General features: G+C 41.2%; 4 protein-coding genes and 1 non-coding gene across 9 annotated transcripts; 2 read left to right on the top strand and 3 right to left on the bottom strand.

The window, feature by feature from the left end:
• Nucleotides 1–6,310: 6,310 nt before the first annotated feature.
• litaf (lipopolysaccharide-induced TNF factor) lies at nt 6,311–10,756 on the bottom strand. Of its 3 annotated transcripts, none has more exons than XM_062532986.1 (4): nt 10,615–10,756; nt 7,591–7,840; nt 6,874–7,030; nt 6,311–6,619 (listed from the first exon to the last, which is right to left on the bottom strand). In XM_062532986.1, exons 2-4 carry the CDS (start codon nt 7,823–7,825, stop codon nt 6,511–6,513), a joined length of 501 nt encoding a protein of 166 aa, XP_062388970.1. In that variant the 5' UTR covers nt 7,826–7,840; nt 10,615–10,756; the 3' UTR covers nt 6,311–6,510. The 3 variants fall into 3 exon arrangements, with proteins under 3 accessions (XP_062388970.1, XP_062388971.1, XP_062388969.1); XM_062532987.1 differs by lacking the exon at nt 10,615–10,756 and adding an exon at nt 10,023–10,300; XM_062532985.1 differs by lacking the exon at nt 10,615–10,756 and adding an exon at nt 8,164–8,742.
• A 93-nt stretch (nt 10,757–10,849) lies between these two features.
• On the top strand, nt 10,850–13,876 carry snn (stannin). 2 transcript variants are annotated; one of them, XM_062532983.1, is made up of 3 exons: nt 10,850–11,351; nt 11,466–11,706; nt 12,310–13,876. In XM_062532983.1, the coding sequence occupies exon 3, from the start codon at nt 12,412–12,414 to the stop codon at nt 12,673–12,675; it is 264 nt and encodes an 87-aa protein (XP_062388967.1). In that variant the 5' UTR covers nt 10,850–11,351; nt 11,466–11,706; nt 12,310–12,411; the 3' UTR covers nt 12,676–13,876. The 2 variants fall into 2 exon arrangements, with proteins under 2 accessions (XP_062388967.1, XP_062388968.1); XM_062532984.1 differs by lacking the exons at nt 10,850–11,351; nt 11,466–11,706 and adding an exon at nt 12,085–12,195.
• Nucleotides 13,877–15,573: 1,697 nt separating this feature from the next.
• Nucleotides 15,574–42,124, bottom strand: zc3h7a (zinc finger CCCH-type containing 7A). Of its 2 annotated transcripts, none has more exons than XM_062532981.1 (23): nt 41,923–42,124; nt 40,378–40,480; nt 39,844–39,883; nt 39,551–39,748; nt 38,929–39,087; nt 38,713–38,793; nt 35,938–35,991; nt 35,785–35,824; nt 35,268–35,638; nt 34,742–34,982; nt 34,173–34,198; nt 33,923–34,073; nt 33,660–33,818; nt 29,313–29,518; nt 28,925–29,025; nt 27,953–28,137; nt 27,500–27,573; nt 24,655–24,791; nt 24,390–24,495; nt 18,586–18,694; nt 18,087–18,217; nt 16,666–16,829; nt 15,574–16,359 (listed from the first exon to the last, which is right to left on the bottom strand). In XM_062532981.1, exons 2-23 carry the CDS (start codon nt 40,443–40,445, stop codon nt 16,170–16,172), a joined length of 2,991 nt encoding a protein of 996 aa, XP_062388965.1. In that variant the 5' UTR covers nt 40,446–40,480; nt 41,923–42,124; the 3' UTR covers nt 15,574–16,169. The 2 variants fall into 2 exon arrangements, with proteins under 2 accessions (XP_062388965.1, XP_062388964.1); XM_062532980.1 differs by having other exon boundaries at nt 34,173–34,258; nt 41,923–42,123.
• Nucleotides 42,125–42,480: 356 nt separating this feature from the next.
• Nucleotides 42,481–45,428, top strand: pla2g10 (phospholipase A2 group X). Its single transcript, XM_062532982.1, has 4 exons — nt 42,481–42,723; nt 43,578–43,743; nt 44,447–44,553; nt 45,101–45,428. Exons 1-4 carry the CDS (start codon nt 42,687–42,689, stop codon nt 45,247–45,249), a joined length of 459 nt encoding a protein of 152 aa, XP_062388966.1. The 5' UTR covers nt 42,481–42,686; the 3' UTR covers nt 45,250–45,428.
• Nucleotides 45,429–59,713: 14,285 nt separating this feature from the next.
• On the bottom strand, nt 59,714–59,785 carry trnat-cgu (transfer RNA threonine (anticodon CGU)). Its single transcript has one exon. It is a non-coding gene; the product is annotated as a tRNA-Thr (tRNA).
• Nucleotides 59,786–61,391: the final 1,606 nt, after the last annotated feature.

Below are 61,391 nucleotides of genomic sequence, written 5' to 3'. Positions count from 1 at the left end.
AGTATGGCCTGGTACCCACAAAGGCGAATTTGGTATAAACATCTATATATTTTCTGAAAGTAGACCTTCTAAGGATTCCATTTCACCCCCCTTTTACATATGCACACCTTATTGTTTTCACAGCCACATAATTTGAAGTTCAACAGTGTATGTCAATGGCAGGCCTATATTATGTGACTCGGTACACCCTTGGTATGGCCTGGTACCCACAAAGGCGAATTCGGTATGAACATCTATATATTTTCTGAAAGTAGACCTTCTAAGGATTCCATTTCACCCCCCTTTTACATATGCACAACTTATTGTTTTCACAGCCACACAATTTGAAGTTCAACATCTGTGTGTCAAAGTAACGCTTAGTATGTGACTCGGTACACGCTTAGTATGGCCTGGTACCCACAAAGGCGAATTCGGTATACACATCTATATATTTTCTGAAAGTAGACCTTCTAAGGATTCCATTTCACCCCCCTTTTACATATGCACAACTTATTGTTTTCACAGCCACACAATTTGAAGTTCAACATCTGTGTGTCAAAGTAACGCTTAGTATGTGACTCGGTACACGCTTAGTATGGCCTGGTACCCACAAAGGCGAATTCGGTATACACATCTATATATTTTCTGAAAGTAGACCTTCTAAGGATTCCATTTCACCCCCCTTTTAAATATGCACAACTTATTGTTTTCACAGCCACACAATTTGAAGTTCAACAGCTGTGTGTCAAAGTAACGCTTAGTATGTGACTCGGTACACGCTTAGTATGGCCTGGTACCCACAAAGGCGAATTCGGTATGAACATCTATATATTTTCTGAAAGTAGACCTTCTAAGGATTCCATTTCACCCCCCTTTTATATATGCACAACTTATTGTTTTCACAGCCACACAATTTGAAGTTCAACAGTGTATGTCAATGGCAGGCCTATTATGTGACTCGGTACACCCTTGGTATGGCCTGGTACCCACAAAGGCGAATTCGGTATAAACATCTATATATTTTCTGAAAGTAGACCTTCTAAGGATTCCATTTCACCCCCCTTTTATATATGCACAACTTATTGTTTTCACAGCCACACAATTTGAAGTTCAACAGTGTATGTCAATGGCAGGCCTATTATGTGACTCGGTACACCCTTGGTATGGCCTGGTACCCACAAAGGCGAATTCGGTATAAACATCTATATATTTTCTGAAAGTAGACCTTCTAAGGATTCCATTTCACACCCCTTTGACATATGCACAACTTATTGTTTTCACAGCCACAGAATTTGAATTTCATTAGTGTGTCAACGTAACGCTTAGTGACTCGGTACACTATGGCCTGGTACCTACAAAGGCGAATTTGGTATAAACATTTATATATATATCCTGAAAGTACACATTATAAGGATTACATTTCACCCCCCTTTGACATATGCACAATTTAGTTTTTTCACAGCCACACAATTTGAAGTTCAGCAGTAGGCTATGTGCACATGACTCAGTACAGACTTCATGCCTTGTACCTAAAAGCAAACTTGGTATAAATATTAGGCTAATGTAGGCCTATATTCCGTCATAAGGATTTAATTTTACCCCCCTTTCAAATATGCACAACTTGTTTTCACAGCAGCACAATTTGAAATTCAACAGTAGGCCTATGTGTCAGTGACAGGCTTAAAGTATTTAAGTTGGTACGGAGTTACATAGCCTGGTACTTACAAAGGTGAATTTGATATCCGTTTTTCCTTAAAGGGTGTTTCCTGACATGCCTTGTATGTGATTTGAGTGATGACCTGTCGGGGTGGGGCGATTAACATATTTCATACATGTAATTTATGTCATATTTATGCCTACATGTGCAACGTACAAGTTGACATTATTGGTTGTAAACATTTTAACTGATAAGTTTGAGGTTTTTTTGATAATGGGGTTATTTTAGGTGATGTTTATGGAAAAGGTCATCCTTCCACAATTATTTTCTTGCATGATAATCATATACAGCATTTAGCCTACTTAACATCAACGTTTAATATTATTATCCCTTTCTTATATGTTTGTTTTTTCCACTCTCTGTTAGCAGTCAGTAACCTATATCAGAGCCGTTCTACTTATTCCCTTATTAGACATTTTCTGCCTATATCAGGGGATGGAGACGTTCATCTGGCTTTGCACTGAGAAAGGTGTTGCGTGAGGTCACTTCCGTTTAATTTCAAGCACGTTAGCGTTAAATCTCTGCTACAATTACAACATTTACACGTGGTTAAATAGGCTACGTTGCAGCAACATGCATACATTTCGTGCAAACCGTTGAAATACTCTCAAAAACGAATATTGACCTACTTTATCTGATCGTTCGTGTGTACCTTTATTTTGACATTTTTCGCCGCCATCTTGCCCGCTATTGTCGCGTACTGTCGCTTACTGTCGCTGGCTCCACGGAACTACTAGAGAGGCGCGGGAACTTAAATGACATTCTGATGATAGGCTAGTCTACATAATATGAGGAGATGGCACTATCCGAGACAGGATTTTTGGATAAAACACGAAGTCCCCCTGTGAAAGTACTTTCTGGGCAGCTTCGAGAAGGTAAAAATCGTGTTGGACCAAATGGGAAGTCCGAATTCAGTATAAGGAGGGTCGGTCAAGGGAAGGAAAATTCTCTCGTTGTATCTATCGTATGGATGCAAGGGACTGTGGTTGAGGTTCAGCCAGATCACAACACAGTTATTCTCTTGGACGAGACCGGTAACTTTGTTGTTGGTGGTGTTAATAACATACCTAAGGGAAAGCCATGTCTAATTCACGGTAAGTAAGCTTGCTAATCCCTGTACTATTGCATTTAGGTTACACAGTACACAAACATATAGGCCTAGTGGTTTACACTAAACAGACGTTTAAAATGATCGTAACCTGTTAATTTTACTTACAGGTAAATATGTCATGGTGATGGGTCAAGTCCAAACACATAGCCCAGAACCTGTGCTTCGAGCAGTAAAAATGGCCGACCTTTCTGATAATTCTTTGATTCATAAAAAAATGTGGAAATATGAAGTCGAAGACTTGCAGCAAACTTTACCCTGAAATGTATCTCTTGGTTTTTAAGTCGTCTATTTGCACTGTAGGCCTACCTTTTTGTTGTTGTTGTTTCATGTGTATGTACATGCATCCAGTTTAGAAATCTATTATGACAAAGTCAAGGCAAGGTAAAACAGGGTGAAAAAATCGATTAACCCTCAAGCTATTCTGGTTGTTTAAGGACTGACAAAATCTAAATACCAACATTGTTTACATGGTCTCATAATAATAAACAAGCATTTAATCGTATTCTATGCATCTACTGTATGTGTTATTTTTTCACTTGAAAATGTGAACAAAAGCCTGAAGTGAATAAACAAGAGAGCCTTCAAATGGAGGTATGATTCCATACGTTTAATCACTTTCATATGACATTCTCCACAAAATAAAATATTGCTGGTTATACATCAGACAGGCATCTATGGTATATTAATATAAGACATATGTGAATATGCAATATACTTAAAATTATTTGGTAACAGATTATTCTTCTTATACACTGTGACTGTAAAAAAGACACATTATATATTGTTCAGAGAAATATTGATAGGCTACAAGTTAGGCATTCATTGGAGCTTATCCAAATTGCGACACATTACAATAACAGAAATGCGTATCAGTTTAGTAATACAATTGTGTGATAATTATAACAATAACAATAATAATATTCATTATTTTCATAAAGTGGCTTAAAATAATAATAAAAACTGACTAATTAGACAGTAAAACACATAACATATGGCATTGCAAACTGATATAGCAAATTATTTGTTCTTACTTACTGTAGACACTGTCTTGACCATACTCTTGTCTACCCCTTTCATGCATGAATTCTCCTTTGTCCTGATATCTAACTGGCCATTCACATGGACACCATGCATCAAAAGAGTCTTCCAAGTTATTTTAAGCACTGCGACTTGACTTATGACTGGATTACAGCTGGGGCAATATGCTTTGTAGTATAGTGTATATATACTCTTTTGATCCTGTGAGGTAAATTCGGGCTCTACATTTATCCCAATCTGTGAATTAGTGAGCACACACAGCACACAGTGAACACCCAGTGAGGGGAAGCCCACTAACCCTGAGCAGTGAGCTGCCTGCTCAACAGGGGCCTTGCTCAAGGGCACGTCAGCCATGACCTGATCAGGGATCGAACTGGCAACCCTCCGGTTACAAGCTCGAAGCAGTAGGCCACGGCTGCCTCAACCTAGCAACCTATCCAATCCTAACATACTGATTAATTAAGGTTCTGTCCATTATGACGGTACTTGCATGAACTTTGCTGAACATTCATCAAACCTGCTATACTTCATCACTTTAAAGGCTAGAGTAACTGATTAGGTAGGCTACTCTACTATGTCACAGAGTCATAACATTGTTCAAGCCACCACTACATGATATGATTAGGTAGGTGAGAGTTCAGAGGGGGGAAAAGAATAACATTACACATTTCTCTGAATACAATAACAAAAGACGACCATCCTTCAGTCATAACGAGTGTTCATTTTGTCACCTATTTTTAATTTAGTCCTAGTCTTAGTCTTGTGACAAAATGTCCTTTTTTATAGTGCGTTCATGCGGCTGGGAAGTGGGATGGTTCCCACTTCCAAAGGGAGAGCGTTCACTGTGTTGAGTGATATCAGAACATTCTCCTGGGAGCTTTCCCAAAGCCCCCACTTCAAACTAGAATGTTGCCAGTTCAGATGTGATGTGCACCCCATAAACTCTAGAATTCTCCCACTTCCCAGTTGCTCATGAACGCACAGTTAGTCTTTTTCATATTTAGTCATTCAAATATATTTTTTGTTAGTCAGGTTTTAGATGACTAGGTATTTTATTTTTTAATAAGTTGATAAGTTAAGTCGAGCTACAGTTAGGTGTCGGCTATGGAATTAAGGGACCAGTTGTCATTTTCTTTGTTTACATGATGAAAGACATCCCCTTATGTAGGCCTAAGTACAAATGTTTTACTCCACTACGCTAGCTATGCGCCCAAATGCCTCACATTCATCAAACTTTCCATATTAGCTTAAGCCTACCTTACACTGGCAAGATTTGGGAAATATTCTTGAAAGACTGTAGTCTTTTGAGTAAAGTTTGAATGAGGGGCATTAGTGAAAAGACTACAATCTTTGGAGAATCTTTCCCAAATGTTATCAGTGTAAGGTACAGTAGGCTTTACTTGCTAGCAAACTTTGCATCATCAGTGTAACTAGTTAAAGGGACACTTCACCGATTAGCATTAAGCTTTGTATCTTTAAAAAAACAGTCATGTTTTTAAATGGTCGTGCATCATTCCCTCAGTTTTCCTTGAGATGGGAGAAATACGGATTTCAATGAAACCCATGAATAGGATTTCCTGCTTTCAATGATGTAAAATTATGATTTTTTTTTTTTACATGATTTTTACATCATTGAAAGCAGGAAGTCCAACATTGAAATCCGTATTTCTCCCATCTCAAGGCAAACTGAGGGAACGATGTACGACCATTCAAAAACATGACTGGTTTTCTAAAGATACAAAGCTTAAAGCTAATCGGTGAAGTGTCCCTTTAAATAGTTGACATTACTTGAACATTTTCGTATGGACATTCTGGGGGATGTTAATTCTTATATATTTGAGAGAAGCTGCAATTTATGAGTATGTTGTGTTGTGGCATAAGGCTTACTGTAGATAACTGTTGGAGAAATCTCGGGTATTCTTGCTCCATGTAGGGTGCGTTCGTAAATTGCTACTCCCAGCACGCTTAACCGTTCGTAAATTCGGAATGATCGTGTGTTTATCCAGTATCACACTCGGTGCATCCAGAGCGAGCAAACAAACCCGAACGCACCCGGAGTTTCGTGCTCAGAACGCTTTTGACGCCAGTAACGCCGACTCTCCATAGAAAATTAATGATTTCTGGCGCTCTTGACGCTTTTGGTCTGAATGCACAGTAACAGCTAGTCTTTTCATTTTGTAGATGAAAATGAGGAGATTTTATCTTAGTTTTCGACTCGTCGTTTTTAGTCAACAGTAATGCATGTTAATATGGTCTTAGTCAGTGTTTCAAAAGGCATTGGTGCAGTCTCGTCATCGTCTTGAAAAAAGGTTGATGACAAACATATTTCGTCTTGTCTGACGGAATTAACGATAGTCACAATGAAGGGCAATTCAACTGCTAAAACTCTTTCTCTTATGTCCCTTCATTACAACCGATTAAGTGTCATTCTATGACAGTGGCATTCTGACCAGGCACTTGAGAAATGAGAAAACAACCTCCACCTTTATTATCTAACTAATCTAAATTATGAACAAACAAATAGATTTTTAACATAAACAAATATAGAATATCTTTTTGGAGAACCCTAAAGAATAAGTAAAGCTCCGGCCTTAATATAATATGTACAAATGTTTTTATACCGAATCAAAGTTTTTTTATACACAGTTGTTACCAAGCATGAGCATCACAGCCGCTTGTAGACTCCAAGCAAAGAATTGCAGTTGGGACACATGTGTTTCACATCTTTCATGCCGTCCACACAGAATGGAATCAAGCAGCATCCATAAATGCAACTGGCGAAGGGGACATCCATTTTAGAGAAAAAGATTGACAGTGAATATGGTTATTTGATATGCTTCATGAAACATGTCTAGTTACTTGACCTACAGTATGTAAATGTGTATTTACAAAACATCTTGGTAGGTTAATGAGTTGTATCTTCTGGTCTATTTATTTTCTACTAACTATTAACTAGTGTAACTTCAGCATGTAGCCTGGACATTTCATTTTAGGTCACAAGACAAAATGTAAATTACAGCTAACTTACCCTACAAGACTGAGGCTGAAGCAGGTTAGCCAAGTCAGGACTCCACTGCTGTGGTTGAGACGAGAGAGGACCATTTGGGCACATACAGGGCAGTGGACGTGTACTGGAAAATCTCCCAAAACCATGCGTGGCTGGACATATACAGTCTGGACGTTCACTGGCGAGACAGCAGGTGACAGGTGAAATGTGTGTTTTTTTTTTTTGTTTATTTGTTAAAGAAACTGCTGTCGGGATAATAACAGTCTGGGAACTCTTACTGTAAATATACAAACTGTCAGATGGTTATGATTTCTAACCAATATACACTTTTACATTTCACATTTAGCTACCTCTTCATTCTGTGAGTACATTGTAAGAACATAAAGGTCTTTGAACACAGCTCTAGCTCTGTTAAATGGAAATGTGGGGCAAGCTTGTCCCCCAAATATAACAAAAATGTTTCCTCAGTATGCAAATGTCTGACTGACATGACCTTGACTAGTTATAGGGTTGTAAATGGGCTTGTAAAAACCTTTGTTAACACCAGAGAATAAGGTTAAAGACAGCATTCATCCATTCTATGTCATTTTTAAGCCCTACTGTACATTTGACCACATCATGTTCATTTGCAAAAGCATATTAGTGTTCGGTTCACAATCCACATGCACGTCTGACAGCCATGACACACTTAAGATCAACTGAACTGTGCAGAAAGTATGAATCTTAATGTCATATTACCTACAGCTGATGTTCCTGCTGCATTTGACTGTTGTGGGTGCATCTGGCTATATGCCTGAGATGGATATGCTGGTTGTGTAAAGGTTGGTGGATAAGCTGGTTGGGGCATTTTGTCATAGACAGGAGGAGGGGGTGTGGGACCATAGTTATACACAGGAGCAGTCATAGTCTCTTCATACGTTGGAGGCTGGGGCTGCCCCAAGTAGTTTGGCTCCATTGGAGGTGCGCTTGCCATGACCCGTCTGGAATTCTGTAAACAGAGGCACGTGTTGTACATAGGTTTAGTCAGGCCACACTCCTTTAAAGATCACACCAAAACAGCTGTAAAGTTACTATACAATGTCTATGGCCCTCCCTGAGCTTCCGAGTGATCCCTGGGCTGAATTATGACTTCTGAAATCAGGGAGGGCTATGCAAATTTGTCCAGCTGTCACTCAAACTGCTCTAACTTATGCATACTTTCTGATACCAGCAGACAACATATAGCACTTTGGTGCCACCCAGTGGATAGTTGGAAAAAATGGCTTCTGAAGTTTTTTTTAGCTTTGAAATGAAAAACTACAAACTACTTACGGTATGATACATTTCTATAAGGCAGCCATATCAAGGCAACTTGGAAACGCACCATGGGCGCAGTGATATCACGCAGCATCTGAAAATAGTCTCCATAGACAACAAGCAGTAGTAGTGCCAGTAGTTTGCAAGTTCTTTGATTATTACGCCAGATGAGAGTGTAGTTCCATGTCAAATCAGCCTAGAAAAACGCCAGGTTTCATTTTCAGTTGGTCTAATTGCACTTTCTAACTTGAGAAGAGACACGTTTTAAATGGGAAAATTACCGGAAATCTTAGTCACTTTTAAACATGATGCTAGCAGGCGAGATGCTACTGGTCTAATCCATTTCAATGATCTATGCTAGGCTGAAGCTAAAAGTTGTATCGCCAGACTCACAGAATGGCTGGATGAATGGGAAAAAGGTAAATATCAATTGTTTTGCTCGAGGGGAGGTGGAAAATTAGCTTATTTCCAAAAATGGTGGAATATCCCTTTAAGTGTTTTCTGTAGGCTACATACGTGTGTCATTGGCCTACCCTAGCCTACTGCATAAAATAACAGAATATCAAAACGTTTTCAGTATCACTGTTGCAGAAATCACATAGGCCTACTGTATAAGAAGATATCCCTTCAATATTTGTATATTTTCACACATTCCAACATAAGGAAGCAGCATTGGAAATGTGTCGCTCTTGGCGTAATTTTCAAACACCCTCTTTTCTCCAATGGTCCGTTCATGCCATAGTAATATCAGGGACCCCCCGCGATTACATTGTTTTTCCCACTGGGAGTGTTCATGTGCTTTAACGTCGTAATGTGCAAAAAAACATGGATGCCACAACAAAAGTTAAAACATACACTCACTAATCGTAAATGAGCAAGTCCACATTAAAACAGTTGGACATAGACCTCTGATGTTTGCCTACAGTGAGGAACCAAATCTGCCATCTTTGCCCATATAAGGAGATCCAGGTGTTAATTGAAGCTCACTACCTATGGCAAGTTGCATTGTAAGTTATCTCTGGGATAGGAAAGATCACAGTATCCAATCCAGGGCAGAGGACAAAACTGTGTAGATTAATGTCTGCATTTCCAATTTCTTCGTCCCCGCAAGGTGGAAACAGGTACAATAATTCAAAATCCCCATGTGATTTTTCCCATAGACAAATCTGGACAAAATTGGAGCTTTTTTGTAGGTGAACTTCAGAGGTCTATTAAAGGCCACAGACTACAAATGAACTACAGTATTACGAGCCCCCAACTGGGCAACTCCGGTGGCAAAATCTTCCTCCAGTTTCCCACCTCTAATTCCCACATGAAGTGACATGAATGATTATGTTTTCATTAGGAAAAAAATTGTGTTAGGGTCTGGGGTCCCTATATTTTGACGCAATTCCTGGACTTGTCTCCAGTTCGTCTGCCGTCTCTGAATGACTATAACTACCTCTCCCATTGGTTCTCTGACTGGTTGTGTTGTGATGACCATAATGCAAACTGGAATGCATACAGCTAGGTCTCACACGGAAGACATCATTTCACGAGTCATGGCTCATCAAAGCAGTCACCAAAGCTTTACTTTGTGTGTGTGTGTGTGTGTGTGTGTGTGTGTGTGTGTGTGTGTGTGTGTGTGTGTGTGTGTGTGTGTGTGTGTGTGTGTGTGTGTGTGTGTGTGTGTGTGTGTGTGTGTGTCAGTGTCACCAGTAGCCAAGATAGCCAAGATGCCACAAGTAGGCTACACATGGAATGTGGAAAAATTGAACTTAAATTATTCGAGTAAATATGGCAAAATACTTCTAGAACCCTTAAGCCATCTCCCATGTGATCTCAATAGCAATGCACTTATTGTTTGCACTTCCAACAGCATGGCTTAGGCCTACCTGCTGCTGCCCACAGATGGTTCGTGTCAAAGAACACTTGTAGACCCAAGTAGGGTGCGACTGGTTTTCTTTTGTTCTTGCGTAAAAATGCACATTGTAGGACAAAACCGTCTGCTAAAATTAAACTAAACAAACGCGACGTCATGCGCGTCAGACATTTGGTAACATACTAAACGTTTCAACGTTTGGATACGTAGAATTCAGGATGTTGACTGATTGACAGCAATGTTGTAATAGATATAACTCTTAAACAACTAATACCGTCGTCATGGTATCAAGACTTAAGTAAAATCAATGTTAACGTTACATAACTTGTTACCGAAAGAAGCAACTTCCCATGTCCTTTCGAAGACGCACCTTTGTTAAAAACTCATGTTAGCACGTGTTTCTTTAACTTGACTCTAGTTAGATAGTCAACATTACCTGACTCGTTAACAAGTAGGCCTAGGCCGGCCTACAACCTTTTAATGAATGTCTTTTAGGCTACGTTAGCTATCCTGGATGCGAACGTGTAGGTAAAGTTAAGTCAGATAGGCTAGCCTTTAACACGGACTTAAACATAAGTCTACAGCTAATGTGCCCGTATACTTACAGAAGAATTGTATCCCCAGTAAAAGCTGCCTTCTTGCAATCGATAAACTACCGTCACTAAACAATTGATCTATGTTCAAGTAGTTTCACTAACTTCCTGTCCATGTAGCCTACAGCTTACTTTCGATTTGACAAAAATGGAAAAAAAATTTAATCACGTGATGATAACTGCGTGCGTCACTGCATCTAAGCGACTCGGATACATTGTAACTCTTTGGTGTAGCCTACAGTAATAAGCTACATTCCATTTTCAGTGTAACTTAGCTCACACTAAAACATCTCTTTGAAACTGACTCCCCATGTCCTCGAAAGAACATTCAGAGCAATCGTGGGGTGAGCAATGATGTGGTTTCTGTAATATTTAATGTTAATCCTGTGACTATTTGGGTTTATTGGATAGCCTACAGTACATCTACCTTTGAGGAGTTTTGGAGTCCAATTTGCTCCCTGGCAGAACTCATGGTGACGCCACAGCCTACTACTTATACTTAGTAGGCTACTGACACCACACGTTGACAGTCCATACTCCATACTGTCTGTAGTGGGGGTATGTTCCAATGCAAGGGGAAAAAATAAATAGCATATTTATTAAAGAAACTCAAAACTCTTAACAATTGAACACATTTCTTGACATTTTCAATTGGACCCATCTAATCGACTTACATGATGGGCTACGCATGTTCTCCCCTGGGGGTATGCTCCAAATGCGGGGTCCTAAACAACGACAGCAGAAGAATGGTGAAAATAAATAAATTGCATACATTATTAAAGAAACTCATTTGACTCATGAGACTCATCGACGTACATGATTGGATATCTATTTACTGATCTCATTTCCTGTTGTGTCTCTAGCTTTTCATTTTGCGTTGCTGAAGGTGTGCATCATCTAGGCCCTGCCGTAGACTGGAGGAGGAGGAGGAGGAGGACATAAAATGGGGATTATCAGCATCATTTGTGGTATTTGTGACATGCATAGTTATGGATATCCAGCTAAAACATAACGGATTTAATGTGTTCTTGCTGGCAAATCATACAGTGGTGCAGCTTTGACGGGAAGGTTTCGAGTCCGAAAACGCCCAAGAAACACAAAATGGTGAGTATAAACGTTAGCAGTCACAGGCAGATCACAGGATATTTGACGTCTAGCTTGACTGTTACTGTGCATCCCATTTTAGTTTTGATTTTGGTTAATTTGGCAGTTTAGCCATACTCAACTAGCCTACTGTTCCCTCTGTAAAATATTTTCGGACGGATAGAAAACTAAACCATGCATCAATTGAGTTTTTATATTTTGACGTAGTCAGTCATGGGTGGCATGGAAATGTAGAATTTAGTATGCAGGGGCACAGCACTAATTTGCCTCGTCGATGATTGAGGAAGCAAGGTTGATCGAGGGTATAGGCTATTTCCCCGGTAATACGTGCCTTCATACATATGCAGTTTAGGTATAGAAATTTTGTCTGGAAAACGGTAGTGATTTCAGGTGCATACTGTGTGTAGCTTCGATTATCCAGATTGGTCGTAGTGAGTTTGCTCAGCAAATGTTCCTTGTCTACTTCATTAAAATGGTCACAATCAGCAGGTCAGTTAATTGTGGTTCCTTTCTTTATGCAGAACTCTCAGAGTTATCTCAAGTAGGCTTCAAAGTTAACATATGCTCGGTAAAGATTCTGACATCCGTTCTCTCTCCTTATAGGTGCCAAAGACAGAGGTGTGAAAACGAGTCGAAAAGATCTTCCAGACTAGACGCACCTGTCATTACGACTATCTTTAGCTTCAATAGATTGCACAGACGAAGATGTCCATAATGGACCATAGCCCCACCACGGGGGTGGTGACCGTGATAGTGATCCTCATTGCAGTGGCAGCCTTGGGTGCTCTGATTTTCGGCTGTTGGTGCTATTTGCGCTTGCAGCGCATGAGCCAGTCTGAGGATGAGGAGAGTATAGTGGGCGAGGGGGAGACCAAGGAGCCCTTCCTGTTGGTACAGTACTCGGCCAGGGGCCCACGTGTTGAGCACAAGACAAGGCTGACCCCTAACGGCACAGAGAGCCATGGTTAACTTGCTCCAGGCTCCTTCATAGCTGCCTGTGAAGGAGACCATGTAAGGACCTCACCATGTGCATTTGGGCCTGCCTTCCACAGTAAGCTACATCTTGTCAACCCCAGCCTCCTAGATGAAGGATGAAATCAATGCATGCACTTGTCCACCATACAACTCCGTCATCGGACAATCTGAGGGTTGTCTGCCCTTCATTATACTGTAAGTCCACGGTCCCTGTTGAGCCTATTCATAATGTGAAGTTGTACATAAGTATTGTGTTGTAATCATTTATTTGCCAAAAGGTGTGATTTTCAGTGTGAATCTGTTATTGCCAGGAGCCAAGTCCTTGTTTGTACTGTTTGGCATGAAAGAAGATGCCCTTATGTTTTTGTTTACTTTTTCATTTCCTTGCATTAAATTTATGAAAGCTCTGTCAAATGAGGCATAATGTATGTTGTTTGAAACCACAGAGCGCATTCCCAGAGCTGGCTCTGGCTTTACTGTGACCAAACAAAAGCAGCAGTATTTACAGTGGTGTTTCCCAGTGGCTTCTGTTCTGAATCAATGAAACTGTGACCTCCTTGAACCATGCATTGTTTTTGTTCAATATTATGTGAAATGTGCTCGCTAAATAAGGGAAATTTGTTATACATTTGACAAATTCTGCATTTGCTGAGAGATTTTGTGTTGTTGTTACTAGTTTGCATAGTACAGGGGAATCAAGCTGGCTTTCCCATTGCTGTTCTCCAAATCAGTGCCATCACTCTTGATATGAAACAATGTAATAATATCTTGACATGTTGTCAGATATCCTTAAAGCCTTTCACAGGGTGTTGTGTATATTCATCCAATAATGGAATATGCTTCAGTGTGAGAGCAGTAGTCAACTATCAATGTCTTCAGAAGGTGGGACAACATGTCCACAAGTCTCTTGTGCCAATGAAGGAAATGTCAAGGTGCCGTTTTTACACCAAGGAGCTTCCTGAAGGCAAAGCTACTGTACTTCTGTGGTTGAACAAACAGAGTTGTATGGAAGATTATACATTTCTGCAGATTACAATTACAGAGTGCAATTGTATGACTGTTAATCTCTTCCTGTACTGCTATATACTTTTAACACCTTAAAATGCCCATGTGTCCCACTTTCAGCCTGTATTTTGTCAAAGTACAACTCTAAACTGTAATAAATCTGAAATACGTTTGAGTATTCTTGATAGAAGTTTGCTACTTGTAAGCTTGTCAAAAATGTATTTTTATATGACAACTTTGTGTATAGATCTCATTTGAAAGGAAATGTTATTTTCAAACACTGCTTGTGTCTAGAAAACGATTTAAAAGCAAAATACTTCAATAAATCCATACATTGAGGATGATGTCCATGTTCAGGTATACACTACCACGTTAGGATTGTTAAAACTGTTACGTGTCTAGAATTTATTTCTGAAACAGTGGAGCATCCTGAATCCAATATTGCACAGTCAGGAAAAAGCATGTTGTTTGCATGTTTGGAGATGCAGTCCACCCTTGGCTAATGTCACTCATCTTCAATGCTCCCAATGTTTAAACCTCTCGACAAATATTAAAGACAACATTTGCTCAAATATCAGCCACATAATGTCTTATTTCCCACTGACTGTTGTGAACTACAGCTGTGTAGTGCCAACATTAAATACAAGTCATCTCACACGCTCAGAAAGGGAGGTTGAGAATCGGTTGTAGACTGAAAGGATTTACTGTTATAGGCGATTTCAACAGGCAACCAATTGTGTAGCCCTTGTGAAAATAGCCACTTTCCTGGAAGTACAGGGGAAATTATTAGGTCAGCTAAAGGAACCAGAATAGACATGTATTCCATTTGTAAATCTACCGGAGTCAGGACTCTTGGAATGCAGCATGAATTACAGGCATAGTAGGCTACTGACCTTGAGTATTTGGTGCCTGCAGAGCCCACTGCTTCATACACATTCATTATGTTCCTTGGAGATCTTAGTCCTACGCAGTGGCAATCTCACAGTTACAGAGCATTTACACGTGTATTATTCAGGGTTTCCACTAAGTCAAGATTACTTTTCCCTGACAAACAATGAAACAATATACTGGAATGTAATAGTACAATACTGACTGATGATTTCAGAGCAGCCGCATAGCATTCAATAGCTACTTTTTATAGATTACAATAGATACTTTTTCAGAGCAGGAGATGAATGAATGGGAATCGAATAAGCAAAGTTGGGCTCCTCAAGCAAGTAGTAAAGCTAATAAAGCAGATGTGCACCAGTTCCGCGTGGAAATATTTGTATTAATGTAATTCTAAACTTCTACAACAGAATTCCCTGATATTCCATGACGTTACCCCCCAAAAATATACTTCCCTAACACCAATACCTGGGATAGACTTTCCAAAATTCCATGATCTGTGGGTTACTGGGTCGGCTGAATGATGAGGGGTGTGGAGGGGTGTGGGTGTGCGTGCGCATGCGTGCGTGTTTTGGGGAGTCAGAATCTAACCACTACAAAGAGGAGCAAAACTTTAACACTGAACAAGGTCAGATGGAGGCCTAGTACAGCACCCCAGGTGTCTCTGCTGCAGTGCAGAGAAACAATTCAGCCTTTCACAGGTGGCTGTGAGACAGTCCATTGGTGAATCTCCTCTAATGAGCTCGCTTAGAGGACCTTGCACTCACTATGTGGTGAATGGACGTGTGCCGACGTATGGTCCAGGGACACAATATTCAGAACTGTGGGGTTGTTGGCCACTACCATACAGCTAAAAACAAAGAATCACTTTGTGAAGAAAAAACAAAACACCATTGTATGTCATTGATCTAAACCCATAGATCACTATTGCCTTGTGGTAAATGTTCTTTCTTTTACATACAAAAACTCCTATGACAAGAAAGCAACTCAACACAAACCTGTTGTTAAACAGAAAAAAAAAATCTGCTGGTAATGATTTATTGTGGACAGGTAGGCAGAACATCATAGAAGAGGATAAAAATAAACACAATAAAATACCAGAATACCTCAAACATCTCAATATTCCACCCTGGAATTAAGAACCAAAACAAAGGATTTTGCAACAATACCAGTTTGTCTTTCATCGGAAAACATCCTTGCTCCTCAAGGCTTTCATTATCAGAACTCAGGCTTTCTGTGATCTAAGCTCCACCTTCTTCCTTTGGCACCTCTTTCAATTTAACATTCCAACTGAAAAAAAAGTCAAAGTCGATCCTGTGGCAGGAGCAGGACAGCAAAAGGCATTGGTGCGTAACCTATCTGAATCTGTGATAACAGCAACAAAGCCATGATAACTAAGAACACAAGGCCGCCTCTGTCCGAACAAATTCTCTGTCCCCAAACCGAGAGAACGGGCCTGTTTTATTTTTGGTCCTTTATAACTCGCCAAAAGTGAGCCCTATTTTTTGTTTTAGAAAAAAAGGGCTGACTTTGTACTTTTTACCATGTGTTATTATATCTCATCCCGTGCATTATATGTCATCATGATTAAAATGTTAGTTAATATCTTTAAGCAGAAAACTATATTTGCCAAAGTCATTGTCATTGGGCGCTATCAGGTGATCTTTTCTGGCTTTGGCAAGTTTCATCAAAAGGAATTCCCTTCTGTCTCTCCACTCTTTCAGTTCCTCATCACCATGAGCCAACTTGCACAGTTCCTCTTCAGTGCAAGTGCCTTTAAGGAACCTGCAAAGCAATCAAAGAACAGATACCCAAGTTCATTTATTTTGGTACATGGTACATTTCATTGCACACACACACACACACACACACACACACACACACACACACACACACACACACACACACACACACACACACACACACACACACACACACACACACACACACACACACACACACACACACACACACACACACACACACACACACACACACACACACACACACACCATTATAAGCAACAAACATGACTGAATCCAGGACAGTGCCCACACACAAGCGTACTGTAAATGGTGTGACGCCTCTTACCTTTCACAAACTTTGAATGTGCCAGTGGGGAAGCGATACTGCCAGCAATTCTGGTCATCTTCAGAGTTAAACACCCTCTCCTTGTGTTTGTCTGATGTGATATGCTGCTGCCACTGCTTCTCACTATTGCAGTTCTTACCACAAAGCCAGCAGTGGTTTCCTGCCTGAAATTATCAAGGAAGAGTGGGAGAGAGGAAGAGAGAGAGAGAGAGAGATGTTTCAAGGCACACACACAGCAACCAAAATACGAAGCCAAGGACTGAATGGAGTAGCTTCAAAACAGCCACTTTCTCCTAGACTTCCATAAACAACTTTAATCCTTGTTTTCCTTCTACAAACAGGTATTAAGCTTTAACCTGGATTAAATCAAGGTTTGTCCATTAATCCAGTTGCACCCAACTTTAAACCTAGTTTAAAGGTAATCAGGTTTACATTTTAAACCATCTTTTTCAATCTTGGTTTAGATGTTTCCATAAACCTGGATTAACTTTAAACTTGTTGCTCAACTGGTATGTAGTAAAAAAAAGTAGTGCCTAGGTTTTCTCTAAGTTTTACATTATTGCTCAACTGCTTTAAACTCAGATTTCAATTTCAGTTAAGGATTCATTTTAAACCTGCTGTTGAGGTGGTTTAAATATTAGAAATAGCAGCATATATTACACGGATTGAAGAAAATCGAGTCCCACAAAGGGAAACAAGAGACCGTCTCAACCCTGGAGTTTTATGATGAGGAGGAATTTTCAAGGAATTACCGATTCAATAAGATTAAATAAAAAAATAAATATTAATTTAAAAAAATGATGTGCGCAATTAAACACGACAGTGAACTGATTATCTTTAACTTAGGTTTAAAGTTCGGTGCAGGTTAAAACTCCTTGCTGATGCAACCAACCTGTTTAATCACAGGTTAAGGTGTTAATAATGGATTTGTTAAACCATGCTTAAAATTAAGTGGTGCAACATAGCTCAAATTAAATTTAAACCTAGATCTACAAATCCTTGACTAGGCCTAACCCTGGGAGATATTGTTCACCTCTGAGGAGGAGACTCATTAGGTAGGTAAGCTTGTAAGTTAAATAGTTCAAGCTGAATTAAACACACAAATTGGTCAGAAGAATATTACGTGGAAATAATAAGAAGCCTAGTGAACAGTGCAGTGCATTTTCATGCATTGTAATTATCCATTTTCAAATCTTAAATGGTCCTGCCCACCTCTGAATTCCAGATCAGTGCATGAGAACTTTATGCTCTGCACTTTGAACCCACATCTGAACATGCATTAAGCAGATTAATAGTGCTCATGTGTCTTTGAGAAATGATGAGTAAAGTGATAGTCATTGGTTGCAAATGGACTTGTTTTCGAGCCGTGAGGACATAATGCACCCTCTGTGCACCCTCCATGCAGGTCCACCCTGACTTACCACTTCCTCTGCGTAGTCGGTGGGCATGTGGATCTGCTTGCCATTCTCCCGCAGGGTGTTTGAACTCTCCATGCTCCATCCCTGTTGCTGAGACTGAAGCCACATGTCATACAGCTGCTCCATGTCCCCAACTTAATCAGGAACACACAGACGCACAGACAAATCTGAGTGAGTTATGAATAACTGCTGTACTGAAACTGAGGCTAGTCCACAAAACACACTTGAGATGCTAATTTTATATATCAAAAAGAAAACTCAGTTTGGTTTAATTTATATTCGACTGTAAAAGTAGAAACAAATCCTGCACTCTGATCATCACATCAGGGCCAAAATATGGTGCTATGAAATCGGATCAGAACTTTTAGAGCTTCAACTTCATGCAACACACACTTTCTCTCAGTGTGTCACAAGGAACACATTGGTCTCCACTGCTTCCACTCCATCTGTAGTATGGGTGGGAGGGAATGATGAGCGGCCAGAGGCGGGTGCTAATACTCACTGCTGTTCTCCTTCATGAATGTCCACAAGTCCCGCTCCTCTGCACTGTGGGCAAAGCTGCAGTTTCCGATGTACTGGCATTTTTTACCAGCGTTGATGTGCATGCATATCTGTTTGTGAAAACATCAATGAAAACAACTGTGAACTCATTGACAAAAAATGATCAACCAATGGCAATTTAATTTCTGAGCAAAATCATGTCTTTCAAGTCAAACACACTTCCATGAACTTTCTAAAGATTATACACAACAACCTCCTCAAGTTAACCTCTGTTATATTCTTCTAGATGTTAAAAAACACAAACAACCAATCATTCAAATGATTTCTGCTTCACTGCACCCCTGTCAATAAATCAGCAAATATTGGCATCACTGCCTATTATCCCTGTGTGGCTTACACAGTACAGTAGTAGTGCGTAGTGCACACAGCATATTCAAATTAGTGGTTTAAGGACTGTCAATGGCAAATTTTATACATGCATTGTGTGCCACTGATAATAAAAAAAAATGAATAGTCTGTCTGTAGCTCATGGAACATGCCAACCTTTTACTGGAAGTGGGTTATACCCATGGAGGTATTATAAGAACTGGAGAAAGTGAACAAGTCCCGCCCCCATTCATTTCAATGGGAATGCTAGGCTAGTGAAATGTGCCAAAATTGAACGATTTTTTCAGGCTTCAACATGGCGTTTCAAGAGGCTTGTTTCCGGTGCCGTTTTACTTAGCCAATTAAGTGCCAGGTTACTGACTGACGTAAGGTACAGAACGAGAGCTCGTGCCCACACTAAGCTCGTGCGTGAGCTGAGAGTGGAACAGCCACCAATCAGCATGAGGAAAACGCAGGGAAAACGGCACCGGACATGATGTATTTCTGGAAAATGGCGACGAGGAAGTGCTTTGCTAATCGGCGAAGCTAACCAGTCAAATCCTGACCCCCTGGTTATACCAGTTAGCCTTTAGCTCCCTTTTATGGCCTGTACAGACTACACGATTTCCGATTCCGATTTTGCCACAATTCACCTTAGCCATAGGTCAATTGTGTCGTGGCCGACAAATTTCCATTGTCGTGTCCGAAGATTCGAAGTTGGGAACGACGCTTGAAGGAGGGCGCGTCTTACACGTTCAACAACCCATGATTTATTGTCTGCGACATTCCACGACGTTATGACCAAAAGTCTAGCATGTCTAGCCTAGAAATCTAGATGCCCCTAGCTGCAGCAAATCTAATTTGCTGTCGGGGTAGTCTAGCAACTCTCAGTTTTACTTGGGAGCTGGGCTCAGGCAGAAACCACCGAACCAATCACATCGTGTATAGAGTCAGTGGGTGGGCTTAACATGATGATGACAGACATGCGCCCAGAAGTTGCGACCGTTAAGCATCATCTTCTCTAACTGTTAGGGTTGGTGGAAAACAGATGTACTCTAGGGTTGTGTCTAGAAGTCAAGCGTGCACGCTGGGCACTGGGCAGTGTGCATTTTCCGGAAGTTACGTCAGAATAGACTGTCCGAAAGTCAAGCGCTCTCACTAGTTGGCTACTTCGTTTGGCGTGATTTCCAAGCGTGCATCGATGCATCTTTTTTTCCCTCAGGTATCCCATAATCCATTGCGCAGCGCAGGTCAAGCTCCACACGTCATGCAAATCGTCAACACACCCCCCTCACCGAGTCAGGTGACGCCAACTAGTTAGTGCTGTCCAAATGTAGGTAGGGACGCACACTGAGGAGCAAGCTAACTAACACGCTACTGGGAAGAAGGTACTACCCAGCGTGCACGCTTGACTTCTGGACACAACCTAGATGTCTAAATGCTTTAAGCTCAAACAAAACCCAGTTCTGCAGAAGTTGACATTGAAGAGGGTGTTTTCCTGCTCTGAAACATTCCAGGATGACTGATAGGGTGGCCAGAATTGAGTGCCAGTCCTTGAAACCCAGGTGCTATGCATCCAAATATTCCTATCGGAGTCAAAGCCTACTCCCTTCGAGTTTTAGAAGATGAGCCACGTTGAAAAACAAAATACTTTAATCTACTGTAGCTTCCTCCTCCTAGCAGTATCTTTTCACTGCTCTGGTCTACAATAAGATGAAAGTTGGATGGGATATGAATTTCCTTTACAATGTCAAAACATCTCAAGTACCACCTCAGTATGTATGTGGGTCAATGACATGACATGCAGATTTCTGTGTCCATTACTTTGGTGTAAAATAATAATAAAAAAATATTCATAGCAAGCATGATTATATTCTATTGAACAGAATATCTGTTCACATTATACATGTTTATCATAAAAAAGTATAAATGTAACATTTTGTCATCTCAAACCCTCAAAATGTCAGGTGGCGCAACCATCCCATAGCACTATGTGAAAATATTAAATATAGAGTTTAAAAGGTAAGGAGATTAAAAATAAACATGGGGCATAATATTATGTTGAAGACTTTTCAAACAAACAAAGTTTACTAGTTTAATAGCTCTTAAATTGTTTGCAAATTTGCATGTCTAAAATGTCAGGGCAGTGCAACTGCATTCATTGAATGTTTATTTTGAACTGACGGGTAAACAGGATATTGCCTCCTCAAGAGGATTAAAGTGAAAAAAATTCATCTTTTGTCAAAAAAAACAAAACAAAATTGACACACGCAAGTGATGCAAATCAAAGGGCCTTAGCGTAGACCTACGTAAAATAGGGCCATACAGACTAATTGTACCCTCCGTTTACAAGTAACACATTTTAAACTCCGAGGGCCGGTCATAGCTGGCATTTACTGTTATGTAAATGCATAAATTCTGCACATTTTCAGTCAGAGATTAGGGCCAGCATTATGCCTAAAATACATGTATGTCTCCAAAACATTCCTCACCTGTTATCAGACATGCATGAAAACAATGAAAACTCACAGCCATAGGTTAACCGTCAGATAGGCCTCTGTTATTGAAGATTTGGAATAATTGATTTGAAATGTAATATGCTAAATAATTCTGATGTTTTCTGATGTCAGGATATAATTTGGTGTAACTTTACTTTAGTTTTTGGGTAAGAACGTGATGCACGGCATGAATGTTAGGAGTTCCACGTTTTTTCTGACCGTGTTGGTCGTGTCAATTGTATGAGAACTGTGCTGTTTGTAACAATAAATATTCAAGAATATTAACTGGAAGACAAGACGTTTTTATAAGAACACGCGTCAGTCATAGGACTCCTATATGTATCGTTTATTGGAAACGGACCTACGACTTTCTCTTTGAAGAAGACAAATTAGGCAAACTGTAGGCTATAGACATAGCCTAAGCTACTGGATCCTTTGGAATTGTATAAATTAACCTTGTTGGCTTATTATAATTATTTTTAGAGAAATTAGCAGTTAAACTTAACAGTAAGATAGCCTAATAGTGGCGTGGCGCAGTCAGACACACACTTTTCCGTTGTGTCTCTGCGTTTCGGGCGCACGTGACTCTATTAATATTAATAATGACCGAAAGTAGGCCATGTTCTTTTTGACTATTCATCTTTAAGCTCCCCAACACTGCCGACCTCGAAGTAGCCTAATTTAATGAGATCAGGGAACTACACAGCAAGTGCGGATAAGAAGTCATCGCAACAACGCAGACCTTTGCGCAGCTAGTGCGTGGATGTCTGTCCTGATGCTATAGCTTACTATTACAACTGGCGAAACAACTGTTTATTTTCATTTTATTTTTATGAAGAATAATTAGCCCAAATCATAGACTAATTAAACTGAAAAAACGACAGCTTTCCTGAACTTCTGCAAAGCTTGTTAAACCTACAAAAGCCTAATAGGCTATGTTAAGCTGCGGCTCCAAAGTAGGCTATAAATCAGGACTGTTCTTTCATCTGTTTCAATTGGCCTTTCTTTCGTTTATTATTATATCATTATGATGATGATGATGATGATGATGATTATTATTATTAGTAGTAGCAGCCTAATAGTGGTAGTAGCCTAGTAGTAGCCTAGCCTAATGTTCATCAACGCAGTTGCACTAACGCACTTATTTATTTATTTTGCGCACAACAAAGATTTTAACATAGGCTAAAACACAGGCCTATCACAAAACAGGGTTCAACAAGAGGTGTAACCATCACTGCAGCTTGCAAGGGAGATCGCGCCGCACCCCCCCAAATATTTTCTCCCCGGATCTGCATCAATCTCATGATTGACCTCTACCGCCTCCGGTTGACGGAAATCCGTCGTAGCGACGGAAAACTTTAATCCATGGGCCCCAAAGTTGGAAGATCTCTCTCAGATATTGATAAAATTAGCTACGTTCTCTTCATAGTTGGACTTGTACAGTTGACATGTCAGATGGTAAAACAAGAAAAAGTTATTTTTAAAATAAAACTCTTTATTGGATTGAAAAATTGAATGGATGAACTTGCTAGCAAAGTCAAAAGGCTATATAGGTGTCCAAGAAAATGCCTGTATAATTCAGGTGGTGCAACCAGGTAAAATCTATCTATTAATGCAAGGAACGTCTGTCTGTGTGTCACTCTGTCTGTCTGTGTGTTACTCGCATAACTCTCAAACCGCTCATCCGACTGACCTAATATTTGACACAGGTATTGCTAATGACATGCGTGAGTGCAGTGCGAAGTTTGGTAGTTTTTGGACAACAAATGACAAAGATATCATTAAATTAAGCGAAATACAACTCCACCGCAATCCCACAATTCTACCGCTCTCCGCACTAGCCACTCCCCCTCACTCTCACTTACTCCAGCATAGAAACAAAAAAGCCCATTTCGCTGACAAACTCACGTGTTGCCATTCATGGAAATTACGATGTCTCACGTAAACAACGGACCGTTTCAAGATTGTTCATGTTGGATAAACATGCTGAGTCCGACACACATGCACCCATGTTGGTAAGCAGGCTGTTAAAGTCAGGTAATGTTGCATAGGCTAGGTTACTCATCAACAACCGCGGTTGCCTAGCGCTTCTGTTGCCTGATCAGATTGCTGATCAGGCAACAGAATTCTGGTCAAATTTGCATTTAAAACAGCCGCTCTTGACTGGACATCATCTCTGGACATCGGCTAAGGGCATAACATTCATTCAAACATCACTTCCGAGTTCATAGAACTGGCTTGGCCATGGTCATGTGGTTAGCTTTAGGCTATCATTTCCTAACAACAGCAAAAACGCACGGGTAGGCCTACATAATGTGTCTAATATTGCCATTAGCTGCAACTCAACGCCTTTCCCCTTCCCTTTTTTTACTTTGCTAAGAGAGTAAAAAGCTCTAAAAACTGCACAGGCCTGATTCTACATCACCAATCTAACATGATCCACCTGCATCAACGTCATTGGGCAACAAGTTTCTTTGAAAACATTGTTTGCACGGGCACTGCACTAGTACTAATTAAAACCAATATCAAAGTGAACTAATTGTTGAAAAATGTGTTGTACCTAATTATTCTATTAAACAATACACTTTTTGAAAGTATTTATTCACATTTTGGATGTTGGAAAATCAAAATACCTGCCCTCTATAATAAAGTATTCATAAGTTACGTTTAATACCAAGGTCAACTACAAAATAATAATGTGATAAGCACTGCACACACTCTCAGGTATACTTACCAAAATACCCAAGTTTGGGCTTTTCTTAGGTTGGTGAAATTGCAAATATAGTCTAAAAATTATATATATATATATATATATATATATATATATAATACATTCTGTCCTTTTTTTTTTTTTTTTTTTTTTTAAAAAAAAGATGATTTTGAAATCACAGTCAGTGTTTGACATAAGCAATGGTCCAACAGTCTCGGAATGATCACCTACCTCAAACTGAGCAGGGATAGGCTTCTTTGTGGGTAGGGGGCGGACAGTCGTCCACTTCCTGCGTTCGTTGGAGCTTACTAAGACCACTCTTCTGTCTTTGGCCCATCTGATGCAGAGGCAGAGAGCAACACACACAGACACACACACACACACACACACACACACACACACACACACACACACAAATGCCAAGATTTAGAATCAAGTCTTGCTGCCGTCCCTTCAACCCAAATCCAGTCCTCTTCCATAAGAGACAGTCACTTACGGATGCCTGGCCTTTGCGCTACAATATTTCCTGTTCTTGTCCGGCTCACTGACTTGCCCGTTTCTCCAACACTGCCCACACACAAACTGCATCTTTAGGTTTGGAGGCCCAAACCTCCTCATTGCAGCAGGGACTTCCTGCACAAAGAACATCAAATTACATTGAAGATTAATTGCATTGGTTTACAACTTTATTATGCAACTCTGATTTAAATCAATTCAGCCTTGTTGACATTAAAGTGTGTCACTAAGGTGTATTGAATATGTAACTCTCACAGGGAGGCTACACCAGGCACGTAGGCCTGCGTTACTGCATGCCCGTGGGTTGTCCCGATGGTCAGATAGATAGATATAGATAGATAGATAGATATACTTTATTCATCCCCAAGGGGAAATTACAGTGTTTCGGCAGCAATACAAACACAACAGTCAACAAAAACATACAAACATACATGCAGAAAATGATTTAAAATGTTATTCCTTTCTCTCTGCCCAGATGGGAGACATTATAAAGTGCTATTGCAGTGGGTAAAAAAGTCTTTATAAATCTGTCTTTCTTACAGCTAAGTTGGCGTAGCCTCCAACTAAAAATACTTTTTTGCTTGACAAGTACATCGTGTAGTGGATGAGAGGTATTGTCCAATATATTTAAAAGTTTGTGCAGCATCCTTCTCTCCACCACCAACTCCAGGGGCTCTAGGGCTGACCCCAAGTCAGTTTGTTAGTGTCCCTGGCTATAATGCCACTTCCCCAACAGATAGCAGAAAAGAAAATTACACTTGCAACAACACTCTGATAAAACATTTGCAACATTTTGCTGCACACATTGAAAGACCTGAGCTTTCTCAGGAAATAGAGTCTACTTTGCCCTTTCTTGTATACAGCCTCAGTGTTGTGTCTCCAGTCCAGTTTATTGTCAATTAGACCTCCCAAATATTTATAGTTCTCTACAATGTCCACTTCCTCACCCAGTATTGAAATGGCATTTAGCTCAGGCGTGTGTGCATAGCTGTGATTTGATTGGCTGGTGCCTTGCGTTGCTGTCTGTTGGTGCAGCAAAAGTTGAGGATTTCTCAACTTTTTGATAGAGGCGGTGGGAGCAAGGCAACTGTAGCAAAGCAATGCAATGGAACCACAGTTCACTTCGGCAATGGATGATGTGAGCTCATGTAAAGCCAACAGGATGCATCTTCAGCCTGTGTTGGCAGGCCCCATAACTGACGAATTCCGTTAAAATAGTGTCTGCTGCAACAATTGGCTTGACAACACCAGACACAGTGGTGTCACATGCATTCGGAAAACCTTCTAAAACTATTTTTACCCTACGGGAATGGAGCACTTCAGTTGTGGATCCGGTATAGCCTGAGTGTAATTCCCTACTTTGAACAAAGGTCCATCTAATCATAATAAGAACTACATTGTAGGCATTCTGCAAAATAGCAAAATGACACAAACATCATTTACTCAGACCTGCCAACCAGGAAGAGATACTTTGAGTACACCTTTTTAGCTCATCTTGGTCTACATTTGTGCAGTCATCCTACGGTTGCTGAGTGACATTCAAACTAGTTGACCTTCATATTCAAAATTAAGAGGCCACTGCGAATTTGAATATGATCATCAAAATACAGCAGCCAGGCCATGTATGAAAATACATTTATTTGTATTTACCACTTTTCACAGAATCAAAAAACAAACTTAAATCTAAGGAATTCTGACTAACTGTTCAGGTTCAGATGACACGGTGTTATCCTCCTATATTTATATTCAAATTTGAATGATTCTTTCATTTTCTTATACATAATAAAGCACTTTGTGAGGACATGGATGAAACAAAAAAGAAAAACAAAAAGAGGACCAAAACTGGACTGGACAACAAAGCATATGAGTAGGAAGATGCCCTTAATGTTCTGGATGATCTGGACATGTTGTTGGACAGAGAGTTGGCACAATCCGAGCGAAATGAACGAGAAGAAAGCGGTGCTGGACAGTATCCTGTATAAAGTGGGCTCGACTCTGGGTGAGCAGAATACATCTGCTCACAAAGGATGTAAAAAGAAGTTTTGCATCACATTGAAAACATCTAAATGGTTCAGCAGTTATTTTTAATTAAATTAAATGTGTTTAGCTTCAGAAGGACGAATGAAGAGGAAGAGTGCATGTGAAGTCCAGAACCTGGACACACGGAGCGGGAGGCTGAGCGGGAGGCCTCTTTCTTGAGTGTCACACGGAACCAGAAAGGCGCCGTCCCCAAGAGGAGATTTCAGGTGGAGAGACACCGCAGCAGACGACTGACAATCACTATCAAAATCACCAATAAAACCCAAACCAGAAGCCAGACTTCTGATGATCTTCTGGCATATTGTGACAGGAGAACCATGTCAACTTTGGATGCGATTATCTTAGCGATAGTTTGTGTAATACCCTCGATATACATATCGTTGGAAAGCTTAGTTTATGGCCGTTCACGTGAGCACAATAACTTAATTTAGTAAATTGTACCGAAACGACTGGTTTCGCTTTACAGGGTCACATATATCTATGGCTGTGGCTCTAGCTCTGCGGCAGAATCAACTTCAGTGACAACTTCACTGAAACTGGCGAAATGCGAGATCAAGCGATATGCATAGTTAAGAGCATAGAATCGTACAAGCGTACTAGGAGGTCAAAATGCGTGCCCGCTACGCAAAATGCGTACATGTTGGTAGGTCTGTTTACTGTACTGATGGTTTATGCTAAATAGAAACCAACACAGTCCTGCACAGTACTAAGATTTGTGTTGGGGTACAATTTAGCACTTTGCTTTAGTGTTCCACTAGAGGTTGTGTCTTTTGTGGGCTGTTTACCTGAACTCCTTGGGAGCTGGCCACCATGTTCCAATACTTTCCGGCCTCTTGAACGATACCTTCATGAGGAATACCTTTAAACAAAAAGTTTTGAAACAATCCTTCAGAGATCTAATGTACACACTCAGTTTTTATTCTATTTATGCCTCATTCCAGCAACTTTGACAACATAAGGCTGGTAATGTAGATCATCCCTTCCAATTCCCAAGCTTAGGCCCTGAGAATGAAAGCTACAAATTTACGTCAACACTTTTAAAATGCAGACGGCCGTTTTCCTTATTCATTATCTCACCAGTCAGTCAAAACGGAAAATATGTTTTGGAGCATGGATGCAGTGGATGCAAATATACAGCTTTCATTTTCATATATTTACAGTGAGTGACGTTTGATTTTGCTCAAGCCTCCTGGAGTGTCTGCGGAGTTCTGGTTGGTGGTGCGGGGCGTGGGACTCACCTTGCTGGGACTGGAGCATCCACACTTTGAGCTCGACCAGGCTGTGGGCGTAGTAGCAGCCGTCTTCGCGCTGGCAGCCATAGCGCACCTCGTGCCGGCATAGGTCCATCTGGCACTGGTATGTGAAGGGCCGGACCTTAGTGTAGCGAGTGTTAGTGTTCTCCTTCAGAATGTGGACCAGGCACCTGTCGGGAGCACAGTGAGGAGGCATCACACAGACTGCTGCAGATCGGTTCAATCCAATCTAAAGAGTGCCACAACAGAACAATACGTCTCATCGTGCTTTACAGAGCCAGGTCTGAACATGTACTTATGTCCTCCTTACACACTAAGGCAACTGGGGTCAGATCAGACAATAGAACATTTGAACCGTTCAGAGCATTTCGACCAAATAAAAGCCAATTTGGAATGTGGTACTTTGGTTCGGAACTTGAACCATAAAATGGTTGTTTTCCGTCCATATCAACTGTTACCATGAGTAAACAAAACTAGTCAACTAGCATTACACTGTAGATGTTGACTAGCATTTTAAAGAGCTAATTTCTGCAGTTTTCACGGGACAACTAATCATAATCATTCTCCTGTTTATGCATCTCATTAAGATTTGTTTTGCATGCAACACCCAGTGTTGATGACGCATCCTTGGTTTGGTTCAAAACTGGTGGTAATGTGTGCTGGTTCACCAGATAGCACCAAGATTCAATTCATTCTGAACGGAACCGGTTCTGTCGGTCGAAAAACGCCTATAGACATTTTTCTTCAGTCAAATGTTCATGAACCTGACTTGAGACCAAGTTATAGTGTAATGTACAATGAAACAGCCGAAACACAAACAGAAACACAGGGCACAAAGAGAACAACCCTTGAACAACACTGGTCATTCCACTTTCAAGGATAGGATAAAAACTCAAGATTCACCTTGATCTGACATGAGCTAGAGGAGGTTGAGAGGGGAGTGTGGGCAGTGCTTACTTTTTCTCTTCAAATTTATGCTTTGTCACTGGGTGAGAGCACAGACTTGGGTTTTCTTTGTTGGTCTTGCTGATGATTCTGGGTTTGTGATCAAAACACACCTGGGAATATGAACAGATGTGTCAGTCAAACACAGCTCTCCTCTCCTTTTGTGTTCTTGAAACATGACTCAAAATAGCACAGCTCTCAAACCTGTCACACCTGTCCTAAAGCAGGATGTGATTACGCCATAAGCGGCAGGAGATTTTTTTTGTTCTACTTTCTGAGACTGTAGCAGCCTGGGCCAATACACAAGGCTGGGTGTTTCTTAAAGCACCCTTTCAGCTTGTCAATATAAAGAGACATGGAATACAGTTGTATGAGTCTTCTGTTTTCTAGCCTGTCATACCTCACAGAGGAACATAAATATCCCAGGATGCTCCTGAAGGATTGCGGGAATCGTCAGGTGGACCGTTCGTATTGAGCCAAATGGATCACAAAGCAACTCGCGGCTAATGAAGCCCTTACGCTCCAGCGTCCAAACGTCTATCTCCTCCTGGCAGTATGCAAATGTACAGTGACCAGGGTATCTGCACTCCTCTCCCATGGCAACATCTGAAACAAAAGCAAAAAAATAGAACAGGATGTTAAGAGACTGTTAAACTTGACTATTAAAATATTACCCTGTGTGGAACGCACATCTGTCCTGAGGTTATTTACAATCAAATTGGAAACAGTTACTACACAGATGCTAAGTTACTTGTTTCACATTTGTTGTAGAAAACCCTGATTAACTGATTCAAACCCCCAACAAATTGACAATATGAAAATATAAATGAGCTGCATCTGCATCTGAAAATTGGTTCACGAAGCAACAAGCCTGACTTGTTGTGTCAGTGCTTATATAGATCCTATCCACTGGTAACGGTCAACCGTTCTTGTGAACTTATTTCAAAATTTAGACCCTCCATCTATCCATCCATCCATCCATCCATCTCTTTCTCCACATGTGGCCCAGAAGCAATCCCCGAGTGCCCCAGCCTGTGGTCCCGCCAGAGACGCACATTCCTGTGTACGTTCACAGAGTAGTACAGACCATGAATGAAACACTCCACCTAGCCTAGTAACCCACAATGCAGAGCGTGGCGGAAGTAGACCTAGCCTAATTAGCCTACAATCAATCAATATGTCTTTCTCAACACAGAAACGTAAAAATGACTTCACCCGAGTTTGCGCCTGTCTATGCGCTCATGATGATTCTCTACAACAACTTTTTACTAGCCTGACTCTCGCCAGACCCTTGTAGTTCCGCCATGCTCCACCAGAGGCGTTTCGCTGAGCTCCACACAAGGGTCTGGACGCGAGGGCAATCCAAACCCCTGGGCCAGTGATCAAAAAATAAGCAACCAATCAGGAGTGCCGAAGCGAGTGTTTGATTCAAATAACAATGGCGGCACGCAGCGAGGAGTCTTGTGCTGACATCGATTCTGCTATTTCAACCGTTTTGTCGAATCTATCGAGTATTCATTCTTTAAAAGATTAGCAGAGAATAGTTTTGAAGACATTTATTGGTGGCAAGGATGTTTTTACTCTTCTTCCGACCGGGTTTGGCAAGAGCTTGAAGAAGCCTAGCACGTCATTCAAGATAACAGGCAAGTGGTTTATCAAATCACATGCGAGGATGTTTTACAAGGACCCGCCTTCAGAAATACATCTCCTATCGAGAAGTCCCAGATCCTTGTGTGAAGCAGACAGCGAACTACAGGATCTGGCGAAAGTCAGGTTAACTTTTTACTACATTGCAATGACAAAAGTAAAGGCAAAAAAAGTGTTTCTTTTTCAAACAAATTGGGATGCAATACGAGTCTTGATACCATGCAGGAATTTGCTGGGGTAAGTCGAGCTATCTGAAGTTATTATTTTGCGGTCACTTTGTCTCCTCTTTCATTTGACATGCGTGACATATCTATGCGATCACAGGTTTGCGAGTAATTGAAACAAGAGTAATGGGTGTGCAGGTGAACGCAGTACAGTATAGACCGTAAAAATGATGCAATTTGATTGCATACTTGATCATACTGACAAGTGCGTAGTTACATTGGACAGCCCCACTTCTGCTCTTTTTTTGACACACTTTGCATCAACTGGGTTTTAAGGGGGGTTCTAAGATGTGCAGAGGCACCACGTTGAGAAACGCACAACTTTTTGCACCAATTTTCCCGACAGATCTCAGGAGAGGGCTGCAAAAGTGCAGTTTGATTGCATCTCACAACCGGAGCAGCACTACCATGGTGCGGTCATTCACAGCCCAAGAGAGCTTCCACAGCATCCCTGCATCCTGGATCTTGGCGAAAAATAAAAAGCCATGTACAGAATCTGAAACCACAAAGGGCTGTATGCTGGCCGTAATGAACAAGCTGATAAATGACGTCAAAATGTATCTGCTATAAAAAAAAATATATATACCCGTCAGACACTTCACCTACATTCGGTTGAAATTCTTGCTACAGATTAGAAGACCTGAAAGCTGATAACATGTCTATATAGCTATATACATATATCAGTTTTTTGACAGCAAATGCTTCCGAGAGGAGCTGCTCTGTCTACTGCCATTAGAGGCACACACAATTGGCGATATGTCTTTGAGAAAAATCCGCCTTTTTTAAAAGACAATCTGGATATGACCCATGTGCGCTTTCCTCCACAGCAGCAAGCAAAAAACGGCAAAAGCGCACTTCAATCGCATACTGGATGACAACTTCATGGCCAATGCCTGCTTTCTGACTGACATACTAACACCTCAATGATCTCACTTTGGGACTACAAGGCAGAGACAAAACTGTCATCGACCTTGTGGCACAGATGCATTCCAAGCCAAAATGGACCTTTTCACAACTGATATGAACAAAGGCAGAATGCTGTATTTCCTGAAGCTCAGCAAATGCATCTCATCCCCCGCAAAAAAAACACGGATGTGATGACAAATTTCATAGAAAGAGATTAAAAGAGAACTTTGCTGGTCGACTGGATGGACTTGTTCTGCCCACAGAGATGAGCGTATTTTTTCCAGAGACCCGTTCACTGTTGAAATAGAAGGGGACTCATCCACCAGAGCAAAGTGGTGCCTTGTATTGATGGAGGAAAAGTCATACTAAAACTTGTTGACATGCAGTCACCTGTAACCATGTCCACCAAGTTTTGGACTGATGTCAACATATATCAGTTCCCTAACATTAAGATAGTAGCAATCATCATGCTCAGTATGTTTGGATACATACACACATGAAATCCATAGAAGGCAACTCTCAATGCTCCCTTAATACTCTCGGATTGCATCGACAACAAAAATTGTCACTTCTCCCCCTAGGAAAGTCATCAGGGTAACTGTAGCCACTAGCCTGCATATCAACATAATATGGGTATTTAATTAATACCAGTTAATATGGTATTAACATGTTTTTGTTTCTTTTAACTTGCATAAAACACTGCCCTGCGGCTTTTACACAATGCGGCTGATACACAGGAAATTACTGCATTGCTAATACTGTACACTACTTTGCTTTCAGATAGCCTAGCTAGGCCTATGAGCGAGATGTGCTTAGGTTATTTTTTTTCTTTTGTAAGTGGAAAAAAAGTAGATAACACTTTAAGGTATCTACATAAGAGTAACATGACATGATCATGAACACGGTCATAACACATGAACCCTAACCCTAACTGTGCATTCAGACCAAGACCGTCAAAAGCGTCAAAGTCGCTGGTGAAGCTCATAGCTTGACGCTCAACCCAGTTCGGCGCCGAAAGCATCAAAGCCATGACGTGAAACATTCATTCTAACCCTAATCCTAGCCCTAACCCTACCTTGTTGTAATGACAAAAACGGAATGACAATTAATGACAGAAGCGTTATATCATAAATTACATGTTTATGACACGTTCATGACAGTGCCATGTCACTCTTATGTAGATAGCTTCAAATATAACCAAACATACTTTAACGTTAACCAAAAATAGGCAATTGCTACTATCTTACTGTTTTTTAAAATGCACCCTTTGCTGTGCAAACTGACCAAAGTTAAAAACGAAACAATTAATAAGGATTACATGTTTTTCAAAATGTTTTTTGTGTTTTTAAAATGTGTCATTACAAATAGCTTCACCGCTGAAATCTGGCCCAACTGAATTTGTAATTGAATAGCCCTGGCTTAAGCGTCCTCCTGTCCACTGATTTTGTAGTGTTGCTCAACCTGATGGTGGCGCTTCCCCAGGTTAAAGGCCATCTAAAACAGGCCCTGATTTGTGTTTACCCTTCAGCTATCTTTTTTTCTAAATGTCACCCTTGCTCACAACAACAGGTTGCTTCATTTCCTCTATCTACAGTTCAAATTTCCTGGGTGTGTCTACTGGATGTTATGATCATATGAACCAGGTAGCAGAGCAAGCTAAGGGGCCCGTTCAAGTTCAAGCCAGCACCGCCATCAAGATTTAGCCACCTTGAGATTAACCACTGATCGGTGCTATATTATCGGTCACTCTGGTTGCTAATAAAGCATCCTATTCTTGGGACAACATGCATAGACACTACTGCTGTAGTACTGCATGGACACAGAGGGGATTACTGAGGGATTCCTCCAAGTCAAGTCTGTATACCAATCAGTAGTATTTTGTACACAAAGCACTGTGATTCCTTTTGTTGCCAGGAAACAAACCATCACAAATGCAAAAGGAGATACAGGAAAAGACTGGGTGATGTTACCTTTGCATATGTAATAAGGCCCCACATACTGGGTCTTGGTTGGCCTTGGTCGAATAAGCTTCCACACGTTGTTCCCTGAATACTTGATTTTTCCAAGCAAAATGTCTTTTCTGCATTTGTGCTCATCTGAATAGAGGGTATAGTCCAATACTCCAGGACCTACAAAAAAGACCACATTTTTACACCAATAGAACTCTGTGTGTGTCTGTGTCTGTGTTTGACTACCGTTATACTTGAGAGTGTGTGTGTCAAGAGACGCTTACCTGTTCTCACATAACATGCTGCACATGCTTGTCTGAAGTCATGAGTCTCAGCGAGGGGATTTTTGGACAATTCCACCCGCGAAATATTTGACTCAGGGGTATTTAAGGCCACCCCAATCGGAGGAAATAATGGCTTATCATTGGTGTTTATCTGCAGGGGAGTGGAGAGGATACAAATTAGTCTTTAGCTTTCCCAGTCATTGCTTCCGCTACACAAAAACCCAGCAGATAGTAAGTGGAGTATCCTTACAGGCATGATGGGATGTTGAGGAAAACCTGGATTCCCAGCAGGTGAAGCAAAATTGAAAAAAGAATGGGAGGTCATTTTAGCGTCGTCTAAAGCATAGGGAACAAAAACCATTTCCACAAACTGTTATTACACATTATCAGACACAACACAACGGCAGCCTCAGCTTGTGAACCCTTCATTCAGAAACCCCTCTTTCCGAATACACTACATCTAAAACAAACAATACAGCTATTGAATGTCAGTCAGGCAGGTCTACGGTTGGTCACTTAAATTCAGGAAATAAGTTTGCAAATATGAAATAGATGAGCCAACCAAGCATCTTCTGCAAAACAAAAACTCTAATGAGGAGGCTAACTAACATAAAAGACTACCTGGTTTGTCTGTTCAATGACACCAAGCTGTGCGTGGTTCACGTGGTCACCATCATAACCTATGGGCATTTCAGCCAATTAAATAATTTAATTTATAGATTTTTCAAAATTGCTTGTGTCTTAATTTTCTGAGCTGTTGAAGCAACCTTGGGTGTCTTGAAGGCACTTAGTAAATGGAATGTATTATTGCTATTATACCTGTCTGTGTATCCGAGAGAGAGAGACAGTCTAGAGAGTCCAGCGCTGAGGGGAATGGGTCCAGGCCGATAGAGTAGGGATTGGGCTTGTGGTAAGGTGGGGGGAGGGTGACCGTGCACTGCTGTGCCAGGAAAGGGTGGTGGTGGGCCATGTGAGGGGGCATGAAGAGAGGGCTGGACATGACTCCGACAGAGGACATGCTGGTGGGTAGAGGCAGAGGACCGTCCACGGTGGGAATGACCTGTGGGGGAGGGGGGAGGGCAAAACAAACAAGCAAACAGAGAGGACATTCGTGTTGTTTCAATGTATCCAGGGTTTTTAGATATGAGGAACAGCATTCTGGCTGAATCAAAAAATGAAGGGCAGGCCAGGCCAAAAATTGGCAGGCAACAGACAAACAAGTCATCCTGGCTCTTCCTAACCAGTTTGATTGAAGTACAACTCTTACATTCTAACAAGAAAATCACCGCGTCTGATTGAGGCTTTACTCTGTCAGCACTCAGATCACTCAAGATCCTCGTCGTACCTCTGTGGACTGCTCATGCGTGACGTTGTCCAGAAGGTCATCTAGGTCGTCCCCAATGATCTTGGAGTCGAAGTCCAGGTGGGGCTCTGATACCTGATACACGTCATGGGGGCGGTTCCCATTCACCAGCATGTGGCTGGTCAGGGGCCCCGACTCGTGACTGAGGGAGTCCCCAGGGGCGGCGGGGGACATGATGGAGGAGACGACGGTGAGGGGGGCCGGCTCAGGCTCTGCCTTCTCGAAGGCTGGGAGTCCCACTGCGGGCGCGCTGTGGACAGGCACTGCGCTTGGCATCAAGGTTGGCATCTCCGTGGACAGCTGAGAAGGGACTGGCGCTGGGCCAGCCGTCTCTGTGGAGACCTGGGACTCATCTGGAGGAAAGGAGGAGAAGGGTGGGGGTGGGGTGAGAGAGCATGTGAGTGAGAGCACACAGCAGCTAGAAAAAGAGCAAAGACAAACTCAGAGAATACCTCAACTCCTACAGAAGAAAGTAAATAACAACAGTGAGTGCTCTTACCCATTTCAATATCATCCACGGATACCAATCCATTAGAACACTGCAACGTAAAAAACATTTCAGAAGACAATGATACATTAATATTTTACAACAATTGTTTCCCAAGTCTCTATTTTCAATGCATATACACTTATTAATAACCCATGGTCTCACCTTTTCGTTTGAAGCACTTGATATACTTGAACCAGGTAAAATATTTAAGGCAGGCTAAGGGAGAAATAAGAAGCAAATTAATCATATTCACAGACAATGTTGAAAATCCCCACTGTAACAATAATGCAAACGCTCTCTTTTTCCCTGACAATTCTGAATTATTTTAGTGTTTCGGAATTTTCAAATATCTTTTATATCGAGCGTTTTAGGAATTATGAAACCTTCTGACTGCCATCATCACATACAATTAAAAAAAAGATTGTTTCCATGGTAAGGCAGACATACACTATACAGATAAAAGTATTGGGGCACTTGCCATTACATCCACACAAACTTCAAAGACATACCATTCTATCCCAAGGATGTAATAGTAGGCATCCCAATACTTATATATACAACCCAGTACCCACATAGAACACTTAGCTATTACGGTATCTGATTCTGTGGTTGGTTCATCAACCACACTCAGCTCAAATTATGCCGATTCTGAGTGAATGAGACATTGTCTAGCCAATCAGCATAAGAGTATTTATATAGTATGACTGACTGTAAATTAAGTAAATAATCTTTCATTCTGTTGTATAAACACAAGTCTACCATAATCACAAGCGTCACTTCACAACACTCAAACGTCTGAAAGTGTAGTCAGACTACAGCCTTGAGTTTGGTAGCAATGTATCACTGTCAAACTCGGTGGAGCTTGCGCAGTATTGCACAAGAGAATGGCTAGGCACAGGCAATAAGTGGGCACAGCCAGACTGAAGTTGATAAATAGAAGACATGGTTAGGGCTGACCCATAGCAGTGTTGAGCAATACCTTGAAACAGAATGCATCAGACGAGATGTCTGCCTTGTGTCATAAGTGTGTAATATTTTCGAAATTAAAAAGCACTTACTTAATTTAAGGAGAAATTACACAACTCTACCTGATCTAAGTTTGGATGCCATACTTTGAGGTCGTTCCATTTTTTGGCAAGCGATAGCTCCATATATATTTGGAATATGCGATTACATAATACAATTATATAAAATGGTCTAGGTTGCCATCTCAAGAACTTGAACTGCTGGCAGTATGGTAGGCCTATTTAATTAATAATGAAGTGAACCATCTCGGAACTCCAAATATCAAGTCAGCAAATGACTTTAATAACATATGTGATGCAACGACATAGCCTATGTAGGCTACCTACTGTATCGGACACCCTATCATGACATGCTATTAATGAAATGCCAATAAACAATAATGCCAACTTTGGCCAAATCTATCTTTCTGAATTGTTGTGTAGGTGTTTTGGCTATAATTAATATATTTTATGTAATTCTGTAATTTTATGCTTTATTCTGTTCGTTTTTTGTAGCAATTTGTCTAGTTAAATGTTTTCACTCTTAGTTAACGTTATTTTCGATAGTCTTGTGCTTTTTGTTAGTCTGCATTTTGCTGCGTAGCCTAGGCCTACAACTTGACTGATGCCATAAACGGCATGAACCGCTCATCCTCCATCCGTGAACGGCGCTGCTTCAGGACTGGACAGAAGAACTGAGGACCGGCTACAACTGCGGGCGATGTGTTGCTACCGCCGATCTACTGCTGGCCTGCAAGCTGCCATGGTCTGCTGCCTGGAATCTGGATCGAGCTATCATTAGCTAATATCAGAAGCTAAAGGCAAACTGTCGCTGTCGGGGTCCACTGAGTTGCTGATCTGGATCACCCACGACTTCTGACTGTTCTGCTTGATGCTGCTCTCCAGCCGGCCTGTGTAGCGCCGTTGAACCCTCCGCTCCGGATTAAGCTATGCGCCATAAATGCCATGAGACTTTGGATGCAGTCAGTTGGACTAGGCTACTTTAACGTGGACTTTTCTGTTTTTGTTTGTTTTATTATTTATTTGACTTTTGTTTATTTGTCTGTCTTGTATGTCTGTGTCAAGGGTAGCCTTACGCCGCTCCGTCCGACATGCCAATTTTGCCTAGTGTTGCAAGTGTTTTCGTTAATCTATGTATTTTGTTATGTTAATTGATGTTTGGTGTCTGTCTCATTACAACAGCAAGCCTGGCCGAACATTACCTATTAAAATTGACCAGTGATTCGTCTGAAAAGGCGAAGGCTAGGCAAATATAAAACGGAGATGTAAGACTAATAGGATACGTGGGTCCTTGATATCAACAGATGTTAATCAACACCCCCACCTCTCCACTCTGAGGGTAGCTCCCTCCACATCTGTCTGTCTATAATGGCGTGGAATGGAAATTTCTGAGTGACCCCTAACTTTTGAACTGCAGTGCAGCTTTTCCCGAACGTCCATAATCGATGGAGACATTTAATGGCGCTCTAAGCAATATCTAAGCAAGTTTTTTAGGCTACAACATTTTGTCACATACAGCAAACATATCCTCACTATCCGCCAACTACCTGTCCCGTGAACACACTGCAAAAAATGTGGCCTCTGTAGACAGCCCAGGCTCCACAAACGGCAACAAAAACAAACTAGAGCAACCTGCACCATGAAACATAACAAACAGTATTCCAGCCAATGACTGAGGAGATGTGTGTTTAGGAGAGTTTCAATTGCATGGGAGGGAAGGAGAGGGAGTAGCGAGCTAGCTCTGTGATTTGAACGTCAACAGATGTGACGCTGCCCAACATTGCTTAGAGCCCCTTTAATACACCAGAGTGGGAGGAAAGCCTTTATAACATGGAGACAACGCTGCCAAACTCGGTGGGCCTTTGTGTGCTAAAGATGATTTCAAACAAACATGAGATGATGATGGTCTTACCTTGCTTCTGATGTAGGCTTTGCGAATTTTTAATCCTAACATCTGAGCAAGTTCATGTGTGAGTTGAATTACTTTAGAATCCTAGGAGTCAAACAAGGAGTATTACATTAAAACATTAAAACACACACACACACACACACACAGATATGTTTAATGGCTGCATGTACTATTTTAAGAGGAAAACATAATCAGCCTTCCACGGAGTGCATGACCCACCTGGGGTACTGCAAGTGAACATTTGGCCACTGCATCATAGGCCTCTGCGTGTCGTCCCATCTCCTTCAGAGATCTGGCTTTGCGATAAAGCGCCCGGTAATTGCCATCATTTAACTCCAGAGTTTTTTCACAGTCCTCCAAAGCTTGGTCATATAAACCCTAAAACAGGTCAAAGTTAGGCTTAACACAACACTGAATGCAATCATTTGGCTAATGCAGACTCACTGATAAACATTTGGCATTTCCCTTCTCCCATCTGAACTAAAATTGGTTGAACACTGACAAAACCTCACTTCTGGGTGTAACCATTGCACTTGTATTTAAATAACTTGTGCCCCTTTGAAAATATGAACACACACTAATTTTCCAATGAAAAATGGTCATTGCTATTTCTATGGTTTATCGAATTATACGAAACTATACACTTTTGATAACAGCAGCCACTAAGTAACTATTATTCATGATGTAGCAACATTTGTTTAACATACTTGACTAAACTTTGTTTAAAACATTTACTTGATGTTGACAATTCAATTTAAATCTGGCATATACATTTCATCATTTCATCATTTAAAGACATGGATGGAAAGTGTGTGAGACAGGACTTTCCAATCATACTCACAATGTTTAAGTAGGCAGCCGCACGATTTGCAAAAATCTTTTCCCTTGTTACAGTAGATATGACAATATCCTCTGACTCTGCATACTCTGTAATATTTAAGGCCTCTGTGTACAGTTCTACTGATCTCGCCCATTCGCCTTCGTTGAATACATCATTTCCCTCGCCGAACAAGTTCTTCACGAGGGCCTGGATAAATACCTGACAAAACCAATAGAAACAGCCTTATTATTGCTCAGTTAAATAAGAAATAATGTGATTAAATGTGTAAAAGATAAAAATAAAAAAAGTCAAACCTCATATTCCTCTTGTGTTCCAGGATATGGCAATGGAGATCTGGAGATCATACAGACACACACATAAGAGATAGAAATAAACAAAGTTAATAATGGCACAAGGAAATCACACTAAGGCAAATATCCCTGGTGATTCCGAGCAATGATGATTTTGTCAATTAATTTGTAGTGGTAGTAAACAATTAGATGTCCACATAGACACAAGCATATGCTTCAGTTCCCTGCAGATTAACTGATGCTAGCAGCACTGGTGTGAGATGATGCATTAGATCTCCCCAAGGGCTTGAGGTGGCAATCCTTAGACCCTTGGGGTAGGAGATGTGAAATGTCCATGATCTCCACTGCATTAACACAGTCACCAATATGCTTTACCCAACGCAGGGTAAGTTCATTCACCACTAGCTCTTCTATCTTAAATGTAAGTAAATTGCTGCTCACAAAACAACTGCTGGTGTGACTTGATTGTCTGACTGGTTGTCTTTGCTCTTTCCCTAAGAACATGAACTGTCACCGAGTGACAACTTTCACACTCACTGTATGAATTGCAGCCCTTTCTGGATTTCTTGCCACCGGCTGCTTCTGTCCTGACAAAGTTGAGACATGTTTCCATGTGCTGTCAGGACCAATTTGGAGTCACCTACAATAGAAATGTCAGTTAATAACTATATGTGTTTCTCTCCTTTATGTTTCTCTCCCAAACCAATGTTCAATTATGCATATTGACGTTTACGATACATAATGTACACTGTAACAGTAACATCAACCATACTATAACACAAGGTCTATATAACTGCGGTTTCTGTACAGTCTGTTCTTCTGCACTTCTGTTTACATGCTAACTAACTGCATTTAACTGGCGCTGTAGTATTCACCACAAGGACAATTAAGTTGAATCTAATCTAACCCATTTAAGTCAATTTCTTGGGTTCTCATAAGTAAGTTCTATGAGCTACAATATAAAGGTAGCTGGATTATACATGGAGTATAATGCCTACTGTTTACTAGAGGAAAACGCCTAACGCTACACGTACCTAAAGATTACATGAAGAAAGACATAAATGTACCCATCTGACAAACGTCATGTATACATTGGAGGTGTCACGTGGTGTACATTTCGACTCATCATGAAGCCCGAAGGAAATGTACCTACCCTCTCTGACAAAACTCTTGAGCTCTTAGCCAGGTAAATAAACTGTATGTGGTGACAAATTCTTGACTCTTGACTACAAAATCATGAGTGAATCACTTCCTGTTTTGTGAAATGCTAGCCATTTGGCTAAACTTTACCTAACTTGCCAACATGCATGACGCTAGAGACATGCTTCTTCTGTCAAATTACTAAATAACCAAGATTGATCCACCGTATTGTCGTATTATATCATTTCAAATGCATTACACGGAAAAAACAGGGTTTGAGACAAATCTACCTAAATTAACAAAATGACGAAACAAACTGTTGTGCCAAGCTGACATTTTCTCGCGCACGGCAATAACTTTACCAAAGTGGGTGGCATGGAATACGAAGTGCAAAACTGCTGAAACTAGCATGTCTAACTTGGTAGCAGACTAGCAAGTAATCTTACATATTTATTACTCTCCTGTCATTGCTGAATGGCTAATATTCAGGACAAATATGTATAATCCGTCTATAGCAGATGTTAGTATAGGCTAGCCAACATTAACCGAGTTCATAGGGCAGATACGTTTACGTTCGCTAGATAGACTTTGTCTTTACCTGTGTCTACTAACATCTAGAATATCACGCAAACATGCTATCATATCTGCATAACATGGCTAACTAGCTCTGATATAATAACTACAAAACTTCCCAGACAGCACAGAGAATGGATGTTCTTGTGCTACACGCTTAGAGCAGTTTAAAGGGAACAGAACAAAAGCTAACCACGCCAGACAGTTAACTGGCCTTAAAAGTACAATGCGGACAAGCTAGCACGAACTAGCTGGCTAGCTGTGTGGTTTTGCCGCGCAAGATGTATTTTGAGCTTTCCGTGAGCCTTCCTGAAACTGATCCACAAAATTAATATATCACTCTCATCTTAAACTATGTCGAGTACCCACCTTTGCCAACTTTATGACAGCCCAGTTTCTTTTCGTATCCAAAGTTAGCTGAACATCCAAGGAATCCTTTCAGCGAATTCTGAATGTTCAGGCAATGTGATCTACACCATTTTCATGATCGCTTGCTAGCTTCGTAGTTCGTACCAAATTGTTGTCCCTCGCTTTTGTGAAACAGCTCCCCCCAACGATGACCACCAAGTGCAACCACAGCGTGAACAGTCGCGTGTGTAGGTAAACAGTCGGAAACCTGTCAGAGACGGGCTAGCTCCAACGTGATGGCAACTGAGGTTACATTTGGTTATTCATTGATAATATTTTTTTTCCTCATGCAAACACAACGTAGGCCTACGTGTGCACGCCCCTCATTTGTTAGAAAAATGCATGGACATATCGGCCACAATATAATAGCGTATAAAAGTTTGCTCATGTCTCGAGAAGTGTGATTCCACAATTTAGCCTACTTGACTATGAATTAATGTTGTACATTGAGCCATGTTCAGTAGACTATAATGATGACTGTCCATCCATGGCTCAAGATTTCAAGTGTCATGAGCGAAAGAGAATGGGATACAGAGGGGAAATGGTTAATGCCAGCCTCCCAAAAACATGGGCAGTTCGTTTTCAGCCGCATTTAAAATGTATCGAGTGTGTGGGGATTACCGTGAAGCGCTCAAGACAGAGAGGCTGGAGATGGTCAGGAGATTACTTTGGAGTGAGTCTAAAAAAAGCCTTCGATCACATTGCGTCAATAGACTTTGCGCACAATGCCAGTACTGCATTGGATACTTCTCCTTCTCTTGGGTAAGTTTAGCATATTTCAGCCTTTTCCTCTAGGTTTTTCTCATGTTCATTTTCTCATTTATTGAACCCTGCACCGAAAGAGCGTAGGTGCAGGCTATTCTGTTTATTTGGATTCACTAAGATTATGATGCTCTGCAGCGATTGTCACCTTTGAAAAGGTTTGACGGAAGGCAAAAACTGAAGTTTGAACTGCTGTCATCTCTTAGAGAAGCGTTAAGGACAGATTAGGACATGGCATCATGGTCTGGTCATCAGTCAAATTATCACCTAAACATCTTGAGTGAATGTGCGTGTTTCTCTCTGCGTTGTTCTTAAAACTCATTTTGCAACCAAGTCAAACTGCGACAGGTCAGCTAAATGCTAACCTGGACAGGGGGGACATTTTCATCCACGCACGTACCCACTCTGAAGCTTCTCTAAATGTTGCTGATAAAAGGTCTACCATGACATAGGCTATCTATTCTCCTTAATTTGCACTTTAGAAAGATTTAGCTTGACACACAACCTAAGGAAGATACCTGCAAAACACCTATTAGAGTCTTGTCAAAATGAAGAACAGCTTTATTAGATAAATAGTAGCCTATTAATTCAATGAGTGGTATATATCCTATTAGGCTACTTGAATTATAAGGACTGCTTGGCATTAGACTTATCATTCAGGGCATTACAGTAATTCGTTAAAGTGATGGAATGGATCCAGAAAGTGCAGTATATTCACACCAAGATATTTGTATGCCTACAAGAGACCTTATGACAACAGCAAAAGTAAAGACTTAAGCCAATACCTCCTGAACCTGTTGCTTTCTAGCTGAATAAATGACAGAGAGCAATGCTGCTGTTTATATTCCCAATAGGCCTGGCCTGTGGCACTCCATCAAGGTCTACTCGGAGAAAAAGAGGACTACTGGAACTGGCTGGGGTCATCAAATGTAGCACCGGAAGATCAGCTTTGGCCTATATGATGTACGGCTGTTACTGTGGCCTTGGAGGGCAAGGATGGCCCAGGGACAAGGCTGACTGGTAAGCTGTCAGCATCTACATTTCTTTAATTCTGACTGGCACAATACACAAGGTGATTCAGTGTAGCCTACAAAGAGTATAGCAACAAGGCAAATATCACAACCATGCACCATATCTGTTTGAATTTCCAATTGTTTGTGCCTTTCAGTTTGCTTAATTATAGTGATGTAGTTGCAAAGTGTGACTTTTACGAGTTCTGTGTAACAGTATGTCATTTTTTGTGCGGTCTTGTGGTCTTTTTTTCTCAGTCTGTCGGAAAACAGACCCACCCAGTTCTCCCACGCGCAAAATAGGAGCCTCTAGTTTGCTGGGTGCCCCTAATGACAGTCACTCGAGCCCTCAAACCCATCACATTTAAAAAGCACCATTCATTCCCTTCTGGAGTAATTTGTGCCCCCAAACTCAGACAAGTATATTTTTGAACACACTCACTTTTGTGGTTTGTTTTCCCTTCCGTTTCTAAATTAAAAGCTACAGTGTTCACGGAGCATCCGGTCTGAGGAATAAAACAGTGATGTACTTAAGCAGTAAATACTCCAACTCCATCTTGTCATGACCACATTTGTGTGGTGCATTGAGCTGTGTCTGATCCGATTTATTTGCATGATCTAGTTCTGTCGAGAAGAGAAATCAGTTCAGCTGTTAAACAACGTCCACAAACAGCCAGGTGAGAGAGACTTTGTGTTCCCTTTCTGTTTCAAAGGTGCTGTCATAAACATGACTGCTGCTACGGTGATGCAGAGTTTGCAGGTTGCCAAACACACACCGACAAGTACCAGTGGACATGTGAAGACAAGGAAGCCGATTGTGGTATGCCCAATTTGCTCTTTACACATACCTGTAGGAATTACATTGCCCTCTAAATAGACAACATACACAGGTGTGTCCTCACACCTTGATAGCTAAAGTAATGCTACTTTTGGTTGAATTGAAAAGCAAACATTTTTCATGGAGACTAAGCTTATGGGCATTTGCTTATGACTAAATGCTGTGTGTCAGCAAGCCCAAGACGTGTAGCAAGCAGTGGTTTCTGAATACAGTACACACATTATACAGAATGAGGGATGGGAGGGAGACCAGCTCCTATGGGACTGGGGCCAGACAGGGTAGTCTTCAGCCCACACCTTGGTATTTTAAGCATCAGCTTAGGTCAGACATTCAACATCACCAGGGAGCATTTTGGAAGCATCTGCAGTAGCAATGTGTACATTGTGTTTTGTCATGCAACTAGCAGCCCCATATTTACTTTGAGAAGGATTTCCATGGTGTGCCTCACATGAACTGTGGCTGCCAAGGGTAGTGACTGAATTAGTTTGTCCATCCTCACACTAATTTTGGTGTGTGTGCTTCATTCCAGATTCTCTGAAGGACAAATGTGAGAAAATGCTCTGCCGGTGTGACAGGGAAGCAGCTAAGTGTCTGAGGAAAGCGCCTTTCATTCAGAAATATGCTTTTTGGCCTGATTTTCTCTGTGGATGTGTTCACCCAACCTGTAATTTCTACTGATCTATCAGTGAAGTCTCTCCAGCATGCAACATTCTATAATAGTGCGGAAGTCAAGTTTTTATTATGTCTCTTTTCTATAACCACAGCTACTCTTTTTGTACTGTTTACTATATTTTGTGATTTCTTTGTTCAATAAGTAGTACTGTACAACCCTTTGTGGGAATTAAAGAATCATGACATCTCTCAATAAAACTATGTCTGCATTTATTCAGAGAGAAGAATAGGCACATACCGTAGTCAGTTCACAGAAGTGGCCAAGTGATTATAAAGAAATAGGTTAATGAAAGTGAGTGAAGGGCAGCTACAGTAAGTCCAACTGTATTTGACTGACCCTGCATATACAGCCCTTAAGTATCAGTGTATGCAGTGTAGAGCCTAGATTCTCAGCCCGAACCCGGGACAGAGAGTGTGCAGGCTTGGGAGGGGATGGGCTGGATTTTTGCAGTGCAGTGAGCCCTCATTCAGCAACATATTGTGACACAGAAATGCTATCTCTTTTGTCGAATTCGTTCACCTGAAAACAACAAGCTAAACATGACATGACAGGTAAGACTGAGTGTTTGTCTGTTACTCTCAAACCACCTTAAAGTTGGACATTTCATGACATTTTGTTACAACTGTAATAGTGTAGTTTTAAGCACTAGACTGGAAGAGAGGGAGAGCAAATCAAGACCTCAGTTCCTAACATGACACAATGTAGGCCAGTAACAAGCTGGGGAACAAGAGGCCCAGTATTGTAGACTAGTAGAGAGTGGATGGATTCTTATCTGGTTCTCAAAGACAGATCAAGTAGCTACAACCACTACAGTGGCGCTCTGATTAAACCACGTCTGCAGGTTTCCTACTCTTCCGGCCAAGAAGAGTAGAGGTCTCGAAAGGCACGGGGATAAGGGGTTTAAATGAGCCACCATCTTAAAACAGAATCAAGTCTATGCTTCATCCTCTCTGAACATTAATGCATTTGGTGTAATGCACAATGTCTATGTACCATACATGTGGACATGTTTTAGTCCTAACATAACCTGTATATTAAGTATATAGTCTTAAAGCAAATATTCAACCGATTCTGCTTGCAGCTTCATACCCATAGCTGTACTCCTCATGTTGGAAATGTCCAAATCTGTAACTGATTGCAGGGCCTTTATTGAAACAACATGGCCACTCTCACTGTGTCTGTCTTCGTTTGGCTCAGTATGACAATATGCTGTAGAATATCTCCTCTCAACTTGAATTCCATGAGGATGGGATTCATACCTAATTATAGAGACTGAACATTTTTGGACATGGATTATTTACAAATGGCTATATTGAGAGAATGATACTCAGCCGCACATTCATTCTAAATATGTAGGACACCAGCCCTATTTGTAATGTTTGTATAACTGTTTTTCTGGGCACGAAGTTGACCTTTTAAATACATTGAGGGTGGTGCTAGCTAGCTCGAGGCTTTAAGTATAAACATCCCAATGTTAATTGTTGATTAGTATCAGGAAAATGCCCTCTGGACCATGTCAACTCGGTACACACTCTGAGAGAACCCTGGCAAAGTTGATGTTGTTTCTGAGATGCTTGAAGAGTGGGTGGGAATTCCTGTCATTGGCTGACAAAACTTAAAGTGAGAGCATGAGAGAGAAAGAAAAGAGGGAGAGAGAAGCAACTTGAATAAATTCTCTCTCCTCTCCTCCGCTGTTCGATCCGTGACGCTTTTCCTCCACGTCATTCCTGGCATGACTGAGCTGTGAGATCATCACCGTCACATGGGAGCGTGCCACATTCTGTCCTCCTCCTCCTCCTGCTCAGAGAGACTGGCCCCGGGACACCAGACCTCATTTAAGCTGTTCTACACGGAGAGCACCAACAGGTGGTGTCATGCGCCCACTTTTGAGAATGTCATGCTGCTGGGGGTTGGTGGAGGTAGAGACGTGATGAATGACACAGTTTTAAACTGCAGTCTTTTAATACACTGACATACTTTTCAAACACACAAACCCACAAAGCTCAATTGCCCGACTAACTGTATATCATGGCTTGTCTCTTTCCCCAAAAAAAAAATCTGCAACCAAATAAACAACACAGTCAATGCTGTTGAAATGGGCACGTGTATTTATACTGATAATGGAGCAACATTCATAGTTTTCAGCAATTCTCTATGGTGGACCAATGGTCAGTCGAGGCACACAATGTCACTGGCAGTGCCATCAGATCAGTAACAGGACAGGGGCAGGACTTAGGTCCATCCCTGAGTCTGTGGCCTCACAAAGGATTCTGGAGCGCCATGAGTAGGCACTGGCAGCAGCAGCAGCAGCAGTGCCATCACATCCCCCTGGGGGAGAGAGGAGTCAGTTCGGGAGCTGGAGCCCGACGCTGCGCTGCGCTGGGACACGAGTATTTGGGGCATGCTCCACAAACACTCGACCGCTTGTGTCCGGCCGTCACAGGGTAATGAGTGAACAAGTTATGAAAGTCATATGCTGCTGCAGTCACATGGGCCTGAGCACAGAGAGGGGGTTGAAGCTTCTCATTTTCGTGTTGGCATGTTTACCTCCTTTGAGAAATCTGTTTGTGTGTGTGTGTGTGTGTGTGTGTGTGTGTGTGTGTGTGTGTGTGTGTGTTTCCCCTTACCATGTCCCTGTACACATTTATAAAAAAGATTACATTTTGGTTGAGCTTATCTGCCTTCTTTTTTCCTGTTGTTTATCATATTTCTTTTTCAGCCAACATTAATTAGTTTCAAAGAGGAGTTCATTTGTGTTACTTGGAGGAATGAACATCCAAACAATAAAAAAGCGTGGGCCTTAATAATCCCTTTGTATACACTGAGACTATAGATTAAATGCACGCTGAAATGTGACCCTGGAGATCAAATAGTTAATGAGAAGCATTAATGGGGCAGAAGAGACATGGAGAGGAGACTACCATTCACTTGTGTTCAGTAAGCGCCGTGTAATTTAGAGCTCTGTGTAATTTTGAGCTTCATAATGGCAGGGCATATAATTAGTTTCAGAGTACTTTATGTGCTGTGCTCCCAACAGATTTACAAGTTGTGACTGTGAAGAGAGGCTTCAGTGAGAAGGGTATTTAGAGAGCATTTACCATGCTAAAGGTGCAGAAGACAGCCCCCGACCCCCCATCTCCTTCTTGAAGGAAGGTAATGAGTCAGAATGGGCAAGTGGCTACTTCACTTTATTAAGACAGGTTAACACATATAAACATGCAAGGTCTAACATCAAAACAAAATCACAAAACAAACATATGGCACATTCTCCTTTATTCCACTGTGGTAAGTTAAAGTTTTAATACAGTGATGTTATGCATTTCATGTCAGTACTCAGGAATAGAAGTCAACAAGACAAACTCGGTTTAGCTCAAGAATCCAAGAGCTGGAGTTCAATGAAATCCTCTGGGGTCTGGAAACAGTGTTTTGCACTCGGTGTTGCCACTTACCACGCAGTGCCAGGAAAGATGGTGCATGAGTGCCAAGGCCTCCTTCACTTTGAGCAGAGCCCTTCTTTGTGGAAAAAGCCGTATTGCATCACCACACCTGTGGTCTCATGACCCAACTTAAGTTCCACTGGAAACACACCGGTTCTCATGTGCTCCTGTGTGGCGTACATCGTCATGGCTTTTTTTTTTCCGGCACAGTCCTTCCGTGATGACCAAAAAATCCCTGCAAAGCAAGCTCAGCACATTGTGTGTAAGTGGCCGGTTATCACACAGCATTTGCTCTCAGGCTATTCATCTGTACATATCTGACTTGTGACTGAGATGGCAGTGGTGAAGAGGGGACTTGTTGTCGCTGGCATTTTAAGGCCTGGAGTGTTGCTGCCAGTGTCTGTCCACTGAGCCATGCCTTAAATGTCTCTGTTATTGAATTAGTTAGGGTGCATTTATTCAACAGGCTCATGCATTTCCTGAAAAGCATATTTTCATGTGACAGTCATGGGAGAGAATAATGCCCTAAATGCAACAGGGTGGCTAGTATGCTAATCATTCAGGTGGCTGCATTTCAGTCTCAAAACATTATCACATTATGGTAACAGTGTGATGGATATAAATGCCCAGTCATTGTAGACATGCTAAAATGCACACCATTCAGCAAGAACTATCTCTGGTTCAGCTGTGGCATTCCTGCTTGAACTATGCTTCCATTCAGCCTTCAACATCCATGAGAAGAGTGCTATAACAATTTATCTCTTGCCAATAAAATCAACTGGCCAGAGTCATGTGCAATGCATGAAGTCTCATGTTAGGAAACACTTTACATTTTCAGAAGTGAATGACAGTGGCAAAGTAAGATCGAGGTGAGAAGATAAGTCTAGACTTGCAGGAGGTTGCAAAATAACTCTAGGTTCTTTTTTGTTCAGCCATGCATGCCTTCACTTGTTTTGTGAGATTTAATTGAAATGTGATACAATATTATCCAATCATTATCTGTGGATTTATGATTGAGGCGGCACGTACGCATACACCCTGTTGTGATTCAAAATGAAAACGCACAGCTAAACAAATCCTTGAAAATGTGCTCATATTAAGTTGTGGGCATACTACAGTTTTATGCGTAACAGCCTAAACAATAACCACCATTCTGTATCTTAGAGAGCAGCGTCTCGAGGACATGTATGTTATGTTCAAAGCCGACAGGCATCCACTGCCTGCACTTTGCCTCACTTATTTTACACACATCTTGTCCTTAAGCCCTCACCTTACACGCAGGACCCACAAATCCATTTGGCAGAGCTAAAACACAGAACTGAAGCCTGCAGAAATCAAAGCCATGTGCTCTGGCTTCCGTTCTCATTTCCTTTGATAAGAGCAGCAGACACAGCATCTTCGCGAGCACATAAGGGAACCTTAGGGACGGCCAATGCCGGGATCATCACATAAAAGCCTCCATAACCTGCGAGGCGTGCATACATGTTACATTTGTAGCTGTGCAAGCACGCTCACGTAGCGTAACCTGCTCAGGGCGGAGCAACGCATCTCATGCATTTTGGATCACAAGATGTTGACAATGCAGGAATAAAATTATAAAGTAAGACTGGCACTAGTGTTTGTGCTTCGTTAAGCACTTTGCTCGGAATTGACATCCGCCCGATTAGTTTGGCCGTGAGAGTGCTTCATGTGGTTTTGGTTAGGAGAGAGGAGCTGCACTTTTTTTGACAAGGGGACGTGTTTCGACTCAGCTTGATGCTTGCCTCTCTTTACCCTTCCACTCCGCTGCTTGCGTTTGATCTCATTGGAACCCGTGTTAGGATGGTCATGCTTTGCACTTCCACCGAGCAGAAGAGACAGAAGAATGCTGACTAATGGTTGCAATGAAGGACGGGCTATTGAAGAACAACTGAGGCACGGGCCATAAAAGCCAAGTCTTCCACATGCAATGCTCCATGTCAGTTGGATAAATCAGCATTTCTTTTTTACAATGTTTGATCTCTCAGGGGTCATTGGTAGACAGAGGGGGAGCTTAAGCTTTTTAAAGTATCTCACTGCTTAACAATGTGCCATGGACAGTTTTTTTCTTATTCAAAATGACATTTACAGCCAGCCTGCTATAGCAGTGTGAATGTAAGAACAGACCTAGCTCGCTCTCTCCCTAAGCTGGGTTCAATATGGTATTGATAAGGTAGTTTGGCATTGGGAATTTTGATGGTGTAATCCACATCCTGTGCTTCAACAAAGAGGCCTAAAAACACAACAACAAAACCTTTTCTCTCGTCCAGGGTATTCTGCAATTGTTTCTTTTGCTTGACTGTTCCTGTCTTGCTTTAAAGGATGCAACTCTATTCTTTTCTTTGAACAGACATCCTTTCATATTTCATCAGTGAGCAACACAAGGAGAGGGTTTGTGAAAACTCTGTTTGGGGAGCCATTAACGTGAAGCCCAGGAAGCGAGGGGATGGATGCCAGTCTTCTGAATCACTGGGACTTGTTTCCACCGAATGATAGAGGACCAATAAGCCCAGCCGACAGCCAGAATCTTGGCTTACCCAGCCCAGTGCACATTTCCACTTTCCCTCCTCTTCTTTTGGGCTATTCCTTAAAATGGGTATGGACACAAGAGCTCCGATTCTAATTGCAATATCCTATTGTTTTTCTACCACAATCTCAAATCACAAACATAATAATAATAATCATAATCTTCAATATAGCTTTGGAAAGCAATTGCTTTTGAGTTGTAGTGTCAATAACAATCATATGTATATACAGTATAGTAAACAAAATGTTATACCTCCAAATTCAATGGCATAGACCTTCCATGATAACAACGTATCTCAACCAAATATCCATACATAAAAAATATCTCAAGCATCCATTTGAAGTGTTGCAATTTAAGACATAGTGTTGTTCAACTAACGTAACTAACTAAATTCAATTTTTTTTCTTTAAGTAAAGCATTTTGTATTAGAGTGAACATTAATGCTGTCTCCATGGCCCCCTCCCAACTATGCTCAGAGTCATGATGCTGGTAATTGGGTTTTTCACAAGATCTTAGACGGCATTTAATTACTTTGTTCCTTTGTAGAAATCGTTGGTTTAATCAAAGAAGTTTTCATTGACACAGAGTCTGAACTAACATTAAATAGTGCAATTATCAAGAATGCTAATTTGTACTGGATACAACCATTTCATATTCAATGAACAAAACCATGTGCTCCAAGTTGGAAGTTGGAATAAAATCACATCAAGAATCAAATACTGAAATCACTGTGGAAGGTAAGGAGTCTCTCTAATACTTATTTACCACTGCCATTTGAACACATATTCATAGCTAAGTTACATTTGCATAACAAATTTATTTAACATGTTTTGATAATAATAAGTATTACAAACTGAGTTTGATGAAGTGAATATAGACTACCTAAACATTATCCACTGAGTTAATATCTCTATTTCTAAGACCTCTAATGGGCAGAATTATCATAATACATTATTATTTGTCATTATTTATTTGAATTTATTGTGCCTATTATATGCAGTGCATTTACATTACAGCGAAAAGCTACCATCCACAGAGTAACTGAAACCCATCATCAACATTATTATTTTTCTCTTATAGATATTTCTGCCAAATCGTACAGGAATAGCTTTCTGTTGTCATCATATTAAAGGATCAATTATATCAAACACACATGGACTTATCTCAGATTAAGTCCACTTTTAGATGAAAGCATGAATACTGAATAAGATATAGACAAGTTGTATTGTGAGAGCAAACTTCAATTTCAGCCCACGTCAGAACAAAACATTGGCTTTGTGTTTAGAGCACTGTAAAAGCAAGGACACTATCACTTATGCGCATCACGTTGTCTTCAGTTCACGGGGTTCTGTCGAAGCTCTAAATATAACCACAGAGGGAGAAAGGGTAAATCTATCCCTCTCTAGCCCGGTGCGAGGGCAAGCTTGTCATGTGAGATTTTTCAATATACTTCACCCTGCCAGTCGACCCCCCCTCCTCACCACCACCCCCCCTGGCCCCCTGCACGCTCTCTCTCTGTTTCTCCCAGAACAGAGCAGCCACTGCACTTCTAGGATCCCACCAGAATGTGTCGAGTCAAAAGAGCAGAGACCTGAGCAGTCGAGTCAGCTGTGTGAAACAGATGGGAGAAGTGCGGAGCCCATCTCACTGACAGAGAATGTGCCGTTTCTCATTTGAAACGCGTCATCTTCATCCGACACGATGAGCACAGCACAGAGAGCAGTGCTGGGACACACAACAGCAGAGCCTGCATGAGGCCACTGATAGGGCATGACTGGGCTGCTCAGAGTGACAGCATGTGGAATGCAACAGAGGCTCTTACCAGGGGCTCATCCAAGAGGCTCCGCTCCACATATTGACAACCGTGACAGGCTTAATGCCTAGCAAACTTTTTACTAAAGGTATGAACTAGAGGAGGGGGGTAAACCTAAAGTAGGTACATTTTAAATCAAATCATCTTACTCTATTGCTACTCACCGTGCAACAACTGTTCAACTCTGCAACATTTTCTTAGAGGCAAATACCTGCCATCTAATCATTTACATCATCTTCTGAGGCCATGTCTCCTAAAGAGCCAGGAGGTGGGGAATGGCCTCCTACAGTATATAAAGAGATCCAATTCCTGACATCTAAGTCATCAGCTCTTCACCTGCAGGCTTCCTCTAGCAGGAGTTAACCCAATGCACCAACCCTATGACGCACAGAGCCTCTGAGATTTGACATGATTCACAGAAAATGAACGTCCACTGACATGGTTTGAACAAAATACTGGAACACAGAGGTGTCACTTTATGCTAAAATACAGAGTTTAAAAACAGAATAACTGAAGTGTGTTTGACTGTGTTCTCCATGAGAGAATGTTTTTGCTTGCATGAGTATTCGTCTACACGTGTGTGTGTGTGTGTGTGTGTGTGTGTGTGTGTGTGTGTGTGTGTGTGTGTGTGTGTGTGTGGGTGAGAGAATACATGCATAGTTGCATACAGTGAGTGTTTGCGCTTGTTTATTCCAACATGTGCAGATCTGTGTTAGTGTGTGTGATGGCATGCTTTTTTCTCTCCCACCCTGAGACTGTTGTATCTGGCGGCCTGACATCCTGGAGTGGGGCCAGCTCACATTATTAAACAGTAAACGGCTGCAGCACAGCCACACAGCACAGCCTCTCTTGAGAGAGAGAGAGAGAGAGAGAGAGAGAGAGAGAGAGAGAGAGAGAGAGAGAGAGAGAGAGAGAGAGAGAGAGAGAGAGAGAGAGAGAGAGAGAGAGAGAGAGAGAGAGAGAGAGAGAGAGAGAGAGAGAGATCGATCAGTTTCTATAATCAGTAACAATCACATCTAAGATGTAATATTTCCTCAACTGTCATTGAGAAGGAAAGGGAAAAGTCTAAAGTGTGCATAAGGCATGCAGTTTGTGCTGGCTCATATTCTCTCTCTGCATCGTTTTGTCCCTCACAAACGTCCAAACCTCAAAATCTCAATTTCTTTTGCTGAGCTGAGGAGGAGGAAAGATGTGCTGGAATGAGAAGCGCGACTCTTGTGCCGGAGGATTACTGCCTATCGGACACGTTCTCCAGAACTGGCGTCGGAGCCGTCAAAATGGAGCCGCAGATGCACGTGGGGAGTCGAGCCTAACTCTGTTGAAACAGGAATCTGAACGCGGGTCGTGACAATTCAAACCATTTGGTGCAACAATGTTAACGCAGACTGCCAGTTCAGCGTGCAGGCCTCTGCAGGGCATTCTTAAACCCTGACTCAGGAGTTCACAACATACTCTGACTCCGCTCCCCAAAACCACTGATCTACCAGCTCAGACACTTGTCTCTCCATGTTCATGTCTTTTTTTTTATCTCTTGATAACACATTTCAAACTCATTAAAAAGAAGATTAATACCCATCAAACAACTATTTTTCATGATTTGAGGGGAGGGGCGTTAACAATGCCCCCTTTCACATAAATATAGGGAAAGATGTCACATGATGCTGCTGTAAATGGTTACATCCATGAAGCACAAAATGGTTTGCCTGTTCCATTCCTTGGGCATCATTAAGTCCCTCAAAGGCACAATGTGAGCAGACTCCTGCACATTTCTCTATACCCACACCAACATCCCAATAATCACTAAGAGTGCATCACCCCATCAAGGAAAATATATTTGAACTACTATGTTCTAAGTATGAAAAACATGCCATGGCCATTAGCCTTAACAAACTACATAGGATATGGGTATCGTTTTCGTAACTGTACATCTCTGTCAGGTCTTTAATGAGGCACACATCCCAGCTGCAATCATGTGGGGTGAGTCCTGGGAGTCCGTCCACGCTTAGGTAAGCGGGGTGTCAATAATGACTTTCCCAGATGAAATGCCCCCACCCCCCACTCTCTCTCTCCTGTGACAGGACACCAACGCAGCCTAAAGCAGTTGGCACAGCTGGTCAGCCCAATCTCACAACACTCAAACATTGCCACGGTGACACTGCATATTGGTTACATATCGACAGTCAAAATGGATTTACATAACCACTATGAACATATGCTTTCTAACCAAATGAATTGCTTCTAATGAACCTGATAAACTTCTAAATTGCGTAACTTCTCAATTATCACTTCATTTGTCACAACAATCTCATTATGGTTACAGAATTGCTTTTTATAGCCAGGAAGCTGTTGCCATAGCTGGAGTTGATTTGGTTACTTGATCTTTCAGAGCTATATTTGGCATTACAATGCATGTGCTTGGCATGATAAAAACTAAAAGTCTGGACATACAAAATGGAGCTTCAGCTCTTAATGGACCTCTTTTTTACAGGTGTCCAGTACATCATCTGGACGATTCATTGGCGTCAACTGGCCTGTCTCTATAATAACAATGGTATTACATGACACTTCATTAATTGTGTATATAATTCCAACTAGGACTGTCTTGAACTCCAAACAAGATTTTCTGTAGCCAAGTACTTGCATGCAGAAAAGGCCTACTCATTAAAACTGTCCTTTGTAAAGTTTTTTTTGGTTGGCCAGCTTGGTGCAATTTCACATAACTGAAATCTATTGTAAAAGGGTTGCAACAGTGGTTTATAGGATATGATATAACTATCACTACAAATCACACTCATGGCCCACTACAAAGAATAATTCCTGATGGTTTCTTCTCAGAATTAATTTCCATCGATTCTGTCACATGAATAATGTGGTTGTTAAATGGATGTTATGAGGGATGATATGTGTTAAGTGCTTGTGTTGTTTCTAGGTGTATGCCTTTAGATGAGGACATTTACTGCAAATGAAATTTACCTATGGCTACAAATAAAGTAACTTGAACCAGTAGGCAAATATAGAGCCAAACCCTTCTATGTGGTAGGAAATCTCACTTGGCCACCCCACGGTGGAGAATTCAGTCTGTGGACACACAGGCCTTGAGAAATGTAGAGAAAGTAATATAAACATTTTAGATATTCAAATCCAGTTGTCATTGACTATGTGTAATAAGCAATACCTCTATGATACCATAAATGAATTCAACCTGACACTACACCGTCCTCAGGAAGGAAAAAGACAAATGTGGCTCATTTGTTGGTATAATACTGTCTATACATATGCTGGAGAAAAAGAGAATCACTGACATGTAAGGTAGGATATTTCAGCCTATGACAGCAGTAGACTGCATGACAAACATGTATGCCTTGTTTGCTCACAAGTGGGTGTAATAAAGGAGCATCAAACTACAATCTTATACCCATGCAAAACATTTTTATAATGACCATGAGAATGACCATAACAGTGAGATCTCATTCCAACAAGTCCGGCCAACTGTGAGTCTGTCCTGGTGGAAGGAAATCCCCTGAAAGAGTTAATATACTCCTAAAGTGATGCCATGGCGACACACCAAATGCTCTGGGCCTTCCGTCAGATGCTCTTAAACAGTGGACTGATACATGGGCATACAAGGCATTAAGGAGCCTGCCTGCAAGAAGCCTTAGCCCAGTGAAAAACAACATAATTGAGCGCAGAAGGCGATATGATGGATGCAAACAGCACTGATTCGTGTGGACTCTGCTCCAAAGGCCACTCAAGTCCATTAGGCGCGCCTGCTATGGGGAGTGCAACTGAGACTTTCATCAGTCACATGTCATCAGCATGTTAAGACTTTGTGTCAAGACACTCAAAATAAATAAATAAACAAAAACTGTTAGGCCTATACTGTCCTTTAGCTTATTTACACATGTGATTCTTACATGTTTCAATAAATAGCCTGTCCTTTTTTAATATAAGGCATTTAGTTGTATGATTTTTTTTATAGATATTTACATTTTTTGGTATGCCAATGCTTGTGAGGTCACTGAAAATGAATTGTCTATAAGCATTTTGTACAGCACTAAAAATGCATGATTGCCTATGGACTGCTGCGAAAAAACACATGTCCTAAACATCATTACATTACAATTAAAAGTGACCTAAATACTGTGACAAGATACAAACTACAGTAGCCTATATGGTCGTCATTATTCCTCTTTTTTTACCGATCATGTCACATTTAACATAGCAGTCATTTGCTAAAGGAGGAATGTTCTTTAGGACTTTTGGGGTATTGAAAGACATAAATCATAGCCTACAGTGATCAATGTAGCCTGTAGTCTATAGTGTTCTGGCCATAATAGGCTGAAAGGAGATCAGTGCAAGAGCAATGAGGATTTTTAGGGGCATTATGATGGTGAAACTGAAACACAAGTGCCCCCAAAAGCCCCTCATTCTCCCTGCGGCATACGACTTGCAGGTCACTTTAAGAAGAAATGAACAAAAAAATCCTTTCCTAAGCCTTTAGTGGTAAATCGTGAATGACATTTGTTCCATTTGATATTGTCTAGAAGATATGGCGAATGCCAGAAGCGGGACTTTGCGGGCCAGTTGGATAGGAGGCAATAACTCATCTCGCCCCCAAAACCCCGCATCTTACATCACAGTCTAGAACAAAAACATGGTTATCATGAGTGCTACAGCAGGATTTAAACGTGTTGGTGACACCATTACAGACGCATAGCCTAATTAAATTATTTACATTAAATAAAATTATTAAACAGACAGCTGCAAAAAGTTCTAAAGGTGAATTACAACAGGTTGGCTTGAATGCATAGCTTAAGAAATATAGGAACGCCTGGTTTGACATTGATTCCAACCCTATACTTGACCAATGTGGTAGCCAGGTCGTTGCACCCTTATGGCAAGCGACACAGAGCCGCATAAATTATTTAGTAAAAGCTGGTCCGGAACAATAGTCACAAAATGCTTATAAAGTCCTTCACGAATACCTCCAATTATAAAAGGTTTAATTCTCATCACAAAGCATACTGTAGTAGCCTATGGCGGTCTGATTTGGACGGAGCCCGTTTATTGATTCACTGTTGGGCGTCAGTGGAGTCGAGCCCTAGACAGAATATTTCCCGTGAGAGTTCAGGTAGTCGCTCAGACACAATCTGTCTGCAACAGTCGGAGAGCAACACCCTTGAAAAATGTATCCGTATAAGATGTCAGTTATCTGAATAGCAGCCACATGTTTGCCTATTGTGTCCTAGCGGAGGATAACATATGTTGTCTATTAACACAGCCTATATAATAAAATAATCGACCCTAATTCTTTCTACAGTGAGTAGGCTAATCTAAATCCTATCACACCTGCTTTTGACGACACGAGACGGACGTCTCCCAAACCGCACCGGTAGACAACAAAAAATACATGTTAAGGTAATCTAATGACACCTTTAAAAACTTACCTCGGTTGTGCCATATCAGCAGCAGACAACAAGGCACATGCGACTGACTGAATTTAATCTGTTGTTGTATCTTTAAGTATACGTGCTCCTGGCAGTGAGATCAGCAGTGTCTGGCACAACTGACTCCCTGCATGTTAAATTCCCAGAGCCTGCGCCTGAAACATTGCTTCATGGTCACGCCACGAGGTAAGAAGAGGCCGTAAAGGGGGAGCTCCGATTTCAAAAACAGTAGACTACTGCGACAGCTATAATTCAATTAAGGCACAAAGTTAATTTGGAGACGTTAACAAGGGTAGGTGTTTAGCATTTTTGAAGACGCATTCTTATTCTGATCTGGAGCCGTAAGCATCTCAAGCCACGCACTTACACGTAGCCTTACGCATTCACATTCACGTTGGTTTGAGATTGGAGAAAAGTTTCAGCATGTTTTGTCAGAAGTAGGACAATTTGGTAATTTCTGTTTTCCTGGAAATAACATCCAAATATAGAAACGTAAATTAGGCTGTTCTTAGAAATTCGGCGTAGACATGTTGTTTGCCTTGCACAACACCGCTTCTATCTAAACATAATGGTAGTGGACTTACACAGGCATAGCTTAAACGGCGTCTCCACAGAAGAAAAAAAAACTCACAAAATACACTGTGGCTCACCTAATTTATGAAAAGGACAGGATAACTCTTTGTCTTAAATATTAGGCCTATGTTCTGGTAGCTAGACAACGTCCAGAAAAACATTCACCGTCTCCTTAAAGCTTTAATACATATGTTTCTCGTAGGCCTACTTGTATAGCCCAATTCTGTAGCCTAACGCAAATAATGTAATAAATTGAACTACACCTGACAAGAAGGCTTAAGTTATTTTGTTACATTTGCTGCCCTCTGTCGGATCTCAAGTGTTATGCCTGCCTTCCTTTAAATTCACTTTTGCTGGCCCCGAATGTTTTTCTAATGGTTCAAATAGTTATTCACGTTAAAATTCAAGTTATTCATGTTTAAAATGAGTAACTGTTGTCGTCATATGAATTTTCAGTGTAGGCTATCTTTACATCTATTAGCCAACACACAGGTGAGTGTTTTAAAACAGACCTCTCAGAAGGAAATTGCATTTTGCTAAATCTGCGTATCATAGCCATGTCATATGTGCTCGTCTGGATGGTTTACAAGGGAGTCGAGAGTCTCTGCATAAATCACAATTGGATTGACTTTGGTTGACTTATAGCGAGAGAAAAGGCACGGACGGGGTTCGAACCCGCGATCTTCGGTTTACGAGACCGACGCCTTACCACTTGGCCACCGCGCCTGCGCCAGTCACAAGTACATGGACGTATATAGTCGCAAAGTAACGAACGCTGCGCATCTTATTGTGTCGATTAGTAACACAGGCTAAACCCATTCAAATGACCACGGTAATCAGTGCGCGATATATAAATGCGCCGTTTAAAGTTAGGCTATTATATTATGCATAGGCCTAACCTGCCTTGCGTTGACTTATAACGTCAGGGCTTGGTCTAGGGCTACTTTCTGTAGGCTGTCTTTAATCTGCACGTAGTTTCCCTTGAAAACAGCTAACCTAATGTTTCGCGGTAGGCCTATACTAACAAACAAAACAGGTAGGCTAACTGTAGACCTAGGCCTACATTTTAAAACAACATTCGAAATTATTATGAAGATATCGATTAGGCCTACTGACTCTTTATTATTATAGCCTAATTATCTCGACATGTTGGTGCCATAGACCGCGTCATCCAATGTTCCACGCAATGTAGCCTACTTGGTGAAGTTGGCGTTTACAGTTTATTCAAATGTTGTATTCACCACGTGGGGGTGGTGTTGTTCTCTCACCGAGAGCTACAACCATAGACAGTAAAAGAACGACACGATAACAGAGAAAACGGACTCTGACGCGTCCACAAACAAGCTGGAAATAAAACAAAGCTTTCAAAGTCAGATGGGCAACAAAATTACCGCAACGTGTTGAAACTAATCGAATAGGACATGAAACATGAGCGCGGAAATATATAAATGTCAACATAAACACCATCTATTACTAAACTATAAACAAGAGTAGGCTTATGTTTTGCTGTTAGAGCCTGTAGGCCTATGTCAAGTGAAACAGGCTATGCCTATTCATGTGTTTCCTCCAATCCCTTCCACAGCTGTATGAACTAAAGCGCCTAGATTTTCAATGCAGATTGCATGGTGCTTGATTGATACATCTGTGGAAAGGGACCTGATGCCCAATAGCCTTCAAATATGTGGAAGGGATGCATATGAAAGCAGAGATGGGTAATAGGCCCATTATATATATATAGCCTATATATTTTTGTAATTGCTATGTTATCAGGTTATCAGAAAATGGCTATTTGGTAACATTTGTAATATTTTTTGTATACTTTGGTGTGTATTGTATTATTTAAAAATATAGCAAAATACTATGTGAGACATTTGATGATCTCATAAAAGCGCAAAAATGATTAATGCAGCCACGCCACCCCATAGACATGCCCCACACCCCTTCTATTTTTTTTTTCAAAGCAATTTTGATACATCATAATAGAAAACAGTTATCTGGTCAGATCACCAACAGTCACAACTTAGTTGAGAGGCTGTCTCTGTCAACCTGTTTGCATGAGTAGTATCTGGCTTTTGGCTTTAGTAATAACATGGAGTCTGGGAATAATCAGAATGTTCCCAGTGATGACGTTCTTCCAACTGTGAGTGTTCATGTGCTTCTTATGCGTAAGAAGTTTCAAAACCAGTCTGATTCAATATCTGATAGTATGTCAGAATATGCCAACTCCTGTGTGAGCAGTTGAACATAAGCCTACACTGAGCACATCAATTGCAATCCAACTGACTTATTTTGTATGCAACAGAAAAAATGCAGTGTCTGCCTGGCTTAGATG

This window comes from Sardina pilchardus, chromosome 3 (assembly GCF_963854185.1).
Source record: "Sardina pilchardus chromosome 3, fSarPil1.1, whole genome shotgun sequence".
NCBI classification, from domain to species: domain Eukaryota; kingdom Metazoa; phylum Chordata; class Actinopteri; order Clupeiformes; family Clupeidae; genus Sardina; species Sardina pilchardus.
The sequence above is the reverse complement of the archived record's forward strand: the minus strand, read 5'-3'. Positions and strand labels throughout refer to the sequence as shown.

Coding starts and splice junctions, on each gene's coding strand:
- litaf (XM_062532985.1), bottom strand. Junction 7,031..7,590: donor AGCAGGAACATCAGCTGTAG/GTAATATGACAT, acceptor CTGTCTCGCCAG/TGAACGTCCAGACTGTATAT. Junction 6,620..6,873: donor TTCAGCCTCAGTCTTGTAGG/GTAAGTTAGCTG, acceptor CCCCTTCGCCAG/TTGCATTTATGGATGCTGCT.
- snn (XM_062532983.1), top strand. CDS start 12,412: ATGTCCATAATGGACCATAGCCCCACCACGGGGGTGGTGACCGTGATA.
- zc3h7a (XM_062532980.1), bottom strand. CDS start 40,445: ATGTCTCAACTTTGTCAGGACAGAAGCAGCCGGTGGCAAGAAATCCAG. Junction 28,138..28,924: donor CATAAATTTGAAGAGAAAAA/GTAAGCACTGCC, acceptor TGCTCCCGACAG/GTGCCTGGTCCACATTCTGA. Junction 18,218..18,585: donor ATTCATGAAGGAGAACAGCA/GTGAGTATTAGC, acceptor TTCCTGATTAAG/TTGGGGACATGGAGCAGCTG.
- pla2g10 (XM_062532982.1), top strand. CDS start 42,687: ATGCCAGTACTGCATTGGATACTTCTCCTTCTCTTGG. Junction 42,724..43,577: donor GATACTTCTCCTTCTCTTGG/GTAAGTTTAGCA, acceptor TATTCCCAATAG/GCCTGGCCTGTGGCACTCCA. Junction 43,744..44,446: donor CCCAGGGACAAGGCTGACTG/GTAAGCTGTCAG, acceptor TCTGTTTCAAAG/GTGCTGTCATAAACATGACT.